The sequence below is a fragment of the Papaver somniferum genome, chromosome 2 (genome assembly GCF_003573695.1).
Source record: "Papaver somniferum cultivar HN1 chromosome 2, ASM357369v1, whole genome shotgun sequence".
NCBI classification, from domain to species: domain Eukaryota; kingdom Viridiplantae; phylum Streptophyta; class Magnoliopsida; order Ranunculales; family Papaveraceae; genus Papaver; species Papaver somniferum.
The window spans coordinates 206,306,040-206,378,128 of NC_039359.1; the positions used below are offsets into that span (position 1 = coordinate 206,306,040).

The 72,089-nt window shown below is 37.3% G+C and overlaps 2 protein-coding genes and 1 pseudogene across 2 annotated transcripts; 1 reads left to right on the top strand and 2 right to left on the bottom strand.

The window, feature by feature from the left end:
• Window positions 1-11,425: 11,425 nt before the first annotated feature.
• LOC113352654 lies at window positions 11,426-13,809 on the bottom strand. Its single transcript, XM_026596452.1, has 2 exons — window positions 13,548-13,809; window positions 11,426-12,105 (listed from the first exon to the last, which is right to left on the bottom strand). Exons 1-2 carry the CDS (start codon window positions 13,807-13,809, stop codon window positions 11,426-11,428), a joined length of 942 nt encoding a protein of 313 aa, XP_026452237.1.
• Window positions 13,810-18,936: 5,127 nt separating this feature from the next.
• LOC113354438 lies at window positions 18,937-20,027 on the top strand (annotated as a pseudogene).
• Window positions 20,028-21,123: 1,096 nt separating this feature from the next.
• On the bottom strand, window positions 21,124-24,920 carry LOC113352655 (helicase sen1-like). The gene is made up of 7 exons (XM_026596453.1): window positions 24,789-24,920; window positions 24,525-24,685; window positions 23,602-24,174; window positions 22,238-23,380; window positions 21,830-22,154; window positions 21,492-21,732; window positions 21,124-21,400 (listed from the first exon to the last, which is right to left on the bottom strand). The coding sequence occupies exons 1-7, from the start codon at window positions 24,826-24,828 to the stop codon at window positions 21,178-21,180; spliced, it is 2,706 nt and encodes a 901-aa protein (XP_026452238.1). The 5' UTR covers window positions 24,829-24,920; the 3' UTR covers window positions 21,124-21,177.
• Window positions 24,921-72,089: the final 47,169 nt, after the last annotated feature.

Sequence of the window (72,089 nt, forward strand, 5' to 3'; positions counted from 1 at the left end):
AAAACAAAAGCTCACAAGACATCTTCAGAATTTACCTTATGAATTTTAAGAAAAATTCATCTCTTAACTATCATGATGACGAGATTGAACTGGACATCGATAGTATTGATGTAGAAACTCTGTGGGAACTAGATAGGCTAGTTATAAATTATAAGAAAAGTTTGAGCAAAAATAAGAGAAAAACAGCAGGGTGAAGATGGCAACAGATCAAGTAGTACTCCTAGTAGCTCCAGCAGCGACTCTAGTCTAGATCGTCTTCAAGTGACTCTGATAGTCAAAGTTAATCTGCGACAGAAGGGTATTTTGTTATTTTTTTTCTTATGTGGACATTTGGAATACTCAAGTTGTTTTCTTCTTCCAGATTTGATTAGTATATGCTCGTGTGCTGTTTCAGCTAACTTTTGTGAAGAATTTATTATATTATTTTCCATTAACAAAATAAAAATATTTAAGGTGGTTAATCCCCATCAAAGGATTAAGGTGGCTGAACGCCAATGAAACGACCAATCTAGTATCCTATCAGTATCGAACCACCATCACCACTATCACATCCTAATTCACGCATCTAGAAATACAAGTTGATACAGATAACGTTTTAATCCTAAAAAAGATTAGCTGGGTCAGGATACGTGCTTCTATGTTGTGTTTGAAGGTCAGGAACCTAATTAAATCAAGCTGAAATGGATCATCTTAAAACCTTCTAAGATAATAAAGAAGCCATCTGCGCTTCTCTTGATCTGTTACCTTCTTGACCAAATTTTTCTGCTTGTTGATCTCAGAGCTAAGTAGTTTGAGCTTCTCTGAGGTGTCCCATATTGTGTAATATGAATCTTGCTTATACTTCATGTATTCTGGGTGTAGGATCAGAATCTTGCAGCAATAATATCTCATCGAAATTATCAACAACACAACACGACAGTGTCGCAGAATAGCTTCAGAAATGACATAATAAACGACGTCAACTAAAATCATGAGAAAAATATGATGGTCCTACGAAAATTAGAGAGTTTTCAAGATTAACATTTGTAAGGTTGCGAGAATGTCGCAAGCCATATCCGAAAATAAAAGACAGGTTAGCTGTCATCCACTATGTACTTCCCTATAAATAGTCGTTCAGTTGTAAAGGAAAGGAGAGATCTTTTTCTGGGTGAGAAGCAAGTAAATAGGAGAGAGAAAATCTAGGGCAGTGGTTATTCTTGATTCCTTTATCTTTTCTTGTAAGATTGTTCAAAGATTCATCAATAAAATTAAGATTTTTAATCTAAAATGAGTTAAATGTTAATGAAATCATATGAGGGGTGTAGTGTAGGATTTCCTGCAACTACATAATGGCGCTAGAAACAGGGAGGCTGAAGATCGAAGGTTGAAGATTGTTGTTGAGATTGTTCAAATCAAGAAAGTGATTAAATAAATTAGTGAACCAGTTAAAAGAAAAATGATTAGAGTCAATGAAGATAACAAAAGATTGGAGTGTAATATGATAACAAAAACAATGGCTAATGAATTCCATGAAAACATCAAAGGAAGAATACATAAACGAAATTTTGAAGGAAGGAAGGTTATGGCGGTAGAAAAGACATCACCCTTGAAAGATTGGGAAAAGCAAAAAATCACATTCATGGCGGCAGAAATACCAAAACAAAATTTGAAGCACACATCTCCATTGGTTATTACAGTACCTATTACGCGAAAAGAGAAGGGGATAACAAAAAAATCCACGAGAGAATGGATATTGAACAAAACTTTCATCGATACAGGAGGTTCAGTGGATATAATATTTTATCATGCATTCAGGGGAATGGGATTTAAAGATGAAGAAATGTCCCGTTCAACATATCTTGTTCATGGCTTTGGAAAATCCACAACAAAACCTAAAGGAGAAATAGTGGTACGAATTCCACTAGGAGAGATCGAAACACACGTAACACTATGCGTGGTGGATATGGAATCGCCATAAAATATGTTGCTAGGAAAACCATGGATACATGCCATAAAAGATATAGTATCAACGTTGCATCAATGTTTTAAATTCCCCACACCAAATGGAATAGGTGAAATCAGAGGAGATGTTGACAATGCGAAATTATGTCATCAAATTGAAGTAAAGCATTATGAAGGACGAGCAAAAAAGAAACAATTTCGCAGAAAGTTGGCAAAGGAGGCAAAGAAAGAAGAATAATTTGGAGTGTACACGATAAGGGAAAAAGAAGGCATGGGAATACCCAGCGAAATTTCGGAAGAAGGAGAAGGACTTGTGAAAACAATAAAAGAACCAACAACCAATGGGAGAACCCAAATCCAGTTACACTGCCGCAGAACCAACAAAAGAGGTAAACATTGGGACTATGGAAGAACCTCTAATATTGAGAATTGGAACCCAGATGGACGTAGAAAAAGAAAGAACTGTTAACCTTTTGCGAGAATATAAAGGCATTTTCGCAGGGAGCATGGATGAGATACCGGGAATAGATCCATCAATTGCATGTCACAAACTAGAGATTAACAAGAATGTGAGACCATTTAAACAAAGAATAAGAAAAATCGCAACAACCTACCATTCCCAAATAGAAGAAGAACTACAGAAGATGCTTGATGCAGGAATTATAAGAGAAGCTAAATACCCAGAGTGGATAGCGAACATGGTCATTTTTCCAAAGAAAAACAAAGGAATAAGGATTTGCATAGGTTTCACTGATTTAAACAAAGCTTTCCCTAAAGATAGCTTTCCGTTACCAGATATTCCTCAAATGGTGGAATCAGCAGCGGGAAATGATAGAGTATCTTCTTTAGATGGGTACAAAGGATATAACCAAATCCCTCTCGCTGAAGAATATCAAGAGCATACTGCTTTCTTCGCCCCAAGAGGTTTATACTGTTACACGAAAATTCCATTTGGTTTGCGAAATGCGGGAGCGACATACCAAAGAATGGTAGAGAAGGTGTTCGCGAAATGGATACACAAAACATTAGAAGTATACGTGAACGACATGTTAGTAAAGAGTAAAGAAGCCAAAGACCATGTACAAGACCTGAGGGATATTTTTGAAAAAATGCGGCAGTATAACATTAAACTGGATCCTGAGAAGTGTACTATTGGAGTTGCATCGGGAAAAATTTTAGACTACATTGTATCAAAGGAAGGAATACAGGTTGATCCAGAAAAAGTGCAAGCAGTTCGTGACATGCCAACACCAGCAACAATAAAAGATGTACAGAAGTTGAATGTTCTTCTAGCTTCGCTGGGGAGATTCATTTCGCGATCATCAGACAAATGCACATATTTTTCCGATATACTCAAGAAGGGTGCGAAATTCAAATGGACTGATGAATGCGAAAAAGCTTTTCAAGGGATCAAAGCACATCTTATGAATACAACTATTTTACAAAAAGCATAATCAGGAGAAGAATTATTGATCTATCTTGCGATAACGTCGCATGCATTAAGTTCCATGTTATTGAGAATAGACGCAGGAGTGGAGAAACCCATCTATTACATTAGCAAAACTTTTAATACTGCCGAGAAAAATTACTCGAAGATTGAGAAGCTAATCTTAGCATTAGTTTATGCATCATTTAAGCTCCGCATATATTTTCAAACGCATAAGATAAAGGTATTAACAAAAGTACCAATTGAATCAGTGATGAAGAATTCAAAAAGATCAGGAAGAGTGGAGAGATGGAATGCACAAGTAGGCCACTTTGATATTAAATATGAAATTTTTTCTTCACCAAAATCATAAGTTGTTGCAGATTTCTTGCCAGAATTTCCTTTAGAAGAAGATGAAGCGGTAGAAGAAATGATGGATATAGAAGAAGAACACGAAGATCCAAAAGACTTATTAACAGAACCAAATAGATGGGAGATATTAGTAGATGGATCATCAAATGGACAAGGAAATGGAGTTGGAATTTTTTTAATTTCGCCAGAAGGAGTGAAGATGGCTTTTTCATTCAGATTGGAATTCGCATCCACTAATAACGAAACGGAATATGAAGCTGTGATACATGCCTTAAAATTCGCAATAGAAATGAAACTAGAAAATGCCAGGATCACTAGTGATTCGCAGCTAGTTATTCGCCAAATAAAGGGAGAGTACACTACAAATGAACCATCCTTAAAGAAATACAAGAAGCTCGTTGAAGAATTGTCAGCGAAAATCCCAAAAATAAAATGGAGGCACATTTCAAGGAAGGATAACAGACTCGCAGACGCTTCTGCTTTCATCTCAAGCATGATGACAGATCCAACTGCGAGATGCGTAAAAATACAAACACTTCTGTCACCATCAATCAATAAAGAAGAAGAAAAAGTGAACGTGATGATAATAGACGGTGAAGAAGAAGAACAAACGAACAATATCGCAGATTGGAAAACAGAACTTCATGCATATTTGGCGAAAGGAGAAGCACACAAGTTAAAAATCCGCGCAACGAATTATGAATTAAGAGATGGGATGCTATACCGAAAATCCTTTAATGGACCATCACTCAGATGTTTGACACGAGAGGAAGGAGAAAAAGTGTTAAAAATGTTACATAGTGGGGATGCTGGCAATCATAGCGGGGGAAGATCTTTGGAACATAAAGCAAAAATGCAAGGCTATTACTGGCCATACATGCATGAATATGCAAAAAAAATATCAAGACGTTGCGAAGATTGTCAGCGGCATGGAAAGAAAATACATGCACCTGGAGCACCATTGTCATCTTCAACCAGTGTGTGGCCTTTTGGAAAGTGGGGCTTAGATATTGTGGGGCCATTTTTACCAGGTACTGGACAAAGAAGATACTTAATAGTCGTAACAGATTATTTCACAAAATGCACAGAAGTGAAGGCAGTACAGCATATTCGCGACAAAGATATCTTTACGTTCATATTCGATATCATTTGCAGATTTGGAATTCCTGCGCAGTTGGTATCTGATAATGGGAAACAGTTTGAAGGACAAAACATAGAAATGTTACTTAATGCATTTAAGATAAAATGTGGAAAGTCTACTCCTTTGTATCCACAATCTAATGGGCAGGTAGAGGAAACAAACAAAAAAATTGCAGATATATTAAAGAAGAAATTGGAAGGACATCATAGAGCATGGTGCGAACAAGTACATAATGCAGTATGGGCTTATAATACAAATAGAAGAGAAGCTACTGGAATGTCACCTTTTTGTTTAACATACGGAGTTGAAGCGGTGTTACCAACAGAAGTTGTTATTCCAACAACAAAGAGAGAAGCTTGGGAGAAAAATCTTAGTGCGGGTTTGATCTTAAACAAACTTGATGAATTATAAGAAGAAAGAGAAAGAGCTTTAAAACATATGGTTAATTATCAGGAAAAATTAGCCCGAGAATATAATAAACGTGTCAAAGTACGCGAATTCCAACCAGGAGATTTAGTTCTGCGAGAGACACCAATATATCAGCGAGAAAATGGTGGAAAATTAGCGAAAAAATGGGATGGACCTTACATCATTAAGGAGATAGTTGGAACAGGAGCTTATAAATTAATGGATCCAGAAGGTAGAGATGTTGGTCATAGACTTGACAGACCATGGAACAGGTTGTACTGAAAAAGATATTATCCGTAAGAAGCTTTGAGAAGTTATGGATTCTGAAAGAATAATTGCGAGATTATTCATACCAAGACAAGATCATGATGTGCGAAACTTTCGCAAAGATAATCATAGAACAATGACATAAAAGAAAGGGGCGAACCTTTATGGCGTACACCCTAGTTCGCGAATAAAATTTCGCAAGAGGCAAATGTAAGACCTAAAGTACGTCATATAAGGGGCTACCTGTTGCATGGCTCATGGAAAGGCTACACTGCCATCGGAACCCGAGTCATGGAGATTTGGGGTCAATAAAGCCCATCCGGGAGAGGCACCTTGGATTCTCAGCTTAAGCATATGACTTAGGTTGGGAGACTAAGGTAATAAGGACTCTCCCAAGGAGTGCAAAATCTGATTAAGGCGTCGAGGTACACGGTTGAGTCAAGAGTTCCAGGGGCGTTTGAAGCGTACCTTTCCATTCTTGACAAGTCTTGGCTTATACTACACTCGGCCCGAAGAAAACCCCACTTAGGGTGCAGTCTCGTAACCATAATCCCTGTAGGTAAAATGGATAAGTGGTTGCGAAAACAACTGGTTGGTGCTAAGACTGGATGGGAGGAGCTAACCTTGTATGGTAGAAGTATGCCTCCTAGAAGGGGCAACCAGGGGGAAGATAAGGGAGGCACCCTCCATTAGGGAGCTGATAAGTGTCTTAAGACGCAAATGTCATGAGGCTTTTTACTCGAAAGGGTATTAAGGCTTGTCATATTTGTGCAACAATCCTGAAGAGGAAGGAATACAAAAGAAAAAGATAAGACGAGATCAATGGGTTTTCACAAGAAAGTGCGAAGACGTCCTGCAATTTCGTCGCAAGACGGCAATGTCATGGGGCTTTATTTTCACAAGAATATTTAGGCATGTCATATTGTCGCAACATTCCTGAAGAGGCCATAATACAACAAAAAACTTAAGGCAAGACCAATGGGTTCTTGCATGAAAGTGCAAGAACGTCCTGCGATTTTGTCGCAATGACAAGAGGTGGCATAATAAGACCTTTAATTAGGAAGGCAAAATAAGACCACATGACAAAACAAAATATTTATAAGTATTCATAACAGATCATTTCTCGCAAGAAAGATAATGAGAGGCAAGTATGGGAATCAATAAACAAGAGGCATTATCTTTCTCACCAGCAAAATACTAAAAGGGAAAATTGATTCCAAATTTGTTTGAAGAATATTATTCGCAAAAAATAATAAAGATGAGACAATTCAAGAAGATAGAATTAGATAAGAAGCTTATGCTTCAGTATTAATTCCAGTAGAAGGAGATAATAGACGTTCTTCGCCAATGTTCTCATTATCGCCAACCTCTCCTTCATTTCGATTCTGATCTTCACCTTGATTAGCACCTTGATTATCGCCAACAATTACTTCTTCAGAAGAGATTTCTTTTTCGTTTTCATCTTGATTAGCACAAGAAGTTACTTCCTTAGAATGAATCTCTTCCAAAAGACTATCCTCTGCACCACTTTCATAATCATAATCACTATCAGCAGGACGAGGAACTTCATCATCATCTACTTCCAAAGGTTCGATTGATGTAGGAGGAAGAGATTTAGACAATAAAATATCATTTACAAGGACTTCAGCCCGGAGATGAACTTGACGAAGAAGTGCTCTCTGATGATTCCTATCTTGAATATCCTTAAAGTAAGCAAGATAGTCAAGTCTTCTTTCTTCTCGGTCGCGAGAACCAGTAAGGACAGAGACGAGTAGTGCATTTTCTTTGCGAATTTTGGCATATTTAGCCTCCAAAACAGAAATGGAGGATTGAAGATTTTTCTCAGACTCTGCGAAAAGTAAAATTCAAAATTTCAGTAAGATGAAGAAATCAAAAAGATATGACAAAGAAAAGATAGTTAAGGCAGTCAAACTATTATGACTACTTTCCTTTTGCGAAATAAGGTGTTGAATCAAGGTCAGACAACTATTCTCCCAACGGTCCATTGCGTCGTCAAATTTATCTCCAACTAAACCTTTAAGTCGAGACTGAAGATTTTTATCTTTAGAAATAAGAAAGGCATTTTTCTTCGCAAGAGAAGAATAAGATTCTTATAATTTGGAATATTGTTCTTTAAGTTGATTCGCCTTTACACTTAAAGATATTCTACCTTGAATGAGTGTATCTCTTTCAGCGATAGATGACTCTGTTACTTCTTTAAGTTCATTTCTCAAAGAGCGAAGAGATTGTTCCTTGTCATCACATACTTTCTAAAGGATGCTAAGTTGTTGCGAAGATATCGCCATCTTGTTTAAACAAGTTCTCTTCTCTTGAGATAAGGTTTTATTCTCATATGATAAAGTTTTCATCCCTAAATTAGCTTTAGTTAAAGAATAAGAAAGGAGAGATATTTCATTACTCAATAAGTTTTGCCTCTGAACTAATTGGGTATTTTCATTGGTAAGATTATTTATATGATCAACAGAATATGAATAGAGGTTATATAATTGGTTATACTGATCCATCAAAATCTCTTTATCAACACGGGCTTCTTCAACAGCAGATTCAAACTGATATCTCTTCATTATTCGTTTCTGGTTTAAGGCTTAACATGCGAAAAAGGGATTTTTAAAGACAATTACATATGAAGAAGATAAAATCATTAAAAAGGCAAATTGAAGACACATATAAGGAAATCATACCTCTCAGTTCATCATTCTTCTTGCGAAGATTGTCGCGATCCAACGAAACATTCTGTAGTTTTTGATTTTCGAGACAAAGAGCATTACACTCTAAAGTCATCATCTGGAGATCTTTATTCAAGATTTCAACCTCTTTTTTCGAAGCTGTTTGTGAAGCAGCTCTATCAGGGCCAAAATAGTTACTCAGAATTTCGCAAACACCAGACTTGACAGGATCAATGGAAGACTTCTTAATATCATCCAAAACCTCAGACAAGACTTTGAAAGCAATATTTAAAGGAAGAGGCTCAGATAGAGAACTGGTAATAACAAAAGATTGGGAAACATTATCAATAGGAGGAGAAGAAGTTTCATTCATAGAAGGAATAAGGGGAGTTTCAATCATTGAAAGGTCAGTTGAAGGGATGAAATCCAAGGAAACCTTTTCGCAAATTGGAGATAATGGTTTAACTTGCGAAGATATGGCAGGAGATTTCGAAGGGATAAGTAAGTGAAAGGGAACAGAGGTTTCAACGATTTTGAGGTGGCGAGATTTCTTGAGAGGTTTGTTGGCATCCTTAGCACCCTGCGAATCACAATCCAGATAAGAAACAGAGGAAACAATATTGTTATTAGAAAAGAATAATGTTTCTTACTACCTTATGATCCACAGACTTTCTTCTGTGTACAACAATCTTATGTTGTGGTTTGGGAATATTAGGGTTATGAACCGTAAATTTGGTGTTGGGGGCGTTTTTGCTGAAATAACAATAATATGGGAATCACATAAACAACATCAAATAAGGCAGTGAGCAAGATCAATTTCAGCAAAACCCATAAGGAAGAAAAAAGAAAACTAACCTTGATGAATCCTTGGAAAACACTAGCAGGAAGATTATTTCGAAGAAAATTACGAATGATGAAGATCTACAGAGGGGACAGTATGGAGATGAATAAGAACTTAAAAAGATTGAAAGAAGAAGAAAGAAGAAAAAGTTGCAATAACAAAATTTGCAGAAGAACGATGAAGTTGCAGATAAACACGATTAATGCGGAAAGATGTGAGCGATAAAAAAGCAGCAGTTACAAAAGAAGTGTCAAGAAACAGATGGGAAAAAGGATACGTGTGATAAATGCAGAATATGAAATGATGGATAACTGCGGCGTTTCTCACATCACTCTCTACTTCGCAGAGAAGATATGAGAGGAGGCAAGATGTAGGATCAGAATCTCGCAGCAATAATATCTCAGCGAAATTATTAACAACACAACACGACAGTGTCGCAAAATAGCTTCAGAAATGACATAATAAACGACGTCAACTAAAATCATGAGAAAAATATGATGATCCTACGAAAATTAGAGAGTTTGTGAGATTAACATTTGTAAGGTAGCGAGAATGTCGCAAGACATATCCGAAAATAAAGGACAGATTAGCTGTCATCCACTATGTACTTCCCTATAAATAGTCGTTCAGTTGTAAAGGAAAGGAGAGATCATTTTCTGGGTGAGAAGCAAGTAAATAGGAGAGAGAAAATCTAGAGCAGTGGTTATTCTTGATTCCTTTATCTTTTCTTGTAAGATTGTTCAAAGATTCATCAATAAAATTAAGATTGTTAATCTAAAATGAGTTAAATGTTAATGAAATCATATGAGGGGTGTAGTGTAGGATTTCCTGCAACTACACTGGGTATTAAGTGACATGCATTTTGGAAACAGATTTTGAGTAGCAGTAATTAAGAACAAACTCATTAACAATTAGCTGATACTGATTCAATGTCTGACAATTAGTTGGAAAGGGATGATTCATGAATAGAGACAGTTGTTGACGCTTGTACTACAGCCTATAGGACTGTGGAAGTGGGAATTTAACTCAGTTGGGTTGACCATAACAATATAAGATTCGGGAACAAATCCTCCACCTAGGAAGTTTATTCTTCAATGAAGAACAGTACTAGGGGACAAGTCCTCTTGACTCAATGCTGGATTTTCTCCTTGCAATTGTAATAGTTAACTTTTCTTGTTTTATCTTTTCCAAGCGCTCCCAAGCTTTGGGGGCAGGACTGCTTCCTTTGCATTTGTACTATTTTCCTCTTGTAAATTCCTTTGTATAGCTAATATGGTTCTCGTTGTCGCAATTGCTCTCTTGTCAAGTATTTACTCTCTTGGAAGGATAAGGCTTGATAAGAAAATAAAACTTAAAAGTATATACTTGCCTCTTGTTCTTATCGAGCATTTATCCGATCAAGATAAGATTAATTCGTGCTTATTTCACCGACCATAAAATTGTGTGTTTCGTCGTTCTACAAGGTCTTATTGTGCCTCATAGTTAAGGTCTTATTTTGCCTTATCCTTTATGAAGGATCTTAATTCGACGAAGTATCAGGCACTTACTACTCTTTCATGTAGTAAACCATCTACCTCTTCTTATCATTTTATTGGATCCCTATCTCGTGACGATATAATAGGCCTATCCATTTCCGTGAATGTTAGCCCCATTACATCCTCGTCTTTTTTGGTCACTCATCTCCTTAATTATGGAGGGTGCCATCTCTTTAAATTCCTCCTGAATGCCTCTTCAAGGAAGTTACCCTAACATGCATGTTTATCTCTTCCCATCCATTTATTACGACACCAGTTGTTTTCGTGACTTCTTATACCTTTCGCCGATGTGGCTATTGGTTACGAAGTCACACCCTAAGTGAGGTTTCTTTGGGATCGAATGCTTTGTAGACAAGACTTGCCATACGGTCATGGCCGGGAACGCTCCAGACGCCCCAGGCACCCGCAGCTCAACAGAATACGTCGGCTCCTTGGTCTTACTCCACATCCCTTACCGAAGGCCATCATAAAAAGGGACCCTCAGCGGATAGGTCTTATCATTTCCCCTAACTTTCTGTCTGGGAGTTGTTCACTGCATGCGTTGGGTTTTGCCTCTTACACTTTCGTGCGAACTAATATGCATGCAGTGGATTCCCAGCCTTCTTAGGAGAAGGTTTTGAGTTTCCATGGAAACCATTTACTTTGTGGGTCTTATCTTCCTCCTATTCTTGAGGTCTTATTTTCCTGCTTTTCTCGCTTCGTTTGTATGCAATTTAGACATAAAAGATATTCCATTGATAACTTTTGTTCAATTACATGTCATTACATCTTCATCTACGGATAATACTTTTTGATATACACGGGGTTCTACGGATGGTCCAACTTTCGATCTTGTCTTTCAACCTCGCCGTATATTATCTTGACTTCCTCGTCAGTGCCCTTTCCTTTGCAGTCTGCTAATTCGTACGCCCCGTTCCCTACTACTCTTTTCACGATGTACGGTCCTTCCCAAGTAGGCTCCAATTTTCCTCCTGACCCCTTTTGGTATGGTGGTATTTCTCGTAGTACTAGCTCTCCCTGTATGAAGCTTCGTGCCTTTACTTTCTTGTTGTATTCTCTTGCTAGTCTCTGATGGTAATTCATCATGTGTTGTAGTGCAATCTCTCGGTTTTCTTCTAGATCATCCAATTTTGCGAGGATTAAATCGGTGTTTAGCCCTTTTTCGCATGATTTTATCCTTGTTGTTGGGAGGATAGCTTCGGTGGGAAAGACTGCCTCTGCCCCATATGTCAAACAAAAGGATGACATCCATGTGGCGTCTCGCCTGATAGTTCTGTATGACCACAATACATTAGGAATTTGCTCACACCATCCTTTGTGGTGTCCCTCCAATTTCTTCTTTAGTGTGCATGCTATCGTATTGTTCGTGGCCTCTGCCCGCCCATTGATCTGAGGGTACACTGGAGTTGATTTTCCACTTTTAATTTTGAAGGCATTGAATAACATTCTCACATTTTCCCCTTCGAACTGCTTTCCATTCTCTGAAACTATCAACACAGGTATCCCGAATCTTCATATGATGTGCTCAAGGATGAAGTCATATACATCACCATCTCGTGCGTGCTGCAAAGCTTTGGATTCAACCCACTTCGTGAAATAATATGTGGCTACTATTAGATATCTCCTTTGCTTGGTCCCTGTCACAAATGGTCCCACTATGTCCATCCCCCACATGGCGAAGGGCCAAACACTCAATAATGAGTTTAAGCTCATGGACGGTGCATGCACTCTTCTCCCATATCTTTGGCATTCTTCACATCTCGTGGAAATGTCTTTCGCGTCTCTGTGCATATATTGCCAAAAATATCCTTGTGTTCTGGTTTTTAGAGCTAGGGATCTAGTCCCGCTGTGATTCCCGGCGTATCCATAATGGATCGACTTCATAATTTATATCCCTTCTTTTTGTGACAAACATCTCATTAATGGGCCTAGATACGACCTTCTGTATAGGATTCCTTCTCGCACCTCGTAATGTGTGCATGTGCTTCTAATCTTATTTGCCTCTTGTCTGTCTCGCGGGAGGTCTAATTTCATAAGATAATTATAAATAGGTGTTTGCCAGTCATCTTCGCTCATTTGGGTGCTTTCTTCCTCTATGACCATCACCTAAGGCTCTCTTTCTTCCCTGCTCATGGACGGTTGCATCAATCGTTCAATCCGGATATGGTATATCTTTGGATCCACAATCATGGACGTTATGAAGGCAAGGGCATCTGCGTGCCTGTTATTGTACCTGCCTATGTTCCTCCAGATGATGTTTTATATCTTCGCGGAGTATTCTTTTACCAACTGCAAGTACCTTTGCATCACAGGATCAGCCGCATTGTATCTTCCTTCAATCTGGCGAACTACCAATTGCGAGTCGCTGGTAATTCTCACTCCGCCCAATTTCATTTTTATTGTAATCCTCAAAGCTTGTATTACTGCTTCATACTCGGTTTCGTTGTTTGTTGCTTTGTACTCTAGCCGAAAACAGAATACCAACCTGATCCCCATGGGCGAAGTGAATACTATTCCTAGGCCCCCTCCACATCTATTCGAGGATCCATCTACAAAGATCTCTCATCTTCTTGGATTGCACTCTTGCAATAAGTCTTTAGGGTCTGGTCGGCTTTCATCGATATCCATCATTTCTTCTACTCCTTCGTCCTCTTCTGAGGGGAATTCCGCGAGGAACTCTGCAAAAATATGCGACTTCGTCGAAGTTTGCACCTCATAATTCAATCCAAAGAGATCAATCTGCGTATTCCATCTCTCGACTCTTCCCGTCCTTTTTGAATTCTTCAGAACGGACTCTATCGGAATCCTTATCAGAACTTTACTCTTGTGGGATTGGAAATAAATTCTTAGCTTCTGTGACGCGTACACCAATGCCAATTCATTTTTTCAATCTTTAGGTAATTTTTCTCAGCAGAATTGAAGGTTTTACTGACATAGAATATAGGCTTTTCGACCCCTTCATCAGTGCGAAGTAAAACTATGTTAAGAGCATTTTGTGTTACTGCGAGACCGATTCCCACGATTTTAGGGTCTTCGTTCGTCCCTAAGTTGATATCCTGTGTTGGTTCTACAGCTACGAAATTCATGACGGGTTCTCCCAAGGGAGTTGGTTCCTTTATTGGTCGGATTGGCTCTCCTTCCTTTTCTGGGATCACACTAGGGATTGCCCACCCCTCTTTAGCCTTTTTCATGTATACCATCAATTCCTTTTCCTTCTTCGACTCCAGCTCGCTCTTCTTTATTTCCTTCCTTCTTCTTAACCTTTCCTCGTAGTTCTCAATGTTCTTTTCACCGCAGTCCTTCGTGTCTCCCCAATTCCCTCTTCGCCAATTCCGCTTGGCATGTGGAACCTTATCGCCTGATGATAAGCGGATGCTACCCCTTTAATCCCGTGGATCCATGGCCTGCCCATTAGAGCATTGTATGGTGATTCCACATCTACCACACAGACAGTTACATTCGTTTCTACTTCTCCCGCGAAGATCGTCATATTTATTTCGCCTTTTAGCTTTGTAGCCACTCCATTGAACCCATATAGAGTGTAGGATGAAGGCATCATGTCAGCATCCTCATACCCTAGAGCTTTGAATGCATGATAGAAAAGAATATTTACCGAATTCCCCATATCTACCAATACTTTGTCCATGGACCAAATCTTCCCTTTATCACTTCGATACTCTTTTCCTCGCGATGGCTCGCCAATTTCCAAGGTAATGACTAACAAGTGGGTATGCAGAACTTCTTCCTCCGGTAGATCCTCCACTGAAAATGATATATCCTTCTTCTGCCATTCCTCCAGGAATTCTCTCGTCATCATAGGGATTATTTCGTTTCCTTCATAATCCCTTTTATATACTCTCGAGAGCACATTGTCGTGAAAGTTCTGGAAATATCTCTCCGAGTGTGCTATGAAATCACAACTTAATCTTCCTACTCCCTGGCTAATTTCGATCATTAGCTCGTTTGCCTGATTCTCATGATGATTGTAGAATGGAGGCGGTGGCAACCTCTGATCTTCCAAATAGTGTGCGAGTTTTCCGTGTTCGATCAGACGAAGTATGACTCTCTAAACATTCTTGCAGTTGTTGGTGTGGTGCCCGTGAAAGCGATGATATCTGCAAAACTCATGATTTCTTCCCAGCTGCGGTTCCTTCCCCATGTTGGGTGGGACTCGTATTTCCTCAGTTAGTATGACTTCCTCCCAAATCCTTTCTATGGTTGTATTAAGCTTTGGGAGCCTTAGTTCTGTCCAGGCCAACGCATTTGATTCAGTATTCGTCATCTTTATACTCCTCGCCTCTTGATGCTTTGACCTATCTCTTCACATTTGATTCAGTCTTCGTTGTGACTCCTCTTGCACCGAAATTTGATTAAGCCGTTTAAGCTCCCTTAATACATCTTCCCTTGTTTTCTCTACTAATCTTTCTCTTCGTGAACCTTCCATTTCCATCCTCACACCTCGCAGCTTATATAAGATCTCTCGGTGTAGTGTCCTTCCCTGCGTTTCATAGGTGCTTTCTCGTCTTTCTTCACTTTCTTGTGCCCTCCCCTGCATGTATGTCGGCCTTTGGTTTTCACACCTCGCGTCTATCAGTAGTCTCCTTAACTCTCCTTCACGATCGTGTCTTTCTTGCCGATCCCCTTTTCGTGTCTTTTTTTCCTCACTTCGTTCCACTTCCTCGTAGTTTTCCCATGGATCACTCCCTAGTTTCAGGATCTTCACTTGTAATGAGACAGTTATAGCTCCAGTGCTAGCACGTTCTTCCTGAAGATCTCCCATTTCCTCTCGGTCGTCGAGCTCATGACCAGGTTGTCCCACATGACCTCCTTGTTCAGCCGCTTCCGTCTGCCTTGTGGAGTCACTTCCTGTTTTTGCACGCGGTGCTCTTTTAACGGATTTAGTCTTTACGATCCTCACCGGTTCTCTTCTGGCCTCAGCATCTGCTTCTTCCGCCGACTTTCTCTGCCTTCCCCATTCACGATATGCATGACTTCTTTTCCTTCTTCCTTCTGTGCTTCTAGCCGCTTGCTTCTCCTTGTTGCTACCAAGTGCTTCGCTCGATTTGGAACTCTAGCCATCTATCAATCTTCAACTTCCACAATCTTTCTCTGCTCTCCACGCGAAATTCCAAGATATCTTTCTATTCTATGTCCCTAACCTTGTCTACGAGTGTAAAAACTCAAGATTTACAACCCTATATTCAAAAAACTAGCTAGTTCAATAATATCTACAATGTCTAAGACAACTTCTTTTATTTTCTAACTCTTAGATGAGGATAAATCCCCAATCTATGTTCCCTGTTTCTGGACGCCAAAATGTAACTACCGAAAACCAGTAGTACACCCAAATAGTAAGTAAACAAGATCTAAGACATGAGACGCCAAAATCAACTTCTTTTATTGATTTATTGAATGAGAACTCCCGATTACAAGATTACACACAAAGGAAAATCCTAATCTTACTCTCTAAGCTAAGGTTCCTACTCTACCAAAAATTCCATCCTTCATTCGTTGCCCAAGGACCTCTATTTATTGGCATATCACCTTTAGTGTTGGACAACTCATTTTTCTTCGTGGGAGCTTCTTGGTCTTACTTTATCCTTCGCCCAACCCGTTTTCCATAAAGTTTTTCCCCTTCTTTCGATGATACCCATGTGATCCTGTCGGGACAGCTGTCCTATTTCTTGCTCAATAAGTATTATCTTCGCCGAATGACTTTTGGGGCCAAGCAATCTTCCTTCGCCTGTATACTTGTTTCGTGTGATACCTTTCCGAATACTCCTACAACTTTCTCGCGGTTCGCACTATTATCTCGTGCACGTATCTTTGTCGGTTCATTAATTATGACTTTCTATGACTTGATTTGACAAGTCACTGACGAAGATTTTCGGGGTATGATATAAGATCTTTGACCAGATCCTTTTGAATGACTTCGTATTTATCCTCTCACACACGTGTCGAGACGCATATTTGGTATCCACAAATAGTGCCACCAAATTTCTCTTTATGTTGCCTGATTAATCTTTCCCTGGTATATTCAGAGTTTCTTTAGATTGTAAAGGTTTTTAATAGGAGTAGAGATGTTGAGTGATTTTGAGAGCAGTAGATTCAGTTGGGGGGTGGGTATTTTCTTGAATATGGTATCACATCTAGCTTTCCATGTGAATCAACAGATTATGGCAAAGTAAAATTCCAACTGCTGATCAGGTGATTTTTGGTGCTTAACCACTTGGTAAGCCAATCCTGAAAAGAGGTTGAATCTCCAGCATCTGATGTTGAGGACCAAATAACTTTTTCCAAACAGAAGAAGCTAATTAAACCTTCCTCTATCAGTCTATGTTGTTAAAGGCGCTCTGGGCGCTCGCCTAGGCGCCAAAGGCGCGCTAAGCGTAGGTCGAGCACCCGAGTAACCCAATTTATACTACTTTCCACGCTGGCACCTTAGGCGAGAGCCTTTTACGACTTTGGCGCCTCGCGGAAGGTTTAGGCGAACTCGCCAAACGCGATACTGAAGATGGTAATATATGGTAACATGGAAGGGTTCCTTGTCTGACTCCTTTCTTCTTCATCATCTCGTCAATAAATGCAAATATTACCTCCTCTCTATGTACGTGATTGACGGAGTTATTTGTTATTAATAGACCTGTTTCCTTTTTCAGTATTATCATATACAATGCATGATCAAAAGATGGTAAGAAATATTAATATTCTGGAAAAATTGATGTGATTGGTTTTTATTTCCTAGTATAGTTGTTGTAATCGGTTTTATTATTTGATCTAATTATAGAAAACTATGGAAATCAATATTGAGATTCAGGAAAATAACGTGATTGATGTCAAAATAGTTTTTTTTTTTGCAGGGGGTTAATGAATTTGGATTTATAGGGAATTATAGAGACATTCCAAATCTCATGTTAGTCGATAGTGAGTTTCTAAAATTCTCTGAAAGTTTTTGTTATTAGATAGAGATTTTCTAAAAGTCTTTATAATTCTCTATTATTCGATTTAGATTTTAAAATCAAAGATTTGAAGTTGTCTGGGATTTCATGATATTTTTGTATTAAAACATGTCATAAAAAGATTAAAAGAAGTCTCTTTAAGATAGGTGATATTTCGAGAGACTTGTTTTTCTTCTTCTTCTAATTTTAAGGCTTAAAAAATTGTGGGTGTTATAAATACCCTCCATTTTTGTTTACCTTACACAAATACCCCCGAGGGGTAAAAAATAATTTTTTTGGAGTCAACTTGAGAAAGTTGCTTCCACTTTTTGGAAGCAACTTGTATAAAGTTGCGTCCACTTATGGAAGCAACCTGTGTTAGTTGCGTCCACTTCTGAAAGCAACTTGTGCTAGTTGCTTCCACTTTTCATAAGGTATGGGTATTTTGAAATATTGAATAAGGATATACTTAAAGGGACGAATTTTTGAGGGATATTTAAATAATGTTCCCAGGATGTATGTAACATGAAAGTCCTATATATTTTTGTCTTTACGATTCACCGAGATTCCTTAAAAATCACTCAGAGAGTCTCCCAAAATCTACGAAGTTACAACGAGTTTCTTAAAATCTCTTGCATAAAAAGTCTCTTGATATATTTGTAAATCTCGATTGACTAACCCCCTGTAGTGTTGCTATATATGGAGATAAGAGTTATCTCGTTTTTTCGGGTTGAGGATATTTCTAAAATATTTTCATATATATTCTTCTCCTCCTCTCTTCTTTTATTTTCACTATCTACTCCTTCACAAACAATAAACTGGGAAAGAAAAATCTATACTATGATTTGCAATAGCTAAGTTGAGAGAAAAATAGATGATGAGATTCAGTTCTTTGCCTTTATGGTTTTTTCTTGTAGTTTTACTTTTCAGGTCAGAAACCTCAAGATTTCAGCAGTGATTCATTGTGTTCTTTTATCATATAAGTCTAAAAATCTTCTATAATGTAAGTGGTCGCTTAGGTCGCCTTAGGCGTGCCTAGGCGACTTCGGACTTGGCGCCTCGCCTAAGGCCTTACACAACATAGCTATCAGCTAGGTGCTTATCATCAAAGGGTTCCAAAATTCTCCTTAATATCACTTGTCGGCATTACTTGCGTTGCAAGTTTCCTAATCTAGTTTAGGTTAGTTTTCCCGTTCCGCGCCAGCTTAGTAGTTGTTTATGTTTCCTTATCTTACTGAAACTCTAAGCTATTTAAGCTCTCTGCAGAACTAAGTTTTATATAAATATTTATTTATGGTGGTTAATCCCCATCAAGGGATTAAGGTGGCTGAACGCTAATCAACAAATTATTATTGATTTGAGTATTAACAAAACAAGAAAAGATGGGAGAAAGAAAAGTATTAAACAAATACTACCCGCCAGACTTTGATCCTGGAAAGTTACCCAGGGGAATCAAACCCAAGAATCAACAAATTGAAGTTCGGATGATGCTTCCGATGAGCATCCGCTGCAACACTTGTGGCAATTACATTTACATGGGAACCAAGTTTAATTCATGGAAAGAAGATGTAGTTGGGGAGACATATCTAGGGATCAAAATTTTTAGGTTCTACTTCAAGTGCACCAGATGTTCAGCAGAATTAAAAATGAAGACTGATCCACAAAATTCAGACTATGTCGTTGAGTCAGGGGCAACTCGTAACTTTGAGCCTTGGCGTGCCGAAGATGAGGAAGCAGACAAGGATCGCAAGAAAAGGGAACAGGAAGAGATGGGAGATTCAATGAAATCTCTGGAAAATAGAACGCTGGACTCTAAGAGAGAGATGGACATACTCGCTGCTCTTGATGAAGTTAGGTCTATGAAGTCGATGCACGCTACAGTGAGTCTAGACGCAATGCTTGAGGCGATGCAGCGCACCTCTGAGGAAAAGGAGAAGCAACTGGAGGCACAGGATGAAGCACTCACAAAATACATTTTTCATCAAGCACCAAAGGAAGTTGTTCGGAGGATCCATGATGAAGATGAAGATGAAGATGACGACCTGTACCAGCTTCCTACTACGAGTGGTGGAGCTTCAAGTGGTGGTTTGAAGAGAAAAAATATTAATTCATCGGATTCTTTAACAAAACACATTGTTGCTGAAAATTTCAATAAAAAGGCGAAATCTGGTGGAAGTGAGGATCCAAACAAACCCAAGTTCATCTACAAATCTTCTACTGTTAAAATCTCAGTCAAGAAGAAACCTCTTGTGGCACCAACTGCTTTGGAAAAAGGTAAACCAAGAGAAGTAAAGAATCAAGATGTATCAGAGCCTAAAGCCAAAGGTACAACAGTAAGCACTGCAGGACTCCAGTCATTGTTGCAGAGCTATGAGTCCGACGAAGATAGGTACTGAAATTGTTTCTAGATGCCTTGTTCTCACCTTTCATGTTAATGAGATAAGCCCTCTACTCTGATACTAGTTGTTTTTATTTCAACGTGTTTTCATTATTTTATAGAAAATTTATTATAAAATTGATCAAAATGGCGTTATAATGCTAAACCTTTTTAACGCATATAATTCTACTTTATGGTTCTTCACTGCCTTATACCCATAGCAGGCAGCCACATGGCATTGGTTGTGAAAGTCTCTGTAGTGTTTCAACCTTAGTACAAACATCTGCGTGTCACATTTCTAGTGTCGGACAGTTGAACTTCAATTGGTTAATCACATCAAGGGGTAAAGGAGAACTTAGAGTGTTTTGCAATTGCTTGGTAGGCCAGTTAGTGTGGGACGGCTCGTTAACAATGTTATGTACTTTTATCTCATTCCAGAACAAACATGCGACCAAATCCAAATACCTCCAAGAGGTGTTTTGCAATTGTTTGAATGTGAAACTTTGAACTTTTTCTTTCCAAGTTGTGATGAGGATAGCTAATCCATCCGGAGGAGGCTAAAAAGTTAGGTTTATGGTATTCAACTAAAAAGTTTGACATTAATGTTTCATAGCCAGAGTGGCATTGGATAGAGCCACAAATTCTACATATTATTTTTTTTTAAACTATTTTGTTATTTACTCTACTAGTTCACCTTGATGTCTGATATGCACAAGTTGAATATTAGAATTGATCAATCTCAAGGTTAATCTGTTGCTGGATTGAGTGCCAAGCAAATTCAAGTCGAGTTAATCCAAGACACTGGATAGAGTTTTAGATAAACAACATTAAAACTGATCAATCTCAATGTTATCATCAATGAAATTAAGATACACTATCCTAGGTTATGTTATCACATTTCCAAGCTCCCAAAAAGACCATAAGCTTACCAAGGAGGGCATTAGTTTTGGCTATCAAACATATATGTCCAACTTTTTGAACAACAATGCTGCTAAAATTTAAATGTCAAACTTTTTGAACAACAATGCTGCTAAAATTTAAAGAAAGTAAAAACTTAAAATTATCCAAGCACAATAAATAGCCCATAACGTTAACAAACTACAGCAAGAACTCTTTTTAAGTACTTCGGCTTATATTTCATCCACTACCACTTTTTCTTTGAGCTGCTGCTCCAGAATCCTTGAGTCTTTTTCTGTCCGCTGCATGTTACGGAAGATATAAAAGTTAATATGAAACTGTACAATTTAACACGTTAAGATATAGAAGTAACCGTGTACAATTTTGCGTTCGGCAAGGCTAAGTGAAGCTAATCTTGTTGTCGAAGCGTCTATGACTACTTTCGAAAGCATCTTGTCCTCATCAACATTAAAGTAACACCCTCTATCCTTTGCATTTCGAACTAATTTACTCCAAATTGAATCACTGTCCATCAGAGTTCTTCCATTCCCCAAAATCCAAAGGCAGTACCTAAAATTGTACAGGCAAAGACTCTTCTAGTAAGGACTAAATAGACACAATAATGGGTTGCAAACCAAATTGAGTCAAATATTAATCATACCTTGCCCTTGTTAACGCTACATTTGTTCGTTGATGATTTGCAAGGAATCCCACAGATCCAGTTGCATTTGACCTAACGGTAGACATATTGATAATATCCTGCTCGGCTCCTTGAAACCCATCAACAGATCGAACACTATGTGTCTCAAATTTGTCACCAAGTTTATCCACGAGCGCAAGCACTTGAGCTTTATATGGGGATATTATACCCACACTGACCTTGTAGTTGTTTGCAATTGAAGCTGTAGATATAGAGTAACCAGAATGACTCATATAGCTTGTAAACTCTATTTTAAAATAAATAGCCATCACATAGACAAGTAAAAAAACAAAAGCTACCTCTGTACAATTTTTCAATTATCTCTGAAATTGCTGCTACTTCTACCAGATTTTTAAGGCTGTGCTTTTCATTGAATTCCTCCTCACCATAGGAAACATCGATAAAAGAAAAAGACCCGTACATACTTCCTTCAAGAAATCTTTTGTTGTAGTTTCTTTCTTTAACATTGGAAGCATCTAAGATTTGTTTGTGGTAGAATTGCTCATTGGGAAAAACACTGATAGATGGATGCATTCTATACTGGACATTCAGGAGGTGCTTGTCGTGTTTGAGTGATAGCAATCTCTCAAAGAGACTTCTTCCGAAATTGGCCTTTTCTGAAATCTAAAGAACAATAAAACACCACATGTAAGAAACCGTATACTGGACATATTCAAAATAATAACACGTTAAGATGAAAACATAACATTGCTTTGAACCATTGCTGGCAATTGTAATTCATCACCTATGAGAATTACTTGCTTCACACCATATAGCTGAAGTAGTATTTCTGATTCGCACTCCTTAAGTTGTGCAGCTTCATCGATGACCACTAACTTCAAATCGGCAATTCCACTTAGATTGGCTGAGCTGGAGGAAGTGCAGAAAATAAGGCAAGCATTATGCAAACAAAATTCTCTAATTGAAGCCTCATCTGGAAAGTCTGGAAAAGATAACTTTTCAAGGGATCTCAAAGCTTCCAGGAACTCGATACGTGTCTTACTTAATAAGAACGCAGATGTTCTTGTGTAAGAATAGTCTATAATTTCAGACGTACAAAAGATGTTTTTGAGGTCTTGATTGGAAATTGAACCATTCTGTAGCAAACTTTTTAAATCTCGAAGCATGTCAAGGGTGGTGTACATTTCCTTAACCATTGTGACAGAAACAAATGCGGTAGGCATGTGAGAACAGATCGATACAATGGATTCTCTCATGCTTTCCTCGATGAATTTGAACCTTTTCCTTAAAAACTCTCTAAATTCTCCAATCAACACTTCCTCACTCTTTTTACTTTCATCAATCTTATCTCCAGTTTTTATATGAAGGGCACGAAGGTATTTCTGATAGGTTACTTGAAGCAGAACTATCATTGATTTTAGCTGAAACTTCAATCCACTATGCGGTGCAAAGCAATCCCATAGTGCCTTACAGCGATAATCACAAAAAACATCTTGAAGGTCATTAGTATCATCAATCTTCATTCTTTCAGCATTTCCAAATAATAATATGTCACCCAATCCATACTTGTTACTTTCTAAAGTCTGCTTAACGATACTCATCAGCCTGGTGGCTACCTCCACAACTGCAGTATTAGTTGGAGCACATGTAAGAGTTTTATGGTCCAATTTTAATAGTGAGCTTAGAAGTACACCTATTGTCTTTGTTTTCCCTGTTCCAGGAGGACCCCAAATGAGTTTCACTGAACTTTTATGACTACAAAAACTTGTTGCGATAGAACGCAGCACTGCATGAAGTTGAGTTTCATTAAGATTGAACGAGTCCAAATCCAAACCATTACTTAGTAATTCAGCTTCATGATCAAAACATAGTTCACAATCATTTCCAATCTGTCAGAAGAAAGCGAAAAGGTCATAAAAGAGATAAGATATCAATATTCAAATTAAAAAAGGATGAACCATGTGGGGTTTCATAGCATGTCTAATATCTTCATTCTTTCGCTATAAAGCATGGAAAAAAATATAAAATGATATTCAGAATATACAGTGCAAGCATGAGTCACGATATACAGACATAGAAAATGAAAAGCAAAGCATGTCATAAGCCTAACCTGGGAATTTGCTTCCAAAACCCCCTTTATAATATCTCCATTTCTTTCGCCACTTAGTGCTCCCCATATACGAAGATTCGTTGTCATATTTAAAAGATATACAGCAAAAAGAGGATTACAGATCAACTTTTTCTCAGTTTCTATGTATTCTTCTTCGTAATCTTCTTCATTTTCAAGTATAATGGGTTTGCTTGCAAGAACTATTGCCAAATAAGGTTTCTTTTTGTCATCCTCCACTTTTAGAATTATAGCAGGAATATACGAAATTCGGATGAAGTCCTTGACATTTTCGGGCCTCACATCTGAGAAAGCAATTACATCAGAAGGTTGAGGCTTATATGCATCCTTCATAGGTTTTCTATCGGTTCCCGTGTCCGACAACAACATTTTGTAAACGTAGTTTCCTTGCTTGCAACCTATATGCTTTTCCACGGATACTATTTCGCATTTCGGTGCCTGATACAAGTTTTTCATATTTGAAGACAAATCAGCATGTGTTTCTTCGAGTAGAGGATGCCGAAATGAACTCAAGTACTGCTCCACTGATGAAAACGTCTCAGGGATTTTATTTACCTGTCAAAATGAAGTTTAACAAGGATCAAAAAGTAAAATATAAATACATAATTTAACTACTGTTGATAAAATCCAAGGAATGCAAAGAAAAAGAGCGTTTACAATTCTTCGACCATAAACTTGTAAACACTACGGCATAAAATACCAAGATTCAGATGATCAAATTGAAAAATCAATCAAATGGTAAAAAATGTTAACCCACTTTTCAATTTATCTGTGCAGATATATGCCGATAAAGAACATGGAAACCGTGTTGGCATGCATATATCGGAGTAACCAACCCTCTTAAGTCTTGAACATTGATAATCCATTAGAATGGAGATTAATTTGTGAATGTTCAATAAGAGTACCTTAGTTCTGTAAAGATCATGGTTGAAAATATCATCAAGAGACCAAGAAAACACTTCAGTAATTAAACTGCTAATCTCCCTTATAACCAAACTGCTAATATCACTTGTTTCCGCCTCGTCGATGTCAATGCTGAGAAGTCTGAGGAGTTCCTCCATCTTTTCTGCTCTCACACACTCAAAGAGAAATGCATATTATAGATCTAGCGAGTAGGGATTCATGGATAACGAATAGATGGAATGTCGAATATTAAATTAAATTCTGACCTCTGAAATTCTCTTGGGTAATTGCTCCATTCATATGCATGCATGTAGTCAATCTGGGAAGGGATGCATGAATAGACCAAGCCTAAAGTTTTTCATATTCCTAGGCCGCAGTAAATGCAAAAATTGAAACCCTTTCTTCAATCACAATTAATTTGGTAAACAATAGACATCATCAAGCATACACAAGGTATTAGGTGACATTTTGGGAACAGATATTGAGTTGCCGAAAATTATGACCAAATCTCTAACCAGCAGCTTAGAGTAGAACAGTATAGAAAAGATAGACAATTAGTTGCATGTGTCTGACAATTAGTTGGAGAGACACTTAATTATACTACAGTATAGTATTGGTTCCGGATAGTTTATCATTCAACCCGGGACTAAGTCACTCAAAACAAACGTTTGATATCCCGCTGGTGTGGTGTTATCATGCAAAGATGCCAATAAAAATAATTAGTTTAGTAGGCATTTTTCTATACATTTTTGATATTATTACATTATCATCATATCATATATTCCTATATCGAACAAGTAAGGACAATAAGTTGAATTGAAATATGTTGATTATCCAAAAAAAAAAAAAAAAAAAAAATAGTTGATTTCTCTACTTCTACTCCAGTTACATATATATTTTCGTGCATCCATTTCAACCTCATTCATGAGCAACCACATAAGAAGCTCATATGAGCACGTTATTGGCTGAATAATCTAACATTAAGTTTACATTTAGAGCTCTACATTGTAGTATTGTGCAAATGGTTCACAGACATTACAACAGGTTGGAGAGTCCAAAATTGCCGTCAACAAAAGGCCACGCTATAAAAAAAGCATAACTTACTGCGAAAATTTACAAATCTATGATTCTAAAACCACTGCAATTTTTTCACATGATTTTGCATTTTGACGGATTTTACCAGCCGTGACAATCCTAAGTATACCACTCTACTGCACTTTTTCTGGCCGTTTACACCAAAATTATATTATAGCAGATGATGAAGCTAATGCTGATAGAAATGTTTATTTATTTTATTTTATTGATAGGAACCAAGGGACAAAGTACGGAGAAACATAAAGAAAAACATAAAAGAAAAGCAGAAACCAGGCGGGATGTTAAGTTCTCACCTCAAGACATGCCCTGTTGTGATCATTGGACAACAAACCTGTGTTTCTGCCAATTACGTTGGAAGTACTTCTACGTTCTTTTAAACTACTACATATATATCCTGATAAAATTATCTAAGAAGCAGGCATATGTTAGAAATGTTTATTTCAGCACTGACCTTGAACTTCGCTTTGTGGTACTGTTGCGGTTTCACAAGGCTAAGCGAAGCGTCTGTAACTACTTTTGACAACATCGATCTTCTGATCCGTTTTTAGGTATAGGACGAGAAGCAGTCTCCTAGTAATTGTAGAAGTAAGAGAACTTGGGAGTCCTATTTTTAGAAGATTACAGACATAGGAGAATTTCCAAACCTAGAATGACTAGAATAAAGAAGTAGTGCTACCTATAAATAGGGTGCAACAGAATACCTGTAGGGAGGCAGGAGAAAGACAATGAAGAAGAAAAATAGAGGAAGGGTACAATTCCTAGGGCAGAAAAATTACCTTGAAGGAAAACATTGTAACACTCTTTCTCTAAAGCAATAAGATTAACGTTTCTATTGCAATCTTTTCGTTTTGTCTTTCTACTCCGGTAGCTATTCTCTATCTATCCTATTGGGGTCCAGAAACTGATCATCTTCCCGTCCTCAACATTAGCGCAACACCCTCTATCCTTTGAGCCACGGACTAATTTACTCCTAAGTCCTAACTGAATCACTGTCCATTAAAGTTCTTCCATTCCCCAAATTCCAAAGACAGACAACTGTCCATTAAAGTCCTTATTCAAAAAAAAAAATGTCCATTAAAGAAGATTGCTTTTGCTGGTGCTAGTAGTCATCCATGCAGACTGATCGAGTTTCCTGCGCTAGCAAAAGCTACAGATAAGGTATGTATTGGGAGAACAGGAGGTTTCCTCAGTTACAGCTAATGTTCTCGAGGAATTTTAAATGATTGGTCACTTGAAGATGATACTGTCACTGGACTGGTCAGGTGGAACTTGACTCAAAATGTGAACCTAAAGCATATGATATTTGAAAAGAATGAAAAAGATTTGCTGAGTTGCAAGGGTTTTGATCTGGGCGATATATATGAAACAGCGCCATTAGCTTTCCCTCCAATGGATCAAAATGTTATGTTCATTGTATATCGGCCCTCCTTAGTTTTTATGTATAATTTCCAAACTAAATTACACAAACAGCTTGTAGGAGTTAAATATCGCACACGTTTATAACTACGCGAAGTAAAGAATATAATCTAAGTGAAGGAAGTCGCACATAGCAAAGTTGAGATGACATACCATATGATGTCAGCAAAGTCACGGATAAAGTGTGAAGTATCATGCGAAGAATTATGATATGCGAAGATGAGCGATTGTGTATGAGAGAAGATGTCGCATATTGATCTCGAAAATGATGGGATTCTTAGCTGTCATCCCCTATTGAGAGATCATTGTTTGTGGGAGGATTCTAGGACAAGTCTTGGTAAAGAGATACGAAGAGAGAGAAAGTGAGTTTATGTTTCAAGTAGAATTGTTGTAATACTTGAATCTATTTTGCAAACATTCCTAATCTTTTGTTAATAAAATCAAGAATTCATAATGATCACTTAGAGATTGAACTAGTTATAGTGGAGTGTAGTTGTAAGATTTCTTACAACTACATTTTTGGCGCTAGAAACAGGGAGGAGGAGTAAAGAATTTTTTGTCTATCATAGATTCCACGGTCACACAACAAGCAATTGCAGAAATGTGAGGAAGATTATATTGCGAATGATCGAGCAAGGGAAGTTGGACCATTTCTTACTGAATCAGCCAAGAAATTTACCACCACCACCACCTCAAGCAAATAAATATGCAAAGGAGGACAGGAGTACATTTGTTATTGAAGTGGGAGTGAAGGAAAAGAATCTATATTGTAACTTGATCATACATTCGTTCAAAAACTTAGAAGATTTTCATGATAATGTCTTAGGTCGAGTATATGCAAGAGATGCTGAAGGAAGGGAAATTTTCAACCTGGCAAAAATCATCTTTGAAGGACTGGAAAAGGCAGAAAATCTCGTTCAGCGCAGATGAAATACCAGAAGGAAAAGCATCACATGAGTGCCCATTGGTGGTGAGATTGGGAATTAATCCAAAACCGTTAGAAGAAGATGAGGAAGAAAATGAGAAAAAACACCTAGGCGATAAATAGAATTCTTATAGATAGTGGAAGTTCTGTGGATATTCTATTTTATCACACATAAAACAATGGGTGGAAGAGATGATGAGTTGATCCCTTCAACATACAAAATCTATGGTTTTAATGGTTCTGCGAACAAACCAAAAGGGGAGGTGACTATGTGAATTCTTCTACAAAGCTTACCAACAGATATCACATTATGTGTAGTGGATGTTGAATCACCATATAATGCTCTCATTGGAAGACCATGGCTGCATGGTATACTCGTTGTTGCATCAACATTTCATCAGTGCATCAAGTTTCCTTTACCTCAGGGTGTTCGAATTATAAGAGGGGACACAGTTGAAAGCAAAAATTGTCAAGAAATTGATGTTGATAGATGCAAAGCAAGAGAATCCAAGAGAAGGAATTGTTAAAAGTATGCAGCAGATAGTCAAAGAGCAGAGAGATTAATGGTTGATGTTTGATATGGTGCACAAATTTGAGAAACAAGTATGCGAAGTGCTGGAATTTATTTTATGGGAATGTTTAAAATCAAGAATCATCATGAGGAAGAGAAACAAACTAGGTGGAGACAAAATATTAGAAGAAATCAATAACGGCAGCAGCCGAAATGGATAATAAAAGATGAAGATGAATAGCAACAAGAGAGAAGCTAGGTGGAGACAAAATATCAAAAGGTGGAAGGCACAACGAATTTCGCACAATACCAATTGAATGGTTATAAACATATGCGAATTTACGAAGATTCAAAAGTGAAGAAGACAAATGCGCAGAATGAATGTGTATGATTTTCTTTGAGCAAAGTGATTCAATAAAAACATTTATGTACTAGAGTTGTACGAGTTAAAAGATTGGAATGAGAAACTTTAGTTTCATACGGTAAATCCATAATAAGAAAACACAAAGAGAAATCTTTATAATAAGACCTTTATAAAAGGCTACAGAAAATGATATTTATTATCAGATTGGCTAGGAATCCAAATATGGTGTGCACCCTAGTTCGCTCATATGCAAGAGACAAAGTAGTAAGACCTATCACACGTCATAATTGGAAAGACCTAGAAGGAATGACTCAAGGGAAGGCTACACCGACCCCGGAACTTGAGTTGTGGAGATTTGGGGTGAGAATAAAACGATAATGCCCATCCAGGAGAGATACCTTAAAATTTCAGTTTAAGATAGAAATCTTAAATTGAGAGCCTAAGGTGAGAAAGGATCTCCCAAGGAGTGCAGAAACTCGATTAGGGTGCCGAGGTACACGGTTGAGTCAAGAGTTCCCGAGAAGTCTGGAGCGTACCTTGCCACTCTTGACAAGTCCTGACTATGATGCACTCGGTCCGAAGATACCCCACTTAGGTGCGATCTTGCTGCCATAAACCCTATAGGTAGTGTATGCGAGATTGCGAAATCAACTGGTTGTTGAAAAGCCGGATGGTAAGAGCCATAATCTTAACCAGATAGAGGTAAGCTTCCTTGAAGGGGCAGCCAGGGGGAAGATAAGGACGGCACCCTCCATTAGGGAGCTGAATTGTGTCAAAAGTCGTAAATATCACAATACTTTTAACTCATACGAGTATTAAGAATTGTGGTATTTACGCGAATTAACCTGAAGAGGAAATAATACAAGAAAATGATAAGACGAGATCAATGGGTCAATACATCATGATGTAAAGACCACCTGTGATTTTGTCGCACATAAACAGAGGCAACATAAGACCTTTACATAGGAAGGAAAAAATAAGACCTCCTAGATAATACAAGAAAATAAATTAATTATAATGTTCTCACCAAGAAAAATTATTGGTGCGAAATTAATTTTTGGTTTATCAAAATCTACCAAATAACAAAAGGCAAGAATGGGAATGCAAAAGAGGTGTTATTTTCCCCATTATGATAAGTGTCACATGCATATGAGGAAGTCATAAATATGAAGCGAAGGAAAGAAGAATCATATTAAAAGGATGAAAACTGAATTTACAAGAATTTACAAGTATATTACAACAAGAAGAAGCAATCAACTTTCATATTCTTCATTTCGCTCAGACTCAAAATCACTAATTTCTTCTTCAGAATCTTCTTCTCCATCAGTAACTTGGATATCAGGAATGGGTACATTTTCAGGAATCGCTGGAAAATTGTATTTCGACAAAGGAATACCATTCTCTAGACAAACCCTTTTAACAGCAGACTCACGAGAACGATTAGCATCGTTACTGTTTTTCTGGACTAAGTTAAACCAATTCTGCTTCAGTTGCTGATACTTTGAATTACGAGCAGATGATTCTTCTTCCTTAGCATCCAAGCGAGTTTCTAGCTCTGAAATTCTCTTTTGATATTCCTTCTCTTTCTCTGCGAAGCATTAGCAAAAGAGTTAAGATAACAGACAATTATTCTTAAAAAAATATGAATGAAGATCAAAGAACAACAGATGACCTTCATAATTGGAAATAATGTCTGCAACCAGTATAGAATGCTCAGTATGAAGACTAACATTTACACCTAGATTATTTCTAGCATCGTTCAGAACTCTAGCAGCCCAGTTGAGCTCGGCTTCACTTTTTATAAGGAGTTGAGATCGAATTAAATTTTTTTCCTCAATAAGAATGTCTCTCTCATGACAAGCTGAATCACGTTCTATCTTAACCTCAATAATGGATTCATGAAATTGTTCTAGTGCGTTCGCACCCCTAAGAGCGATTTCATCTTTTTCAGTAATAAGATCATTCTTCTTCGCCTCCAATATTTGAACTGCTTTTTTCTCCTCATAAAAACGTCGTTTAAAATTATTCGCAGTGGATAATGCATTTTTAGGGCGTTCTCTAAGGGTAGTATATTTTAATCTTAATTCTTCCAAGTTAAGGTTTTCAAATCCTCGGGTGGGGTAATTACTTAAAGAGGAATTGAGGTGTTCTAAAAGAGTTTTAGCATCGGGAAGATTAGCCGCTTCATATGAAAGGTTATACAGGTCTGCGAAAACAATAAAGTAAGAAGTGTGAACCATCACATAAAATGAAAAGAGTTCCGTGTTTATTTCTCGAGCTTGGAGAACCAATTGAGAATTAGTTAAATTATCATTTTTGAGTTTTGTATTCTCGCCTGTAAGATTCGCATTCATATCCGAAAGAATAGATTTATCATGTTTCAGTTTGGCATTCTCATCATGCAACATGCGAAGTTTTCTTTCATTGTCTAAATAAATCACATAATATATACGGACACTCTACGAAAATAAAAGCATCATAAGTAAAAGAAGGAATAATAAGGAAAGTATAAAATGCAAATGTTATAGAATATTACCAAGCCATTCATCGCAAATTGAAAATATGGGTTTATCATAGAGGGAGCTCCACGAAGAGATCGATCCCCCCAATCAGAAGCAGTACAGATCCTTGAGACCATCTTGAAGGCATGATCTGTTTCATCATCCCCAAGAGTAGCAAGAGCATCTCCAGAAAAAAGATCAGAAAACTTGTTTCGATACGAATCAATCGATACCTCTTCCTCAGAAACAAAAGTATTTTAATATGAAGATTCTGAACTTGAAGAAGAATCATACCTCGCACGCTTTCTAGAGACATCATCTTTTAAAGAGGTTTTCTTGGATTCAGATTTTGATGCGCGTTTCTTAGGAGCGCTCTTGCTTTTGCCTAAAGTTTTGTCGTTCAAAGGATTCACCTACGCGAATAATCAAGATAAGAAACAGAGGCAACAATATTGTTAAAAATAGAAAGTGTGTTGCTTACTTCTTTATTCTGCGAAGTTGATACTTTGCGCGAAGTACTAACCTTTTTGGCATCCTGCGAAAGAGAAGAAATAAGATATAAGAAGGAGAGTTACGAGAATTTACAAATTGAATTAAGAGGATCACATACCGCTACTTTCTTTTCCTCATTTTCGAATAATTTAAATTCCCAGGGTTGGTAAAGAGGAAAATCTTCTGGCAGAGGATTGTCAGAATCATCCGCAGCTTTACTAGTTACAAAGGATCCTTCCAAGATGACAAGGCAATTAAGCCAACTAGAATCATTGGATCTGCGAGCAACATGATTAGAGTTTGAATTCCAATCAACGTCTCGCATAATTTTTTCATCTTCAGCGATACCATCTCCTTATGCGAACAGCCCACTTAGTCACGTTACTTTTCATAATAGCGATGTAATAATTCTTAAAGAAATTATCAAGAGTACACTCTTTTCGCGATGATCCTCTTTTCGCACTTCATCAGGATAAGAATTTCCAAGACCAGCTGCGCGACGAGCATACTATAATGGTATCCTGATAGCATCACCACTCAACTGAAATATTCCTCGTGCAAATCTCTCATCAGCAAGAATTCTATAGAAAAGAGGAATCTCAGTATTATATAAAAGAATTGGTAAGAATTGAAGTTGACCTAACGAAACGATGATTCTTCGATTATTCCATTGCTCAGATTTGATTAGATCAAGATTAAGTTTGGATACGAAATTACATGAAGAGGAAGAGAGAGTTCGTAACCCCTCTGATTGAAGTCAGTTTTCACTTTATTAAATTCGAATTCCATTTTTTTACCAGCAAGAGCCATTAACGAATGGGAATGAAGAATATGAATTTGCAGAGAAGGTGAAGAAGAATGAAGGAGATAAAAGGAGTAAGATAAAAGAGAATATATAGGAAAGAGCGACTCGTTTTTCAAGATTTACTCTCATTAATGCGAAGAAATGCACGGATAAAAACTTACGGTTAAAAGAGACGTGTCAAAAGATGAGTGGTTAAAAGGACACGCGTACATAAGGGGAGCTTGAAATATGGAAAATTGTCGGCAACGTAAAATGAAAAAAGAAAAGCATGTGCGATTTGCAAGAGGAGAATAGTTATAGTGGAGTGTAGTTGTAAGATTTATTACAACTACACAGCTCAGATTACTAGTTCCATCTCTACAAACTCTTTAGGCATCTCTTAAATCTTGGTCAGAATAGGTAACGCATCCTTTGGTTGTCAATATTTTGATAATGTTGAAGAACTTTAAGTCCAATTTTGCGTTTCTTTGCGTTTTCACCTTTTCAAAACTCGAATACGCGAAAGTACATGATAAATTTTAGGAAAGAGTAAAAGATATACATATACTGTTGTTTATTTTGTACTAGGGTAGTTAGATTAATTTGTCTAGCTGAAGACATGATCCGAGACAATATGAAGTAAAACTTGTTGCGACCTCTAAAATTTATATTCATGAACGGTTCTTGACGAGACAACATGAACATCTTGTTGGGTGCAATAATCAAAAACAAGGAAAAAAATCAAATATGAAAAAGTTATTGATACTTAACTCCTTTATAGTGGAAGTGATCGATTTGATGAAACGGACGAGCTCCCCAAATCTCCGCAACAACAACAAGGAAAAACTTTGGAAAAACAGAGTGAGTCACGTGTTCAACACGTTTCCCTCAAGACATTAGCGCCCGGCTACACTCAAGAGAGATGCTATAGCCCTCACAGGATGGATATCTCCAGGATAAAATACTACACCTACTACTAGCATATGTAGTAGATGCTCAACTTGAGTTTCGCAACTCCGAAAAAACCGTTAAGGAAAATCGCGAACGCTTAAGTAACGCTATTAAAATACTTTCCCTTAGGGGTCCCTCTAAAATATAGAGCAACCCATTTCCCATATATTTTACAAAAGTAGTGAATTTCTTTATATAATGGAATAATACAACTTAAAAAAGATGAAATCCCCGATTTGGGACTAAAAACCTTATATAGTCTCTTAAAACAACTAAAAAGTGGAAACTCCACGGTGTGGGACTAATAAGTTTTTCATTCACAAAAGAAAATAATAAATTATACTTTTTATTAAAACCTTAAAAATCATATTTAATTAATCGTTTTCCAACAATCCCCCACATGAATGAAAACTCAATAAAACACGAAAACACAGATAGATATTGGTAAATTAACAACCTAATCTCACGACCCGAACTGGCTGAACAAACAGACAGATCATGCATGTTGAAGTCATACTAGCCATTCCAACGTCATCTTCCTCACACAACAGTGTGTCGACCTCGGGGTCATACTATGGATTGCAAAAATCATATAGTATAGGGAGCTTTCATCTTTAGTTCCTCACAAGTGAGACTAAAGGTTCCTTTCACCGAAGTGAAAAACATGAACTAGTGAACCCTTAGCGACCCTTAGGTCCTAAGTTCCAGTAATAACAAAACCATCAAAAGAAAATCACATAAAAAAAACCCGCAGGAAATATCATTTTAGTCATAGGTGTCTATGAGGTCTTGACCCTTTGCTTAGTGAGATATTACCGGAATTACTTGCTAGAGACAGTGAACTATGTCTTGAACTTATAGCGTTTGATGTAATTTGCGATAACAACCACGGATGATATCTCCAAGGTTGCTGCCAAGATCATGCCGTTTTGATTGGATAACGTCCAAGGAGAATATCGCACAACCTTTGACGAAAGGTTTATCCAAAGAGATAATTAGAAATGCATCGAGGGGTATGGGGCTTAAGCTCATAAATTAAACTTAGCATGAAGGATACCCAACCTTGCTGACTAGAGATCCCAAGATCAAGGTATCGAATGAGACAGTTAATTTGTGGTGGGTAAAGGTAAACACTATCAGAGAATTTCAATCTCTTCCCCTTCCCTATGGTGTAGACGTGATAGTGTGACTGCATGTGAAGGATGACTTTTAAGAAGTCTTAATGAGTTATATAGTTTCAATTTAAGATTGAAGTGGGGTGTAGCAGTAACACTCTTTATGGAAACTCACCTATCTGAATGAGGAAGTGGAGCCGCTTTCTATGAGAATATGAGCGTTGATTCTCTATGGAATTCTGAGAAGCAAGATATGTCCATGGAAAAATTAGACAAAACGACACGATCTTGGCAGCAACCTTGGTGATATCATTCGTGATATTACCGGAATTACTTGCTAGAGACAGTGAACTATGTCTTGAACTGCTAGCGTTTGATGTAATTCACGATAACAACCACGGATGATATCTCCAAGGTTGTTGCCAAGCTCGTGCCATTTTTTCCAATTTTGCCCTGGACATATCCTGTTTCTCAGAATGCTCTAGAGAGTCAAAGCTCATATTCTCATAGGAAGCGGCCCCACTTCCTCATTCAGATAGGTGAGATTCCATAACGAGTGTTACTGTTACACCCCACTTCAATCGTAAATTGAAACTATAGAACTCATTAAGACTTCTTAAAATTCATCCTTCACATGCAGTCACACTATCACGTCTAAACCATAAGGAAAAAACAAAGAATGAAATTCTATGATAGTGTTTACCTTTACCCACAACAAATTAGTTGTCTCATTCGAAACCTTGATTTTGGGATATCCAGTCAGCAAGGTTGAGTATCCTTCATGGCAAGTTTAATTTATGAGCTTAAGCCCCATCCCCCTCGATGCATTTCTAACTATCTCTTTGGATAAACCTTTAGTCAAAGGTTGTGTGATATTCTCCTTGGACTTTATCCAATCAATGGATATAACGCCGATTGAGATTAGTTCTTTTTAGCTTTAGCTATTATAGCTTGGCTAACACAATGTATAGATTTAGGTGGCACAGGCATATGCCAGAGAGGAATGTCTTATAAAAAGCATCTTAGGCACTCGGCCCCCTCTTGTGCTTTATCTAATGAAATACTCTTAGATTCCATAATGAATTGAGCAATATATGTTTGTCTGAAAATCTTCCAACAACAAACCCTCTTGCTAGAGTGAAAACATATCCACTCGTAGACATAGACTCCTCTAAGTCACCTATCCAGTTTGCATCACAAAGTCCCTCAGGACAACAAGATACCTTTCATAAATGAAACAAAAGGTAATAGCGTATTTTAGGTACCATAATACTCTACTAAGTGCATCCCAATGCTCTTCTTATGGACTACAAGTATATATACTTAAGTTACTCACCATATAAGCAATGTCTGGACTCTTACGGTTCATTAAATTCATCAGACATCCTATAACTATTGAGTATTCAAGTTAAGATACTCCATTACCCTTATTTTTCTCGAGTCTACAAGAAGAATCGTATGGAGTACACGCAGGCTTATAATCAGACTGATTGTATCTCATAAGAACAAATTCAACATAATGAGAACGACTAAGACTATAATTTTTTGATTATCTTCTATTCCTCATCCCTAAGATTACATCAAAAGAGCCTAAGTCTTTCTAGTCAACGTTCTCATTCAGTGCATGTTTTTAGTGGAATTAATCACATCTATGTTTGTATCAAGTATAAGCATATCATCAACATACAAGCATACAATTACACAAGCATCCTTAACAAGTTACTTGTAAATACACTTGTAAGATTCATTAACTTAAATCCACTACACATTATCACATGATCAAATTTTCCATGTCATTGTTTACGTGCTTATTTGAAAACCATACAAAGATTCGTTCAACTTACAAACTTTGTCTTCATAACCTTTCACTAAAAAGTCCTCAGGTTGGTCTATGTAAATTTCTTTATCTAATTCACGGTTTTAGAAAAGATGTCTTAACATCCATCTGATGTATCTCCAAGTTGTTTATTGCAGCAATATCAATTAGCATCTCAACAGAAGTAATTCTCGTCACAAGTGAATAAGAATCAATCTACACCTTCTTTTAGTTTATAGCCTCTAACTACCAACTTAGCTTAATATTTTTCAACAGTTCTATCTACCAATCGTTTCCTCTTAAAGACTCATTTACAACCAATGGTCTTACTACCTTGAGGTAAACTAGCAAGCTCCCAAGTCCGACGGACTGAGTCCATTTAACTAAATGAAGCTTCTTATCAGAATGGGATTTCACTAGATGTCAAGGCTTCTTTACAAGTCTGTGGCTCAGACTAAGCTAGGCATGTTATGAAGTCTGTTTCATAAGAAGTCTCAAGTATAATTGTTTTACTTACGCTCAACATCAACTTCATCTTCCTTTAAAATAAGTTCTGACTATTTGAAAATAAATCTAGGGGATCAACAACACATCTCTAATGAGGTACAGGTTTATAATAAACATGTTCAAAGAACTCAACATCCCTAGATTCCGTAATAATATTCACACCAAAGTCAGAAAAAATCAGAAGACAACCAAAAATCTATATGTAGAAGTATACTCAGCATACCCTATATGAAGATACAATCTACATTTTTGGTTTCAATCTAGTTGTTTTAGGAAGAGGAATTACAATCTTAGTCAAACACCCCACACTTTGACGCATTCATAAGAAGGTCATCTACCTTTCCATAAATCATACGGAGTTTCATCTGATCCTTAAAAGGGTACTCTATTCAGGATATACTAGTTAAGAGGACTTCCTCCCCCCATAAGATCGCAGGTAAACCTGAATTAATCAACATGGAAATTGTCATCTCCTTAAGGATACGGTTGTTATGTTCAAGGCTTCTAATTGGTTTTGAACTTCAAGTTTATACATCTTAAGGCTTCTAAGGCATCATCCTTATCCCTAAGCAAGTATACAAGATAATACCTCGTACAATCATCTACAAAAGTTATAAACCATCTTTTACCACAGTGATTTTGGGTTGAACTCATGTCAACTAGGCCTAACTGAATTAATTCTAAGGGCATAGAATTACTCTGAACATTTGTGCTAAAAGGTTTTATAGCATATTTTGATTCTTCACAGATTTCACTTTTGTTTTTCAAAATTCAAACTAAATTTGGGTACGCAGCCTATAATAGCCAGTTAAGCATTGACTTATAAGTTTACGGTTCCAAGTCTACCACGTAAAACAATTAACCACACAAAGAAAGCACAAGAATCAACTATGTTCACATCATCAGTTTTTCCGTTAAGCTTATATAGACCCAAAGTCTTATAACTCTTGCCTAAAAAATCACTGCCTAGTTACAAAAAGTTATCCAGATTCAATTAAAATTTTAAATCTTTTACCATCTATAACAGAACAAGATACAAGATTCTTTCATATGCTCGGAACATGAAAACTTCATTCAATGTGAGAATACTACATATATGAGCTTCTGCTCGACCTTTTCCTTTTATGCAACCTCTGTTGCAGATGAGTTACTCAAAAAGAGTTTCCCGACATCCCCTATCCTCTGATAGGAGGTGAACATGTCTCTGTTTCAATAAACATTCTCGGTGGCTCCAGAGTCCACCTACTGGTCTCTCACATTGGTTATTAAAATAACTTCCGACATCATGCCACTAAACTTGTTCTAGTTTGTTTCAACTAAACTAGCATTAAATTTCTTCTTATTAAGGTTTTTATGTTGTCTACAATTTACTTCCGCGTGGCTAGGAATTTTACAAACATAGCAATCACCCTTAATTAAAGTAATGTCGGATTCAGTTTTACGAAACATACCTTTCTTATGAAGACTGCGCTTAGAATTGTTTGATGTTCTCACCTTTGTCAGCTTTGGAAGACTTGTGTTCATCCACAGGCTCCTGGTATCCATGTCCCTTTCCAATTTCTTCGTTTATACTTTGACCATGGACACGGTAATTTCCCAATCACCTAATACACAACATCTCACAAACCTTAGTTCCGAATCGGAAAATAAAATTTGAGTTTTGAAGATAACATCTAGATCTACAAACTTCGTTTGAATCACCATACCAAAAAAACTCATGGTTACCCCATAAAAACTACTTTAGTTAACAACAAATTTCTGCTCGTTAGAATTTTTCAGATACGTTTCTCTGTTTTGTAAAATATCAAAAAAAAAAAAAACTTTTACAGCTTTGAAAATTCCGAAATTTTATGTGGATAACTACCAAGATGTCTACTACATTAGGTCAAAATGGTTCATCGAAATTCCTACTAGGTTAATAGATAAATTCGAAACTCTACAACTAACCAAAAATTCGTTTTTTTGTTTTTCACTTCACAATTAACATCCATGATTATTACAAATTGTAATGTCTTAAGATTGTTGGGTGCAATAATCAAAAACAAGGAAAAATCAAATAAGCAAAATTTATTGATACTTAGCTCCTTTATAATGGAAGTGATCGATTTGATGAAACGGACTAGTTCCCAAAATCTCCGCAACAGCAACAAGGCAAAACTTTGGAAAAACAGAATGAGTCACGTGTTCAACATGTTGCCCTTAAGACATTAGCGCCCGGATGCACTCAAGAGTGATACTATAGCCTTCACAAGACAAATATCTCTATGATAAAACACCCTACTACACCTACTACTAGCATATGTAGTAGATGCTCAACTTGAGTTTGGCAACTCCGAAAAAACCGTTAAGAAAAATCGCGAACACTTAAGAAACGCTATAAAATATTTTCCCTTAGGGTTCCCTCTAAAATATAGAGCAACCCCTTTCCCATAGATTTTACAAAAGTAGTGAATTTTTTTATATAATGGAATGATACAACTTAAAAAAGATGAACTCCCCGATGTGGGACTAAAAAGCTTATATAGTCTCTTAAAACAACTAAAAAGTGAAAACTCCACGGAGTGGGATAAAGCTGGCAAACGGACGGGTCGGGGCTTGCCCTTTACGGGTTACACGGGTTTGGGTTAATACGGGTTAAAACCCGCGGGTCAGTTTTCTTAACGGGTGGTCAATTCTTCAACCCGCGCCCGTAACGGGTTAAGCTTGCGGGTTCGTGGGTTACTTAGCCCGTTTCTGGTTACTCACCTGAGTGACTGAGTCAACTCACCATAAACCAATTTGACAGAGTTTTCTCCGATATCTGGTCTATTTCCGGTCATATTCAGGCCATCTAAAGCTCCTTCTCTGCAACCTAACAATAATCTCTAATTCATTTGATATTTAGATTCAATTCAATCAACTTATCAACACTTCAACAGAATTGTCGCACCAAAATTTAAGATCAAGAAAATTGAAATACTTAAGATTAAAGAGTTCACATCAAGTTATCCAAATAAGAACCAAAACCAGAATCAACTTGATTCTGAACAAACATACAATAACCCAAGTTGTATCTCATGATTCTCAATTTCTTATCAAAATCAGATAACCCCAATTATCTCAAAAGATTCAAAAGAACACAGATCTACAAATACACAACATTAACTACCAAACTAAGTAAAACCCACTTATGAAAACACTATATAACAAACATTTAAACATCAAACGGTCAAACCCCAAACCATACATGAATGATACACGATTAAAATGAACAAAAAAACAACAAAGTGACATACAAACATCAAAATCAACTAATTTACTTACTTGCTGCTAGTCTCTAACCATTGTTGTTGTTGTTAATTTTAATTCTCGAACAAGAAGAAGAAGATGAAAAAGATGAGACGAGAATTGAACTACAACTGCCGCTGCGGAGAAAGAAAAGATTAGATTTAGTTAGGGTTTTTTCTTTTTATACCTAGGAGACACATATAGATGGGAAGGGCCACGCGTCATTAGCATAGGAATTCCGCGTTTACGAATTTTACCCGCGGATACACGGGACGGGTCGGGCTTACCCGTTTTTTCACGGGCAGACATTTTCCTAACCCAAACCCGACTTGTTCAGAAACCAGCTGGTCCGGATTCGGATTTTAACGGGACGGACCGGGTCAACCCGCGGATTTTGGGCTTGTTTGCCGGCTCTAGAGTGGGACTAATAAATTTTTCATTCACAAAAAAAACAATAAATTATAATTTTTACTAAAACCTTAAAAATTATATTTAATTAATCGTTTTCCAACCCATCTCAAAAACTTGGTGAGTGACCATTTTCAAATGGATTAATATATAGCAGATATCAAAATCTATATATAGAAGAACTCTGCATCAATAAGTTTGGTGACTATATATTATCACCCCACCGCATTAAGGAAACATGCTATATAATGAATAGATACAGATGCAATGCCTTCAATGCTTCAAAAACAAATATAATTCACTCAATTTTATTTTCGCATTTTTTTTAGATGCATGAATAAGACAAAAAGTAGTTCAACCATTAGATGGTTATTAAATATATATTTACTCGTTTCCCATAACGCCCTCCCAGGTTCACACTATAAAATGGAAGGTTCAGCGAACACAAGAGACAGTGAGCTAGCTTGATTATAGTTAGAGAAAGAGTAATAGATTTAAGTCTATCATGGAGATTGATAAAATGATGTTTTTCCTTTTCATGATCATACCAATGCTTTCTGCGGATGGTAGTACTTACTATCCTAAGAGTTTCATCAGCCTAGGTGGTGTTGCTGCCCAGGATCCTGAAGCTAGTGCTTCAGGCACTACTAATTATAACGTGATCAACGGCGCTAGAGGAACCATAAATGATAATGGCCCCGACAATGTTGTAAATGGTGATAACACGGTGTCGCAAGAACTACCACCACAAATGTCTGCACCCGCACCGTCTACAATTGTACCAGCGGAACTACCACCACCTACATCTGTATCCACACCATCCAACGTTGTACCATCGGAACTACCGCCACCTACAGCTGTATCCACACCATCCAACGTTGTACCAGCGGAACTACCACCACCTACATCTGTATCCACACCACCCAACGTTGTACCAGTTTATGGAGGTAGGTACGGTTTTCCTTGGTTGCCAATTGAGGTTTTGGAATCCAAACATGGTGATTCTCAGTCAGCATCGAAGCAAGCTGCAGTGAAAAAGCAGCCTTAGAGTCTATCCTTCGGGCACATGACCTACAATGCTAGGTATATATACTAAATAAGAACCACAATCACCTATGGTCATCTGCCTCTCTTCTATCTCAAGTAGACAAGACATATAAAATAAATAAAGTCGCGGAACGGAGCTAGATGGATCTTTCAAAATATCTTAAATTAAGTTCTTGTACTTTTGAAGCATAAAAAGTAAATAAGTGAAAGTATGTAACTTGTTTAAGGAGAATAATAAAAATAAAAACCTACTACTACATCTCCAAGTCTAAATCATTCATTTCCTTCTTAACTCTACCGATATATATCATCTGTGTTCTCGCTGTCTCTGTATAAATTCCAGAGTATCGAAAAACATTATCATCATTATAACTAAATTCTAAATTCGACCACAATACTTGGAATATTTTCAATCAATTTTACATTCTTCTGAATTTTATAACGACTAGGCTGCAACTAGTGCGCCTATACCAAACTCGAGAACAATGAAAATTTTGGGGCTGGATAATTCATTTCACCGTATAAACGGAAATGTGATGCATCAAAAATTTATTTATGGGTAGAAAAATATGGAGGCTGTTAATGGATGTCTCTTAGAGTATTTCGTCTTTATGTTACGTTACGTCCCATGGAGATACGCACACATGATAGCAGCCACTGATCTAATTGTCTAGCGACTTCCAGACACATATTAATTAAGACGTTTTAGCCTGGAGTTTGCAGGGTAAATGATACAAGTAATGGTTACCTCGCAAAGATTATGTTTTGATGTAAACAACTGTGATGACTTTCATGTGCTAAAGCCAACCAAAACCAGACTAGAAGAAGACTCAAATTAATGCGGGATTTTCATACTGTAAGGGCGATTATTATTGCATAATGTAAATTTATTAGGGGTTGCCAAATCGAAAGGATTAGTCTTCGTCTTGTAATATTTATTCTCTTGAAAAAGAAGCCCTGCCTGAAGCGGAACCCAGGGTAGCAGGATTCAAGACTGCTAACAACTAAACGATACTGTTTAAAACCAATGGTTGCAGAAATTAGTGCATGATTGCGTAATTACTGTTCAATTTTGATGCATGCTATTATTTTGCTATTATTCGAAACTTACCAGTCAAATTCTTTAAAAAAAAATTGATGCATGATGACATTGATCAGTACGACAAAAGTAATTCAACTATCAATTTAATGGTTATTAAATACATTGATATTTTATTTACCATTACGCCCTCTTAGGTTCACACTATAAATTAAATGGAATGGTGATGAACTCAAGATATCACAGTGTGAGCGAGCTAGGTTACCTAGCTAGAGAAACTAGAGAAACAGAAATTAAAAGATTATAAGTGCAACATGAAGAGTGATAAGAAGATGTTTTTTCTTTTCATGATCGTAATAATGCTTTTTGTGGAAATCACTTATTATCCTAAGAGTTTCAGTATCCTAGGTGGTGGTGTTGCTGCGCAGGATCCTGAGGCCACTGATACTACTATTACTTATAACATGATCAGTATCCCAGGTGGTGTTGCTGCCCAGGATCCTGAGGCCACTGATACTAGTACTACTACTTATACCGTGATCAACGGCAACAACGGAACCTCAAATGAGCATGGCCCTGACAACGTTGAAAACGGTGGTACATCGCCGCAAGAACTTCTACCACCAATAGCTCCTAAAAACCATGTTTCTCTCTCCTAAAAAATCCGTTCTCCATTTTCCACTGATCTTCGTCCCTGCTAGATCCCTGTAGCTTAGAACCCTTTTCCATAGAAACCTTAGTCATTACCTCAACCCTCACCATGTCTCCTGAACATCGTTATGTTCAAATTCAAAAAAAAATCTTTAGGTTTTCCTGTAGCAAACAAACTCCCTATTCACCTATAACCCTCACTGAATTCTTCACTTCTAGATCTACTAAAGGTTTGTTTACACTACCACTTGCAAAGCATCCTATTTGAAATTGGAAAAAGTGGTGATTCAGGAAGAAAAATTTGGAAGTTCGAGGATAATCAATTTTGGTTTGTAGCTAGTAAGCAATCAAATAATCATGGTTTTTTCCTAAACGTAACCCTTTGTCAACCTAATCCTAAAGCTGATCCAACATTCTTTTTTATCCCTTCCGGTGATTGTTTCACAGGTTGGTTTTCCATGGCCTCCACGTTAGAAGATATAATCAAGTTTTCTTCTTCCATAGGAAATCAAACCCACTTACAAGCACCCAAACCTATTCGTAATCCTTCTTATGCTCAAGTCCTGCAATCTAATCTTACTCCTAAACATATCTCTAACTCACAAAAAGGACTTTCACCTTTTATGTGTGATAGATTCGCCCCACCCCTGTCCATTTCTTGTGATCCAAAAGGAAATCTCAATATCAAAAAACAGAATGATTCAAATCCTATAGGTGGGTGGAGTGACTCTTTTGTGGTGTCCTCACCTATCCCAATCGTGAATTGGTCAGATATCAGTTTGGCCCTGAGTCTTGAATTACAATGCAACTCATCTTGTATGTTATATCCTATGAATTCATATCAGGCTTTATTTCATGCAGACAAGGAATTATCCAAGGCAGATATTGAGTTTGTTTTTACTTTTAACAATGTAAATTTCTCAGTGTTCAGATGGGATGAGAAATTCTGGAAGTCATCATGTTCATCATCGACAATCTTTCATGATGAAGTTTTTGGGGTACCTTATCAATTTTGGTCATCTAAAGTCATACATCAAATTGGTAGGTTATGTGGTGATGTTTTGCTAATCGACCCTGCAACTCTCAAGCTGAAGGATTTGACTGCAATCAGGCTAAAGATCCGTAACAATAAAGGAATTAATTTCATTCCTAGAAGTGTGAGTATATTTTCAGATATGGGTGAATTTACAGCTCACATCTTCATTGCCGGAAACACAATATCCTCAAGATCTCGTTCGAATTTGAATTTCGGTCAATGGATATCTCCGAATTTGGTGGATCATCAGCACGAGAGGTGGAAGACTACAGAAAATTATGGTAACTCTATGGACTCATTAATTACAAAAGATTTTCAGCCGTCTTCTACGGATATTTTTATGACTTCTCCAGCAAGGAAACTTTCAACAGATATCCGAAAAGTTCAAAATCAAGGATCCGGTAAGAGAAGGAAAAGACGACGTAAGCCCAAGAAAAATAAAAAAAAATCCAACACAATATGGAAAAAGGTAGAGAAGATATCTTTATTATCCCGTGGAACTCCTGTGAGTATTGATGAAGCAACAGACATGGAGATTGATTTTACTCCTGCTTTCAAGATGAGTCTCTAAGCCCTTGAAGTTTCTGATATGTTATCTCCAGCAGATCCTAAACCTATCCATTCTAAACCTCCATACAGGTACACTTATATCACTAAGAAAATCATAAAAAAAATTATTTCATCGACCCCATCCCAAGACCTGTTTCCACCATCGTCTCTTTGCCAATCCTAAAACCAACACCCATACCCATTACCATTAACACACCCATCCTTCAAACTCCTCTAGTCCCTATCACCAATTTTCCAGTCTCCCTGAAATCTGTTGTTACGTACTTCAAACCTTCAAATTCTAGTAGTAATATAAAGGTTCCAGCATACATTGTTAATGAGGTGATGAGATTATTTGAGTTAGGTGTTCACTTAGGAATCACTTTTAATAATATGCCTAATCACTCAAAACGGTTTCTATGTTCCAAAATTACTTCTCAGGGTCCGATACTTAAATCCTATACTCCTGTTGCTTTACCAGCTCCCTCTTTAGTGAAAGATTTTGAAGTTCAATCCATTATCACACTATACGGAACTAGAGAAGTCTCTGTGCATTTGCCCAAGGATACAGTGCCATTAAAAGGTCTTGAAGATACTTTTATTATGCTTCTAGAGGATGAAGACACTTCAGTTGCGTCACAATCCTCCACTCCTATTTATCCACCTGGATTTGAACCTGATATGGTGGAAATTCTAGATGATGGTAGCTCAGAGCATGTCTCACAAACTCAGGAGGTCTATTCAAAAAGATACATTGCAGAATGTAGGCGTCTTGATATTACAGTTCAGGAAGCTAATACTTCTGGTGTCAAGTCTAAAAGATTGACAAAACAAAAGAAGGGATACGCGTGTGTTAAATGAGTCTCAAGATACTTTCATGGAATGTGAGGGGATTATGTTCGAATGATAGGAGGCTGATTGTAAAGAAAATGATTGGTCTTCTTCAAGCACCTATCGTAATCCTACAAGAAACAAAGATGATGCGTTGTAGTGATCATGACATCCAACAAATTTATGGACACTCAAATTTTGGATGGACTTTTCAACAGTCAGTTGGTAATTCTGGTGGGATGATCATCTTATGGGATAAAGATTTTCTTGAGGTTAAAGAATCTTTAGTAGGTGATTATTCATTATCTATCTATTGTGTCAATAAGCATGATGGTTTTGTTTGGGTTTTTACCAATATTTATGGACCTAATAAACCTCATGAGAGGGAAGATTTTTTGGAGGAGTTGGATAACATCTGTGGATACTGGGATTTACCTTGGTGTTTGGGTGGATATTTCAACACCATTAAGTGCTGTGATGAGAAGAAGAATTGTAATACAATCACCAAGAGTATGAAGGACTTTGCTGAATTCATCTTTTAACACAACCTTATTGATTTACCTTTAAAAGGATCTAGATATACTTGGTCTAATGGGTAGATCAATCCTGTAATGAGCAGACTTGATAGATTCCTCATTTCTCCTTCCTTTGAACTTCAATTCCCCTTGGCAACTCAACTTGCTAAAGCTAGGCCAACATCAGATCACATTCCTATCCTCCTAGATATCTCTGATCCTTCTTGGGGACCTAGTCCTTTCAGGTTTGAAATCATGTGGTTTTTGGAGAATGGTTTTTTCAAAATTTTAGAAGAATGGTGGTTGTCTTTTTCTTTTGCAGGTAGTCCAAGTACAATATTATGGTTGAAATTGAAGGCTTTAAAGAAGAAGTTGAAGGTGTGGCACAGGGATACTTTTGGTCACACTAATACCAAACTCAAGCACTTACTGGAAGAGATACAGTTCTTTGATCTTTTGGCAGAAGACAACATCCTAGATGAATCTCAGTTGGCAGATAAACTTAAATCCAAGTCTGAGTTTGAGAAAGTTATTAAAATGAATGAACTAGCATGGAGGATAAAGTCCAAAAACAAATGGTTACAAGAAGGGGATAGAAATACTTCTTTTTTCATGCGTCAAGCCACTGCTAGGAGAAGATACAACAGGATTAGACAGCTATACATTGAGGGTGAATTGGTCTCTGACAGGTTCAAACTGCAAGAACATATTGTGAATTTCTACAAGGAATTGTTTGCTGAAGAAGAAGTTATCAGACCGGCTTTGGAAGGTATTACTTTTGACACTATCAATAACATTGAATCTGAAATATTAGATGCAAATTTCAATGAAGATGAAGTATTTCAGGCTATCAAAGACCTAGGACAAGACAAGGCACCAGGGCCTGATGGCTACCCTATCATGTTTTTCTCAAGGTGTTGGAGTTTTATTAAGGAGGACATCATGAAGACTATTATGGAATTCTATGAGTCTGGTAAGATCGATCCAAAGCATAATGCCACTTTTATTACATTAATACCCAAAAAGGATTATATTGAAACAGTGAAGGATTGTAGACCAATTAGTCTTCTTACCAGCATGTACAAGATAATTGCAAAGGTACTTTCCTCTAGAATGAAACTAGTTATGCCAAAGCTCATCTCTCCTGTTCAATGTGCCTACATTGAAGGTAGAAAGATAATAGATGGAACTCTCATTGCTAATGAGTTGGTCGATTCAAGATTTAAATCTGGGCTTGCTGGTGTGATTTGCAAAATTGACCTAGAGAAGGCCTTTGACAGAGTAAATTGGAAGTATTTGGAGGATATCTTACAGCAGATGGGGTTTAGTAGGAAATGGCGTAGTTAGTTGAAATTCTGTTATTCAACTGCATCCTTCTCGGTGTTAATAAATGGGTCCTTCTTTGGCTATTTTGTCAGTACTAGAGGTGTTAGGCAAGGCTGTCCACTTTCACCTTTGCTTTTTAATATTCCAATGGAAGGCTTCTCAAGGTATTTGGACAGAGCAGCAGGTTTGAATCTCTTTAGTGGCTTCAATGTAACTCAAAATGGATTAGTGGGGAGCCATTTACATTATGCTGACGATACTATCTTCTTTGTAGATGACAAGAAAGAAGAGTTGGTCAATCTCTCTCCCTTCTTCATTGTTTTGAATATATTGCAGGCTTAAAGGTCAACACTTCAAAAACAAGACTTATTGCAGTAGGAGATGTACCTCTTATTGAGGAATGGGCAATTGAATTGGGTTGTGCAACTGATTCAATTCCTTTCATGTACTTAGGCATGCCTTTGGGAGCAAAAGCTAACTCAAAAACTATTTGGGTTCCCATTATTGAAAAATTTGAGGCCAAAATCTCAATGTGGAGACAAGGTAATTTATCTAAAGGTGGTAAGCTGGATCTACTCAAGTGTATTTTAAGCTCCCTTCCCACGTATTATTTCTCTCTTTTCAAGGCCCCGATTTCTGTTATCAAAATTTTAGAAAGGTAGATGAGGAATTTTTTGTGGGAGCATAAGTCGGGTTCAACAACTTCTCACCTTATAAACTGGAATTTAGTTTGCTCTTCTAAAGAGAAAGGTGGTTTGGGTGTCTTAAATCTAAAACTAATGAATCAGGCTCTTCTTGCAAAATGGTGTTGGAGATTTGGTGTAGAAAGAAACCATTTGTGGTACAAAATCATTGTTGAAAAGTATGGTGCTTCATTCTCTATTTGGTTCCTTGGTAAGGTAATTTCAGCTCATGGCGTTTCTTGTTGGAGGACAATTGCTGAAATGAATAATTGGATCACTTCTAACTGCAATTTCTGTGTTCACTCTGGATTACAAATTTCTTTTTGGCATGACAAGTGGGTTAGTCGCTCTAGTTTGGATGTGCAGTTTCCCTTACTGTACAAACTTGATTTTTTGAAAAATCACAGTATTGCTGCACATATTTCAGAAGATGGAGCATGGAAGTTTGATTACAAAAGAGTTCTGCTGAATGATGAAGTTAATCAACTTGCTACAATGTTTCTTGTTATCGGTTCTGCACCACCAATATTAGACAACTTGCCAGATACAAGAAGATGGGCTATTGAACCCTCTGGTGTGTACACTGTGAAATCTCTTTATGGAAACCTAGTGGTTGATGCTGGAGTGACTAATTTTCCATGGAAGTTTATATGGCAAGCTTGCATTCCTCCAAAAATCTGTTTTCTCATGTGGTGCGCAGTTCATGGAAGACTTAACTCTCTAGATATGTTGAACCGTAAAGGTATGGACGTGTATAACTCTTGCATTCTTTGTGGTGATAGTACTGAGACACAAGATCACATCTTTATGCACTGTAAAGTCTCACATTGTGTATGGACTTCTCTAACTCCGAACACAGACTTGTCCTGGGTCTTTCCTGCAACTATGTATGCGCTTTCGGTTTCTTGGTCAACCAATCACATCTCCAGTAACGCAGGAAAAGATATTTGGAACCTAATCCTTGCTGCCATCATTTGGACTCTCTGGAATGAGAGAAATAGTCGCACTTTTGTTGACGACTATGCATTCAAAACAGACACAGAGTTGTGCGATATTGCAAAAGTCTTAGTTCTTTCTTGGGCAGCTGCTGCTGGGAAGAGAATTCACTCCAATTTCTCTTATACAGTGCTTAATTGGGATACAATTTTCCATTGATTATATTCTTGTTCTCTGTCACTGCTACAGCTTGTAGCTTTTCTGTACATTCTTTTTAATCTAATAAAATTCCTCTTTTCCAATCAAAAAAAAACTTCTACCACCAATGTCTGTATCTACTACTGCACGTCTGCACCATATGAATTTGTACCCGTGGAATCACCACCACCTTTCTGTCCATAGGCTGCTGCCTTTCGGGCAATATGACCTACAATTCTGTGAAACGATCTTTGTGGCGGGATTAGATAAGAACCACAATCACTTACCATCATCTGCCTCTCTATTTTACTGTAAGCTACATGTATTAATCGACTATCTTAAGGGTCCAATTAGTCTCAATTTATGTCAATTAAATAAATAAAATCGCAAAAAGGGCCGGGCTATAAAATGGAATGCGCATAAAATCTTAATTTGTTTTCATGTAGTTTTGATGAAAAATAAGTGTACAAGTGAAACTGTGAAAGTATGTAGCTTCTTTAAGGATCCTAAAAAGGAGTGAAAGTATGTAGCTTCTTTAACGAAAGTAATAGCAAGATAAACCTATTATGACATCTCTAATCATTCACTTCACTCTGAAATCTACCGATATCATCATTATAACCAAATTCGCCATGTACTTTAGGTTTGATGATTTCTTCCCTATTAACTCGTATCCTATGTAAGATCCTAAACGATTTAAAAGATCGACCAATAATTGTTTGAACATTAAGAACAATTAATCTTCTTATGATGCAGTGTTGAAATCAATCTATTCTAGTTTTCATATTTTTTAATAATTAATTACCCAACAACAATTATATTCTAATAACTAATCTCACGTTCATCGTATAACTGAATGAGAATAATTTTTTTTTCTCTTATGTGCATATGTATAAAATCTAGTTTCTAAGATATTAGCTGGGGGAATCGTAAACCTGGTTAGTAGATTTTGAACATGCTACATTCATAATAGGGTTGCACAAAAACCAAACCATGTCTAAACCCGCTAAACCGAAACAAGTCGAACCATTCATTGAGTGACATAGGATGGTTATGATTTTGGTGAACCCTCAAACAAATTCGAAAATTGGTGGTAAAAACCCATTAGATGATTTTATTTATAGTGAATATACCGATTTATTTCCAACTAATTCCGTATGTAAAGTCCAAATTACAAACATGGTTTATATTCCATATGGTTTTTAACCATAAATTAAAGCAACTGTTAAACCCTACTGTGTATTAATATTATTAGCTTTCTTTTGTTTTAAATTATTATTTGGATTGCCAGATATTTAGAACGGACAACATTACTGGTTTTGCAAAACCAATGGTCTAGACCACATTTTGGTACTGTTTCAGAAGCCTAAACACCGTTCCCCTTGATTTTGATTCTCACTTATTAGTACTAAACATACCATTTGCATCCTTACATAATGGTGCCCAATGCTTTTTCTAATAAGTTAAAAGAGAAGGTCCCCATCACATTCTCTAATTAATGGTCCATCCTGGGGTGGATGTGCTAGAATAAATCCATTTCTTTCATCTTATTGTGCAATGTATTTATCTACTCTATTTTTCATTTTTATAACAAATCTAAGAGCAGTTAAATTCTAGAATTGATATCTAACTACTCTCAAATTTATGATATAATTAAAATAAAATTGTTTTTTTTCTTTTTTTTTTTTCTTTTTTGTTACGTACCCAATACCATTCTGATACATAAGGATTGCATCCAGTAATTCAGTAGAAACAAACTGTGATGAATTTCTTCTGTGATGAGTTTCTTCTTCACGTACTAAGTTTAGTTAGTAATTGGAAGTATATGAGAGGTAAAATAAGAACATCTCAAACAGATTAATACATAATTAGTTTGGTGACTGATTATTTTCAAATGGATCAATATATTGACGATGATATATAAAGTTGTTGAGATTATTAGTCCCACATTATCTGGTCAATTTAGATCATGCTGTTTATAATCCTTAGGGCCTCTCTACTCATTGTCAATTAATTTTGAGATGGATGCCCGCAAACTTTAACAAAAGCCTTCGAATTTTCTTTCACATGCCATTTTTATATGACTTGTGACTGCATGAGTAAAACAAAAGTAGTTGAATGATTAGATGGTTATTAAATGTATATACATCTCATTTACCATTACGTCCTCACAAGTTCACACTATAACAGGGAGCGGTGAACACGAGAGTGGCAGTGTGAGAAACATAAGTAAAAGAAAGAGAAACATAAGTGTACTGCCATGGAGAGTGATAATAAGGTGTTATTTCTAGTCATGATCGTGACGATGCTTTGTGGGTAGTACTTCATATCCTAAGAGTTTCATTATCCTAGGTGGTGTTGCAGCTGCCCGTGGATTTGAGGTTTGTGAAACCAGCACTACTAGTTATAACGTTATCAACGGAGTCGATGGTACCATAAATGATAATGGCCCTGACAATGTTGAAAACAGTGATACGTCGTCCCAAGAACTACCACCATCTGTGTCCGTATCTACCCCATCAGCGAACTATCACCACCTACGTCCATATCTACACCATCTGTGTCCGTATCTACCCCATCAGCGGAACTATCACCACCTACGTCCATATCTACACCATCTGTGTCCGTATCTACCCCATCAGTGGAGCTATCACCACCTACGTCCATATCTACACCATCTGAAGTTGTACCAGTGGAACTAATACCTCCTAAGTCAGAACTACTAGGTTTAGGTTAAGTTAAAGGACGACACAATGGACTGGAGACAGAGACAACTAACTTGAACTGAAGACGTTTTCAATTGATAGTAATTGTGTATTGTATATTGATTTGAGATACATTATATATATACATGAATTCCCTTGAACTACAAGGTATCTTATTTCCTAATCAATTCCGGTTTCCTAATATACAGAAGACTAAGTTTAGCTGTTTAATAGGGTATCGTGTGTTATGTTACACACGTACCAGATGTTGTGTCAACACCCTCCCGCAAGCGTAACGGGTTATCCTGAACCGTTAGCTTGAATCTTAAAATTGAAAAACGATCCTTGGACAGTGGTTTTGCGAATATATCCGCAATTTGATCTTTAGACGATATAAACCTGACATCAAGAAGTTTAGAAGCAACTTGATCACGAACAAAATGATAATCAATCTCAATATGCTTTTTCCTTGCATGAAACATGGGATTGACAGTGAGATAAGTAGCACCAAGATTATCGCACCATAAAACAGGAGGAGATTGAGTAGATACACAAAGTTCTGAAAGAAGTGACTGGATCCATATAATTTCAGCAGTGACAATTTCAAGTCCCCTATATTTCACTTCAGTACTAGAACGAGACACTGTTTTCTGCTTACGAGCACTCCAAGAGATAATATTACCACCCAGATAAACACAATAACCACTAGTTGAACGACGATCATCAAGAGAACCAGCCCAATCAGAGTCAGTATATGCACTGAATGATAACTTGAGAGAATGAGAAGGCCGAAGAAGTATACCAAAAGTAGAAGTATTTTTGAGATAACGAAGTATACGTTTCACCAGTCCCCAATGAAAAACTGTGGGTGCATGCATAAATTGACACACTTTATTGAAAGCATAAGCCAAATCAGGACGAGTAAATGTTAAATATTGCAATGCTCCAACAATACTACGATACTCAGTAGCATCAGTTAATAGGGTACTACGATCCGAAGAGATGTCACCAGAAGTACTAAGTGGTGTTTGAATAGGTTTAACACCATCCATTTTTGCTCGAATAAGAAGATCATGAGCATACCTTTGTTGAGAAAGAAACAATCCCGAGGAAGTACGAATCGCTTCAATTCCAAGAAAATAAGACAAGGAGCCAAGATCTTTAATAGAAAATTTTTGTTGCAGACGATCAAGAGTATATTTAATACCAGCAGAGTTGGAACCTGTAACAATGATGTCATCCACGTACACCAACAGATAAATAGTACCATATGAACCATTGTAGATAAATAGATAAGTGTCACACTTTGAAGTAACAAACCCAATTTGCAACAGAAAATTACTGAGCTAGTGGTACCATGTACGCGGAGCTTTCTTAAGTCCATAGAGAGAACGATGTAGCTTGCAGACATGTGTAGTAAAACGAGAGTCAACGTAACCTGGAGGATGTTTCATGTACACCTCTTCTTGAAGTTCGCCATGTAAGAAAGCATTCTACACATCAAGTTGGTGAATATGCCAATTGGAAGACAGAGATAATGTAAGAATAATACGAATAGTGCATGGTTTAACAACCGGACTAAACGTTTCATAAAAATCTATTCCTTCTTGTTGATTATATCCTTTAACAACCAAGCGAGACTTACGACGTTCAATTTCTCCATTAGACTTACGTTTGATACGAAATACCCATTTACATCCAATAACATTCATAGAAGGATCATATGGTACAAATGTCCAAGGACTATTATGGAGAAATGCATTGATCTCATCGTCCGAGGAAACACGCCAATCTGGATCTTTTTGAGCTTCTGAAATACAGGTTGGTTCTCGAAAAGAGTCACATACCAAAGCATATTTGGACTTGGGCTTAAAAATTCCATCTCTGGCTCGAGTTACCATTGGATGATTACCTAAAGTAGTTGGTGCATCAGGTATGGTGGAAACAGTCATGTTAGAGCCGGTCAGAGAAGTGGAATCCAGTGCAGCAGGTGTAGTGGGGACAGGCCTGTCAGAGCTGGTCTGTACAGGTGTAGGATGGCCAATCAAGAATGGAGATGAAGTATGACGTGCATAATGAGAAGTATCACTTAAATCAGCTAGTAATAACGGCTGTAAAGGTGCAGTCTGTGCAGGTGCACCTAGAGCTGAGCAAACCGGCAGTAACGAAGAAAAAGTAGGATGGGTAACCAAGACTGGTGGTAATGGAACAGACAAGGGTGAAGTGGGAGTTACCTGAGAAGTGATCGATGCCGGTGAAGGTGAGGATGCACAAAGGGAAAGGTAGTCTCATCAAAAACAACATGAGGACTTACGTAAATACGACCCGTAGGAATATGAAGACACTTGTATCCCTTTTGAGATGGACTATAACCAATAAACACACATGGAGATGAAAGAGGCTCCATTTTGTGAGACCTATACGGACGTAGGTGAGGATAACATAAACAACCAAATACACAAAGGAAGGTGTAATCCGGTGGAATACCGAAAAGAGCTTCATATGGAGATGAATTATTAATAGAAGTGGAAGGAACACGATTCATTAGATGACAAGAAGTGTAAAAGAATCATACCAATACGAGGATGGTACAAAAGCCATGTTTAAAATTGTAAGTCCAGTTTCACGAATATGACGATGACGACGTTCCACTAAACCATTTTGTTCATAGGTGTGTGGACATGAAAAATGATGAAAAATACCAAGCTGTTGAAGATGCGGAGTAAGTTTACGATACTCAAATGCATTATCAGATTGAAATATTTTGATCTTTCGATTGAAAAGATTTTCAACATGCTTTTGAAACACAAATAATATAGAAAAGACATCAGCTTTTTGAGACATAGGAAACTTCCAAGTAAGACGACTAAACACATCAATAAAAATGATATAATATCCGTATCCTTCATTAGATAAAATATGAGAAGGTCCCTATACATCTGAGACAATTAAATCTAATGGATTTGAATAAGTAGTTTTAATAGGATTAAAAGGTAACTTATGACTCCTATGTTCATGACAAGATGAACAAAAACTGATAGTCTGACTTGAAACTGGAAGTGAAAACTGAGAGACGACTTTACGAATTGTACGCATCATTGGATGACCCAACCTAGAGTGCCAGTTTTGTAAACTAGCACGTTCTCTTATGCAAACTTTGGGAGACTTATACGAATCATCAAGTTGATATAGACCGCCCCTCCTATTGCCGCGAAGAAGAACCTTCCTGGTACATCGATCCTTCACAAGACAAAAATTCGGATGAAATTCGAAGAAAACATTATTATCAGTGGTAAGACGGGAAATAAATAACAGATTATGAGATATTTGTGGTGCAAAGAGAACATTACGAAGCTTCAACTTATGATTAGGAGTTCCCAAAATAGAGGATCCAACATGAGAAATTGGAATAGAGGAGCTATTACCCATTTGAATTTGATCAGGACCAATGTACTCAGTCGGAAACTGAAGACGAGAAAAATCATTAGTTATATGATCAGTATGACCGCTATCAGGAGTCCACGGAGGAGATGGTAGTATTCCAGATGTTTGCGCAGTGTATGCACGAGGTGTAGAAGAAGGTGGCTGACGTCGAGGAGGACGAAAACTTCCATCAAAACGATTCCAACAATCTAGAGCTTCATGATTTGGACGGCCACACAGCTGACAAGGAAGATCTGAACGGCTTCGTGGTGGTTGATTAGCTGGAGAACAATTGGGAGCAGAGAACCGGTTCGAGTTTGATGCAACATGGAACCGGATTGGTGCAGTAGCGGACTGGACTGAAGACGAGCTGGATATTTCAGAATAGCGGGATGCACTGGATCCAGTATTCCGTGTTGGTGAGGCAACGTTTGCAACGAGCTGAGTAGTTAGGGTTTTGTGTTGATGCTCTATACGGAGTTCAAAGGTCAGCAAAAAGGTAAGAAAATCTTCAACAGACAGAGAGCTCATCGTAGTTGTTAGGGATGTAACGATGGTATCATAATAACTATCTAGGCCAGCAAGAAGACAATGACGGAAATCCTTATCTGTAAATGTTGTATTAGCACCAGCAAGATTATCAACTAAACCCCGAGCATGGTTGATGTATTCTCGCATTGTCTTAGACCCTTTCTGAAGAGCAGGCAACTTACAGTGAAGATGATGAATCTGTGCATCAGACTTAGAGGCATATTGAGGTTCGAGAGATGTCCAGATTTCTTTGGATGTTGTAAGACGATGGACATGACGAAAAAAACAGGAGTAAGAGAGGAGAATAACCAACTAACCGGGATTTTATCTTGTTTTGTCCATGAAGCAAAAGCTGGATTGGGGGATTCATCAGCAAGAGCAGGTGCTGGGCAGGGAGTTGTTCCGGTGACGTGACCATCGAGATCGTAACCCTGACGATACGGTAGAAATTGAGCTCGCCATAAAGAATGGTTGGTTTCATCCAACTTAACGGTGATGATGTGATGCGGTTGAGAGAATTGAACAGAGCCATGAGTGAAGATAGTGAAGGAGAGGTAGAGTGAATGACTGCAGAGATTGTAGAAGAAATTGTAGAAGAGATTGTAGAAGATCAGTAGACATGGTGTTTTAGGATCTAAAACCTATGTGATACCAAGTCAGAACTACTAGGTTTAGGTTAAGTTAAAGGACGACACAATGGACTGGAGACAGAGACAACTAACTTGAACTGAAGACGTTTTCAATTGATAGTAATTGTGTATTGTACATTGATTTGAGATACAGTATATATATACATGAATTCCCTTGAACTACAAGGTATCTTATTTCCTAATCAATTCTGGTTTCCTAATATACAGAAGACTAAGTTTATCTGTTTAATAGGGTATCGTGTGTTATGTTACACACGTACCAGATGCTGTGTCAACATCCTATGTCTGTATCAACACCATTTAACGTTGTACCAGTTTATGGTGGTAGGTATGGTTTTTCTGCTTGGTGGCCAATTCAAGATTCGGAATTTGGACATGGTGATTCTAGGTCAGGATCCGGCCGGCCAGCTGCAGTGAAAAAGCAGAAACAACCGCAGCCATAGAGGCTGCCTTTTGGGCTTGTGACCATAAATCTACGAAGTCTTTGAGCCATCGTTACTTGTGGTCGTCCGCCTCTCTGTTCTACAATAAGTTATAAGTATTATGGTCTTCTATCTTAAGGCTCCCATTAGTCTCGACTTCTGTCAAGACAGTATGTACAAAATAAATAAAGTCGCACAAGAGCTAAATGCATGTTGCAGAAAATCTTAAACTGTATTTCCTGCTTTGATGCAAAATAAGTGTGTAAGTGAAAGTATGCAACTTCTTTTAAAGGAGTATAATAAAAGGCAAACTTACTGGTACATCTTTTGATCTTTAAATCATTTATTGCAGACTTAACTCTTCTGATATCTTTTTTTATATTCTTTTTTGTTGAAGATTGTTAACTGTCACTCTACTGTGTTATCATTCATTTCTAAATACACCCGAGAATATTGGAAGACACACATTATCTTGATAATCTTTATCACCAAATTCCACAGCGATACTTCAAATATAATCGATCAGTTTTATATACTTTTGAAGTTTACAAACACTGGGAGTTGCCTTCTAGCCTCTGAGTACATTAGGTTTGATATATAAGGTATTTTTATAAGGGGTGTCTAATGGGTATAATGATATATATACCCTTGAACGGTTTATATTACCGAATTGGCCTACCCTTAGTTTAAAAATCAAAAATCATAATTAGTTTTAAATTTAAACATCTTTTTTTCTTCTCCAGTTTATCTCACGAAACAGTCGATAATTTTTTTACCATGATAATTAATTGTTGATGCGTGAAAATTTGATCGTGGATATACAACTTTTTCGCAAACTTAAATATCTTCTTTCGCGAAACCGTCGACAATTTTTTTCACCCTGACAGTTAGTCGTTGATTCGTGAAAATTTAATCGTTAATCTTCTTTTAGTCCATCAATTGAAGAATAAGGAGAAGTTGGAGAATTTGAAATAATAATTGAAGCAAATATTCAAATGAATGAAGAACGAACTCCTGAAATGGGGATTAAAATGTATTTTCTAGAAACCCGTCTCTAATTTAAAATGTTTTTGATTGATGGAATAAAATGTGTGACGATGTTGTTTGTTTGTCAGTGAGTGTGTACCTTACTCCGATGCTCTTTGCTTTTTGATGTTGCATTTTCCTTGAAGTTCTGACCCTATATGTCTCAACGGGCCACAATATTTTCAGGATCTGTTGGATTGCTTGGCAAATATTGGGATATGTGCTTCCTGCGGTTTTGTTTCTGACGTTGACATGAGGGAAGAGCTCACGACTTATATAATCAAGAATCCGCCCAGTAGGAGGGTGGAAAAAGTAAGAAGGCCTTGCCGAGAGCTGAGAAAAAAAAGGCTAAAATTGAAAAATAAGGGGGAAAGAAAAGTACATTGGTCCTCACGAACAGGTCTGGCTCTGAAGGGGTGCAAGGTGTGCTCCCGCATAAGGCGTACCATTTGTGAAGGCGTATTTTTATGCGGTGTTCAGTATTGAGCCCAACTGATTACTATTATTTTTGGTTGGAAACTTGGAATCGAATTAAAGAAAGCCCATTTTGGATTCTCTTAAATCTAACGAAAATCGTAGAAGACAATTAATCAACAGGCATCTCAAAATAAAATTGAAAACAGAGGGACAAAAGAAAATTCATTCCAACAGGTTAGTCGCTTCCCTTCGTTCACAATTTAACAAGTTAGTTCTTCAATTTTAATTGTGATTTATCATTTATACTTATTTGATTTGATTTAGAGACTTGAGTTGAGTGTAAACAGTTCTTACTTCTTTATTTCTTGTATACAGTAGATATAGATGACGTTGGACACACAATTAACAAGAGGTCAGTATCTTATACCATCCCAAGTTGCTTCAATTTTTGTTGCATAATACATTTAGGTCACTAACTTCCACACTTTTTCATATGTATATACCCTACTTCACGAATTTATTATTATACTTGTAGACATTATCTGATCCTCATACTTCAGGTCTTTATATGCAAGCTGAGCTTTTCAAGAAACAGATTGACAATTTGAAGACCAATCATAGAGTATGTATGATAATTGTCTGAAACTACTGTTACTGCATGTAACTACTACAATGTTATTGGAATTTGTTCCACATTAGAGTTTTATAATGCACAAACATGTTACTGGCTAATGTGAGGTACTGTAGGAGAATACATTTTGGATGTAATAGGAAAGACAATTGCTTCTCATCGTTAAGATCCTGTCGGTACTGGTCACTTGTTAAATGCGTAGTATCAGATAATTAGTTCTTTCTTACACCTAGCTGGATGATTTGATATGTTAGACTTCATTGTTGGCTACAAGCCCAAAACTTTGAATGACATTGCCGGTTGAATTTTGCATTTTCTGAAAGAAGACTGCAGTTTGTAGGACAATTATGCATTTCTACTACTCCGTTCTACTACAGTTTACTTGTCGACTGGGCACTTTTCGTTTGAGTTTCCTTGTTTGAGCTTTTTTGTTCTTTTAATCCAGGTATGTCGAGAACTACGTATCTAGAGGGGGGAAACAACATCGGAAGAGGTGGCTTTATCAAGCAAAGATGAAGAATGGTTTCGGAGAGAATATGGGGATAGGCTCCACTCATATAATTACCCTGCGAGGAAGTATGATAACCAGGGGGGAGATTCAACAATGATCGCAGAACCGGGTATAAAAACAACCAAAGATTCGAACGAATGCCATATTTCCCACCATTCGATGACGTGAAACTTCCTAGACTAAACACCCCAATAGAAAAGATCTGGGAGATTGTCGTGCTAACTGAAGAAGTACCACTACCAAGGAATATTGGGAGAGAACCCTCACAAGGAGGAAGAACTGGTGAATTTTGCGCATATCATCGGTTTCACGGCCATAGCACCGTATGTTGCAGGAACGTGCGAAAACTTTTGTAAGAACTAATTGAGAAGGGAAAATTGAATCGATTTCTGGAGGCAGGCGAATTACCAAGGGCACCACCACCCCAACAACCAGCAGTCATATATCTCATTGAAATCGGACAGAACTCAAGGCAAATAAATTCGATTATACATTCTACCAAAGATATCAGAGATTTTTATGATAATGTCCTAAACCGAATATACAAAAGAGATCGCAATGGTGAAGAAATACTTCTGGTAACGAAAGGTCGATCACTCGAAGAATGGCAAAAGCAGCCGATTTCCTTCACAACAGACGACCTACTCGCATAAGGTGGGATGCATTCTGATATATTAGTAGTCACCATGACAATGCTACCGCACTCTAAATGGGAATAAAATGAAGGGGAGAAAAAGGAACCTGGCGATAAATAAGATCTTGGTAGACACGGGGAGTTCAGTCGATAGTTTGTTCTATCACGCGTTCAGGACCATGGGATACAGTGACTCGGACCTAATCCCGTCCACGTATACAATCTACGGGTTCAACTGTGTTGCATCAAGACCAAAGGGCGAGATTACCATGGTCATTCCCTCAGGAACTCTAGAGACAATGGTCACATTTTGCGTGGTAAATGTAAAATCGCCTTATAACGCCATTATCAGGAGACCCTGGATTCATGGAGTAATAGGAGTCGCGTCAACTTACCACAGGAGAATCCGATTCCTCATACCATCAGGCATAGTAGAGATTATGGGGGATGGTACAAGTGCGAAGAGATGCAACGAATTGGACGTGAAACAATATGAAGGAAAAGCGAAAGTAAAGGAAAAACAAAGGCAGAATGTGAAAGACGATAGACAGGCGGAATGGCTGATGATCAATATGATAAGGACAGAAGGGGAAGATCGTACGAAGGAAAAAAAGGATCAAAGCGAAATCACTGAGCAAAACACAAAGGGAAAGGATAAGGCTAAACGCGAGATGATAACCGCGAATCAAAGCAAAAGGGAAGATCCTGTGTAGTGAGACCTCTAACTGCACCACACAACCGATTACTCTGTTCACGATAAAAACAAAAGGGAGACCGCAAGTCATCCACAAGAAACTGAATCTGACCTCTCTGAAACACTAGCTGAAAGTGAAAGCAAAGAGATGCGTCACGCACGAGTTACTCTCTAAAAACACATGTGTAATGACGAAATGATGTAACGAAGAAAGCAAGTTATGTACCAACCAAAGAAACATTAATATGAAGCAAACTTCTTTCTATACACGAGCAAGACAAAGGAGAAACAAAGTTCACACAATCATCTCGTAAGACCTCAATAGGGGGCAGCAAGTCACTATTTTAAAACCTCTAACTAGGGAGGATGAGTACCCAATTTTGGCGTGTCAACTTAGTTCGCGTGGTGGCGCGACGGCTTATTAGCACGATGACGTAAGAGGCGACCCTAAGCCCTAACGCACATCATATTGGGAAAATCCTGGAGAAGTCACTTATATTGGGGCGCAACAAGCCAGCCTATCCGCTGGAGGCCACTGAGAACGAACCACTAAGCGAAAATTTCTCCGTCATGGGGTGTAGAAACATAGCTAGTGGAGTTAGAAGAAGGCATGGCTTGGTTCTGCACTCGGTCCAAAAAAAACCCACTTAAGGTGTGATTGTGTACCACAAGCCACATAGGCGAAGGGTATCAGGTCACGATAACACTGGTTATTGAATAACTGGATGAGAGGATTCCAACTGAAATAATTAGGGGTGGCCCTCCTTGAAAGGGCAATTCGGGGGGAATATAAATGGACGACACCCTCCACTTGGGAGCTGAATTGTGTTAAAGACGACAATGTGTTGGGGATTCTTACTCACGGGAGTATCTAAGGCCTGATATATTGTCGAAAATACAACCCGAGGAGGTAAAAATACTAAAACACAGTTAAGGCGAGATCGATGTCCAATGACTCGCAAGAGCACATGGAACTGATATTTCGTCACCCAACAGGTGGAAGACCCTATCCAAGACGACCATAAGTCCTTTAAGTTCTCTATGTAGGGGAAGGCAATAAGACCTTACTTAGGAAACAAATAAGACCTATGAAATCATGCGAAGAAAGTAGCGCGAAAGAAGCTGAGGCAATGGCAGAGTCACGCTGAGGCACGAAAGAAACACACGCTTCCCGAGCAAAGTATTACCCAACTCGCAAGTTAAGATATTCTGACCACCATACCATGCCAGAAAATACTTAAATGCCAAAGTTATAACGATACCATGCGACAAACAGTATATCCAGTCATAACAATTTAATAAAGGTTCATTTCGCACACATATCGGACCCTAGAATACGACATAACCTCGTATAAACGAATGACATAATAAGAAACAGATACAAATTTAATTTTTCATCCTTACTTACTACCCGCTTTACCTTAGTATTCGCCCGGATACAACATTCACAAGGTTATAAACAAATATTCGCCCCCAAACATTGTCATAGATTCGATTGCCCAAACCATATTCGTATAATATGATAGAATATTAGTCTTCCGTTGAAGGTGGAAAGCAGAGGCAAGTATGGGAATACTAAAAGTCGCATGCTTTCCACCTACTCAGTCAAACTTTAATATCTAGACAAGTAATTCTGATTCTATCATGTTGTTAGGTACTTAAAGCATGCGAGTTGTTCACAAACACACACAGCCCAAGCTTGGGAGCACCCAGATAACCATCCAAAGAAGAAATAGATGTTCACAAGCAAAGAGAAATATAAGGAAAAAAAAAGGAGCGAGATTTAGGAGTCGGCAGCATTAGGAATGGCCGAAGGAGAATCAACAACTTCTGGCACAGACTGGACGGCAACTTGCCCGCTTACAGCACCGCCATCCTTGGTTTGAGAATGATTCCCCCTCCCTAACCATCATTGACAAGACCATTCCCCCCAGGCCCCCATCATCAGCATGCCCGCCGTCAGAGATGTTCGCACTCACATCCTCATCCTCTTCATCATCGCTCACAGGAACTTGAGGGTAATTCTCGCGAGGAAGACCATGCTCATCGCAAACCCAATTAACCGCGAGCTGGCCCTCTTCATTCACACGACGTTGATTCGCCTTTGAGTATCTCCTGCAAGCCTCATCCACGAAAGTCTGATGTTCCTTCTCCAACTCCTCTTTTGACCTCCGCAAGTTATATAGTTCCTGCATAAGACCAGATACCATGCGAGACGCTGCAGAGAATTGTTGAGAAGCAGTATCTCGCGCTTTGACGGACTCTTCCAACTTTCGCTTCAGCGAGGCGATTTCTTGCTGAAACGACTCTGCCAAATCAAAAAGAAAAACAAGTAAGAATGGAACGGCTTAAATAAATATATAAAACTGAGAAGCAGTTAAAGCATCCTTCACCATTGCCTTCTTTTTGCGAAACAACTACATAAGGGTCACGCGAAACTATAGGTTGACGAGTAACATCTTGAAGAAACCGCAGATCTTCTAATGCTTTATCCGTACAGCGACAAGCTTCATCCCTCTCTCCCGATAACTTTACCAACTTTGACGCTAAATCATCAGATACACCCTTCTGCGATCGAAGAGAACTCTCTAACAAACTACGGTCTCGTTGCAGCCTATAATTCTCGCCATCAAAAGAAAGCTTATTATCCTTCAAACCGCGATTGTCATCATACAAGGTTCGATTCTGGTCCAGAAGAGAGCGATTCACCATATTGGACACCTCGAGGGCTCTAGCGAGTTGACTAGATACAAAACAATGTTAATCTGACCGAGCACACCCACCAGAATTATCAATCTGGATCCCCACAACTTGCTCGCGTAATCACCAACGAACATTCTCCAATTGAGCAACCTGAGTCCTGAACGCGACACACTCATCTCTAGCGTCTTTTGCGGCAAATTCGAATTCATATCGTTCGGAAGTACGTTTTCGGTTTAAAGCTTAAGTTTGAAAGACCTGAGATCAAGAAGGGCGATGCAAAAGAAAAACGTGCACGAAAGATATAAAATTTCGCAGAATCTCACCTTTAAGCTCTTCATTCTTCGCGCGAATTTGTCAACATCATTCGCTCCGGCAGATAGATCCGACGCTTGCTATCTCAAGTCATCAATGATTTGTTCATCTTGCAGAGTTCATCTATCTGAATTAGACGACGGCGAAATTCCTGCAAATACAAAAACTTCAGAGCCATCATCAACTGGTAAAGGAGAAGAAACAAATTCTAGAAAAACTAACCTCTGACTCAAGGGCATAAGTTTATTGCGCCTGGACATTTGAGACGACTCAGAGTCAGTCTTGGGAGGGGACATCCCAAGCGCGATAGAGATTAACCTAGACCACTGCGACGCCTCAACGACAGCGTTGGTCACTACAGTATCGGACGCCTGCTCATCCTTCTTAACAGCAGCATCAGATGAAGAACAAGTCATTGCCGCAGTAGCGCCTTCATGAGCACGATCAGGAGCAAGTGTAGACAGAGGTTTAGGGGAAAGACTGGCAGTCATTTCGCCCTTTGATTACGCGATAGTAGCCGGAGGCATCAGCGTCAGGGGACTCACCACGCGCACCAGAGCCCTGCTGCGAGAATCTCTCTTATTTTGAGGCGATCCCTCCTTGCTTGGAGAAGACTTTCGTTTTAAAGAAACCTTATTGGTCACCCTCTTACGGTCACCAGCAGGATTCACCTGAGGCTTGGATAAATTCCTCCTGAGGCAATAAATTAAATTATGGGAATGCCGAAAATAAACAAAATACCAAGAACACTAACAGTAGCAGCAATAGAAAAAATAAGAAAAACTCGAACAACACAATCAGATCCTTAAAAACTCAAGAAAAATACAGATACTTACGGGGGAGATAATTCGTTAGGAGGAGGAATAAGAGATTGACCTGACATGGTAATGAATCTTTCAAATAGACGAATAATATGAGAACAGGATCTGTTAAGGCAACAAGTAAGAAATAAAGTGAAGAAGGATGAGTCACTCTCTTTGAAAGTATTTATTGAAATGCGCGAACCGGCTGAAGCAGTAACCGGTCAGAAATGGGAATCTTGATGTGTCAATCGAGAGAAGGTGAAGTTACTGTACATGGAAATAACCATACGGAAAAACCGAAAAATGTAGAGCATGGGAAGGAAAAAGGTCACAAACGCGAAGTTGGCATTCTCGCATGATTCCACTTACAGAAGAAAAACGCGAGACGAGGCAAAATGTGGGGGAGAAATATCGCACAAGGCATAACTTAACCTCGCCAGAGATAAAGACAACCCTAAACACGAAACTACTACGATAACCAGAGATCAAGGAGAAGAGTATACACGCGATAATAACTAAAGAGAAAGAGGAAACGATCATGCGATGAAGACAGAGTGAAGATCGACTCAAAAGGAATTGTGCTTTATACATAACCAATAGCGCGAAGGACAGCGACGTCTTCCCACATCCTGGCGAATAAGACAAACTGAAATAAAATCAGTTTACAGAGATTTTGCATGTGATCTTCGGTTGTCTTCTACTAGCCATATTGTCCTATGTAAGCGTTCAAAAATGATAGAGAGAGGAAGAGATCAGTGAAGAAAGAAGAACTAAGAAAACCATCTAAAGAACTAAGAAACCATCTTTGAGCTTAGCATTCATCTTGTATTCATCTTGTACTTCTCCATTGTTGTATGTAAATTCATCTTGAAGTCATTGTAAGATCTCCATACATTCAATACAAAGTGCTTGAGAAGATTCTTCTAGTGTCAAAGTGGTGTATAATATCATTAATGTTTGAGTTGATACACATGACTTAAATTTTGTGTTAGTATTATTCTAACGGGTGTAGTTATGGGATTTCCTGCAACTACAAATGGTGCTTTAGTCCTTGTTACAATCCAGTATTCGTCTATCTCGCTTGTATGCAGCTTCCAATATCTTAAGATTTGGGGCCCTAGTTTCCTTAGGAAATATGTAGTTGTAATATTGTTGTAAGGTACATCAGTTGGACCCTCGTCTAAAGAAATCTCTTTTAGTTTCATTAGTAGTGCAGCGAATATATTGTAAAGAAAGAAAGCCATAGTTTGTTCAGACCTCGAATTCTAGGAATAACGATTATGAACAGAAATAATTATTTAGACCCGGTTTTCCCGATATAAATAAAAATTAGGATTATTTTGCGTTTCCTCCTCAAATAGATTGAAATTAGTGTTTCCTCCCGTCGTTATATTTTTCATCCAATTTTCAGTTAGCTGAGTCAGCACTGCGACACACGTGGCATAAATAAAAGTTATTTTGGTGAACTTCCTAAAATACCCTCATCTTCTTCCCTAATAATTGCAAGTTTTTTTTTATTTGGATATCTTTAGTGATGGCTGGTGCTTAACTGATATATATATATATATATATATATATATATCAGATGTTGGAAAGAATTGAAATTACTACTTGTATGATGGGCGACCAAGGAGTTGGCTACTGACTGTTTGTTCGGGGGATATACCTATTTATAAAGACCAAATACATTAAAAGACATCACTAATGAAAAATCTAAGCCAGAATCAAGAACAAAATTAAAGAGTTGTCTACTGAAAAATCTAAGCCAGAATCAAGAACAATATTAAAGAGTTGTCTACTGACTGTTGGTTAACCAGAAGTCATGAATTTGATTCGATGAAGTAATCAATGCAAACATCACTGTTCAAAATGCCCACTATTAACAGAGAAATGGGGTTCATCATTTAGGATCATATAATTCTAGTTCACATAAACAAAATATGTGGCTTTTCTTCAAACAATTGATATGCATTTGTCGGTGATGGAGAATCAATACACAGCCAATTAAAGATCCACCCCATAGGATAGTATCAATCAAATTAACACACCCAATTCTACAAGTATCTTAAATCATTCAAAAACCAACTAATAAACAATCAAATTAAAATTATGCCCAACTTATCATTTCAACCGGACAGCCTATTAAGATTACCAAATTCGATCCAATTGAGCGACAAAATGAACAATAAATGTCTGGTGAATAGGGTACATATAGAAATGGATATTCTCGAAATTTCAATAGGTAATATTTTTGCATAAAAGCTAAAATCATCAGAAAAACAGAGCAGGAACAACACATACAAATGGGAATAATTTGAGAACCAAAAACCAGAAATTTTAATCTAGGTGCCTTTAATTTTACCTTATCCTTTGTGGGTTCCTCTCATTTTTTTTCTCTTTCAGGAGGGAAAGGACCATGAGAGATATCTAAAGCTTTGTAAACCTTAGAACTGATCTTGTTTGATTTTTAATAAATCATCAATTTCATCTATTTACTTACACATGTTTAATTTATACGCGTTGTTTTCTATTGCTCATGCATTTCTGGTTGTTAAAATTTTGAATAAACCATTTGAAAATATGCGAAGAATGGAATCAGTGGGTTTTTGCGGTTTAGAAAAAGATAAGGATATTTGGGAAATTTTGTTCGACACGTGTCTGTTTTTGCCATGTGTATAGTGGTGCTGACTCAGCTAACTGAAAATTGGATGGAAAAAGTAACGATGGAAGGAAACACTAATTTCAATTTATTTAGGAAGGAAACGCTAATTAGCGATCTTGGCAGGGCAAACAAAAAATAGCCCTAAAAATTATAATTAAATTTGAACAGGTTCAACAAAAATCAATTTTACTAGTCAATCAATTGTTTAATAATAACTTTGCACACTCTTAAATATATGCAGAAAAATCTTCATACATTAATAACTTCGGGGTTTTTTTTGAAACTCTTTTCTATTCTCTCTTTCTTCTTTCTTTTCTCTTCCCTTCTAAAAAAATTCTAGAGACTTTTCATCTTTCTTGCTCAGATTTGGTCCTTTTGGACCACATCTGAGCAAGGATTTCATTTTCTTTTTTAGTTTTAGGTAATAGTTTATTGAATAAGTTATTTTTACATCATTTTTTGTGTCTTTTGACATGTTTCTTCACCGTTTTGGGGAGATTTTCCTTCATCGTTGTGGGGCGAGTTCTTCGATCTTCGATGGATGGTTCGTGGCTTGCTACTTTTGATTCAAAGACATCAACGATTTGATCTATAGGTTTATGGGAAAAATACTCCTTCCTTCCAGGAGCATCTCTTTTCAAAGAAGAATACAGCCAAATCAAATGGTCGGAATTATTTTCGGAATATACCATCGTCTCTCCCTTATACATAATTAAAAATTGGATATCTCTGCGGTTTATTGCTCTTTTTCTTCGCGATCTACTTGTAGTTGATACCATTATTTGTATTAGGGTTTTGATTATGATTTTGATATTTTTTATGTATTTTGATGTTTTTGTTAATCTTGTAAGCGAACATGTAATCACTATTTTGATTTGAATGAATTTAAATTTGTTGATTGACCAAAAAAATAATTTCGGGACTTCACAAAATTACTAATATACGGAGTTGGAAATGTTTTGGCTTCAACAAGAAGGTACCCATAGTAATGAGGTCTTAAGCATCCGCAAATCAGAAGATGCGATAATAATCCAAAATGTTACATCATTTTTCAAACAACTACAGTAGATAAGTATTTTGTTTCATCTTAAATTTCGAGGTAACACGATCTATAAATTTCCAGTAGTGACGATTATATCAATATACAGGGGTAAATTCCTTATGGCGAGACTAGAAAAATCTATTAATATTAAAATGTGGAGGTTATTATTATTTATAACTGACCCAAGTTGGGAATATGATTTTTTATTAATATATATAGTTTTTTTTTGAAGCATTATATAAAGTTTATTAATATATGGAGTATCAATATATAGAGTTTTTACTATCTTTGGGAAAAATCCTAACTTGTGCCAATAAGAAAGGATGAAAAAAACCCAAAACCGACTTAAACCCTAATTTATTGTTTTTGGAAAATTTTTGGTTATCTAAAGTGACAAAAGTACTCGTAAAATAAAAGTTTATGCCTTAATGGGCGACCTAAACAGACTCCTAATGAAGTAGTTATTAAGAAAAACAAAAACTTTCCTAAAACGGGAAAAACAACCATTTGTGGCCTTACACCATGGAATTTGGTTAAATTTTGAATGCCAAGCAACATTTCATGTCTTTATTATTGGGACGTTTCCCATCAATTTATACCCGTCTTGATCTAAATTACGACACTCAGGTTTTTAGCATCCAAATAGGCTATAGCTTGCTCACTTGCATCATTCTCCCGGGTTTAAGAGAAATTTATCCTTGAATTTTTCTAATATTTATCTTCTGAATTATCTCCACGATATATAACCAAGTGTTTCGCATTGAGAACGTCATAAATACAGATATATCTAAGAAGCGTCAACTTATAAGCATTTGGGTTAATCTTGCCAATAATTTTTACTGAACCAGTCTTACGTGCCTTCATTTTTTTTATTCACCCACATAGAAATGATCCTTTTTCAATACTTCCACCAACAATCTCCTACTTCAAAATTCACATCTTTGTGCTTCATATATACCGCCTTTTTATTTTTCTCATTAGCCCGAATTAACTATTCTTCAGCCAACTTGGGAACTTGTTGCAATTGTTGGATACACTCTTCAGTTCTAGCTTCAATTCTCTTGAAATCAGGAACATGTGTTAAAACTACTGGTGCTCATGGATTGTAGCATAAGGAATATGTGTCAACTGATAAAGTTTATAATCCCAACTCTTTAGATTTTTTCCGACTAGACATCTCCAATGAATGATGCACAACTTTTGTTTTTCCATCACTTTGAGGATTATAGCGCTATACTGACGTTATGCCTCGTATTAGCTAACTTTATATAGCCTTCAAGAAGTTAAGCCTGCGTTAAAAGCTTTCCTTTCGATACTTCAAGTGTTCGATATCTATCCCTAAATATTCTAGCCTCACGTCTCATTATAAGCCAGTATTACGACTCGAAACAATTTGAAAAGTCTTGTCTCTGACCATATGTCCTTCGTCATGTAAATCTTTGAGAATCTTTACCCTATGATTAGAATCTGGAATGCATAATTGATTTACCTTGAAGAGAACACCATCATGCATATGGTAGTCACTTCTTGCTCCCTTATTGACAGCATTCACAATCTCCGCGAAATATGGGTCAGTTTGAATAAGACCTAAATATGAATCGGAATCCAATACCTCGGTTCTCATAGTATTGATCAACAGACTCCTGCGAATTAAGGCATTAACAACTTAATTCTGCGACCCAGCCTTGTGTTTCATCACAAAGGTGTGTAAGAATATTTCTACGTTATAAATATCTTGTTGGGCCATATGATATCTTTGGTTAATTTAGAATGTGGCTAAACATTTTGGTTACAAATATTGAGGTCCTTTCATATTCTCTCTTCCTTGTGGACGGTCGAGATTAAATGTAAATTCTAAATCCTATGAACCTTGGTCCTCCTTCTACCTATAAAATGAACTCTATTACCATCAGAATTGGGTTCATGAATTATTATTATTTCATTACACAAAAGGGGTCAAGAAGGAGAAACCAAAAGTTATACACACTATTTTGTGTTAGGGGTGTTCTTGGAGGACATCTTGGATTAAATCAATGGCATCCTCAGGTACTCTTAATTCTTAATACAATTATGCTTATGATGTGATTATCATGTTTGTTCAATATCCAACCATTATGTATATAAAATTAAAACTTATATTTGGCATCTAGAGGCGGTTTAGAACTCCATAATTATCCATGATGTTTGTATGCTATTTTCTGTGTTGATAAATAACCAATCAGTATGTATGTCTATTTGATTTGGAATAAACCTTATTCATGCTTCTGCCTCGTATATGAATAAAATATACATATAATTTCATGAACATGTCTTAATCAACTAATTCGTTACTTTTTTTTGTTTCATGTTCTCTCATGAAACTATATGTTTGGTTGTCGTGATTCTGTTGCTTGGCTCACATTGATTATAACCTGTAGTGTTTGTTTTAAAAGCATATTTGGTTAACTCAAATCAAATCCAAGTCGATATGTAAGAAAAATATGCATGATTGATGCATCTTGATAGTATGATTTTGTGCGAACTTTGGCTTGATATGATGTGACTAATCCATGATTAAATGTCTGTTTTGTATGATTAATGAGTAACTACTCAAAACGTGATGCTTGTAACGTATGCGGCTAGGTCAAACAACATTTACGATGAACTTAATTTCAATTTTCCTGATTCTGTAACGTATGGGCTCACTATAATTTTTGTTAGATATTTTTTGGGCTTGGCCCAAATAGGTTTTGCGTACATGTTTTGGAAGGTCGGACATAAAATGTGACATGAAGTGAAAACGTCATTGACTGTTTGAGTGCCTGTTTGACTTCCGTGACTGACTTTGACTTTGGGTTGACTGTTTGACTTCCGCTGTTGACTTTGACTTTATGTTGACTGACCGTTTGACTTCCATCGTTGACTTTTATATGTGGACTTTGAATGTTTGATTTTGGTTTCAAATGTAGTCTAACTTGAAAATGTATAGGTTATTAAAATGTTTGAATTTTATGCTCTTTAGCTATCACCACGGTGATACTAAAGTATTATGTTATATTAACATGTCATTGTAAGTCTACGTCGTTTTGTGCAATCACATGAGAATAATTATCACCACCAGGAGATGTTTGTTCAAGTGTTTGTATATATAAACATTACGAAATAAATATTTAGTCATACATATTAGAATGAAAAGTTACCCACAGGTTGTTTTAATTCACATGTTTGAACTAATATTATGATTATATATGTAACTATGAAAGGCATAATATCCACAGATGTTTGTCTTTTCTTTGTTTATATATGTGAATGATTTTATGACTTTATGACATGATTGTTGTTTTATTTAATATTATACCCACATGAGTTTCTTAATTTTTATGTGTGAGAGTTTGACTTTGTGTATCTTTGTCATGTTTTACAGCTTCTAGTTCTAAGTCTTTGCATTCGTATACTTCG

Coding starts and splice junctions, on each gene's coding strand:
- LOC113352654 (XM_026596452.1), bottom strand. CDS start 13,809: ATGAAAAAGGCTAAAGAGGGGTGGGCAATCCCTAGTGTGATCCCAGAA. Junction 12,106..13,547: donor AAAGCCTATATTCTATGTCA/GTAAAACCTTCA, acceptor CTGTGTTGATAG/TTTCAGAGAATGGAAAGCAG.
- LOC113352655 (XM_026596453.1), bottom strand. CDS start 24,828: ATGCATATGAATGGAGCAATTACCCAAGAGAATTTCAGAG. Junction 24,175..24,524: donor ATGATCTTTACAGAACTAAG/GTACTCTTATTG, acceptor TCATTTTGACAG/GTAAATAAAATCCCTGAGAC. Junction 21,401..21,491: donor GTAGCGTTAACAAGGGCAAG/GTATGATTAATA, acceptor GTACAATTTTAG/GTACTGCCTTTGGATTTTGG.